Source organism: Orcinus orca, chromosome 21 (assembly GCF_937001465.1).
Source record: "Orcinus orca chromosome 21, mOrcOrc1.1, whole genome shotgun sequence".
Classification (NCBI taxonomy): Eukaryota; Metazoa; Chordata; class Mammalia; order Artiodactyla; family Delphinidae; genus Orcinus; species Orcinus orca.
The window spans coordinates 35,189,171-35,260,618 of record NC_064579.1 but is presented as its reverse complement, the minus strand read 5'-3'; the positions used below and the strand labels follow the sequence as shown (position 1 = coordinate 35,260,618).

The 71,448-nt window shown below is 44.7% G+C and overlaps 1 protein-coding gene and 1 long non-coding RNA gene across 12 annotated transcripts; both read left to right on the top strand.

Annotated features, from left to right (window-relative positions):
* Window positions 1–37,613: 37,613 nt before the first annotated feature.
* Window positions 37,614–64,471, top strand: DCTD (dCMP deaminase). Of its 9 annotated transcripts, none has more exons than XM_033407820.2 (6): window positions 37,830–37,967; window positions 39,772–39,886; window positions 40,469–40,604; window positions 59,610–59,726; window positions 61,289–61,385; window positions 63,332–64,471. In XM_033407820.2, exons 2-6 carry the CDS (start codon window positions 39,779–39,781, stop codon window positions 63,408–63,410), a joined length of 537 nt encoding a protein of 178 aa, XP_033263711.1. In that variant the 5' UTR covers window positions 37,830–37,967; window positions 39,772–39,778; the 3' UTR covers window positions 63,411–64,471. The 9 variants fall into 9 exon arrangements, with proteins under 9 accessions (XP_049560105.1, XP_049560106.1, XP_033263711.1 ...); XM_033407822.2 differs by lacking the exon at window positions 37,830–37,967 and adding an exon at window positions 38,020–38,263; XM_049704147.1 differs by lacking the exon at window positions 37,830–37,967 and adding an exon at window positions 38,160–38,263 and having other exon boundaries at window positions 39,778–39,886.
* On the top strand, window positions 49,152–54,174 carry LOC125962812 (uncharacterized). Of its 3 annotated transcripts, none has more exons than XR_007474559.1 (4): window positions 49,152–49,965; window positions 52,026–52,366; window positions 52,594–52,666; window positions 53,238–54,174. It is a non-coding gene; the product is annotated as an uncharacterized LOC125962812 (long non-coding RNA). The 3 variants fall into 3 exon arrangements; XR_007474558.1 differs by having other exon boundaries at window positions 53,202–54,174; XR_007474557.1 differs by lacking the exon at window positions 53,238–54,174 and having other exon boundaries at window positions 52,594–53,195.
* Window positions 64,472–71,448: the final 6,977 nt, after the last annotated feature.

Sequence of the window (71,448 nt, the reverse complement as noted above, 5' to 3'; positions counted from 1 at the left end):
AACTGAGCAGAGCTGGTCTCCCATGTAGAAGGAAAATCTTTCCTCTAGATACCGGTCCCAGCCTGTCTCTGTTCTGGGTGTGGCATTAGGGGGGTTCAGAGATACCAGTGTCTCTAGGCGGCCGAAAGGTTGCACTGTTCCAGAGAGGAAAGGCTAAATGAGCATGTCACACGCAAAATGCGATGGTGCTGACGGCACAATTGGCGGGTGGAGGTGCTCCGGGGACTAATGACTTGAGCTGGAGTGAAAACAAGGATGAAAGATTTGTATTCCACCTGCACTCCCTCGAATCACACTGCCCTATGGGAGCCATCAATAATTCATGATATTACCACGCAGCAGAGGACCCCAGAGATGCGCACATATGGATGAATACTTCTCCATTTTTACTGCACTTTTAAAGCATGCCAAAAAATATTAAAAGCTCATGAAAGAAAAGAACTTGGCTTAATGGTGACTGATCTCATCCCTGAACACGGTCCATGGTTCCACAAGTTTACCAGCCATCTGTGCTGATTGGGACAGTCCCATTTCTCACTAGCTGCGGTCCCAGATGTCTGGACGTTCCAGATAAACTCTTGGGTTTGGGGATTAGCTTTTACCGGGAGGAACACAGTCTTAGGAGACTAAATTCCATTTGATTCCAGAAATACCTTGAGGAAAGAAGTAGACGTTGGTAAATAAGACGCTGAATTTGTCAGTTGATGAGTATTTATTTCACCAAGCAATGCCGATTGACCTCTTGAGCTTAAAGTTGATTCCTCACGTTGTGGCTTGGCCAGGGCAGACCACACCACAGCCAAGCCCTCACTGGCTCATACGCCTACTCGTCCAGCCAGCTGTGCTGAAGCTTTGCTGCTCAGCAGCAGGCAGGGCACACATCGCTCTGTGCTTCCTCGTTCAGGAGGGAAATAGGCTTCTAGTCTTCTAATAAATAATTCTAGTTAGTCCCCCACGCCCACCCCCAACACGTACACACAAAACCAAGAGGAAGCACAGAGAAGGAAGCCATCCCCTGACGATGCTGACAGGTAGAGTTGACCAGGTCTAGCTGTGCATGGCAGGGGCAGGCGTGCTCCCCGGCGCACTCAACCCCAGCTCTAGGCAGAGGTCAGGAGGACGAGCGCCGCTCCGGATGATGGATCTAACAGCGGTCCTAGAAGCCGCGTGGAGTTGGGGAAGCAGTACTTTGAAGTGACCTGGCTCAGGGATATGGAGGAGGCCACTCTGGAAAGTCACCAGGCCGCCCTCAGACTATGTGCAAGCTGGAAGATGAACCTTTAGGAAACCCTACGTCACCGAGATTACAGGATTTGTTACCCGAGCTTATCATCACCTACTACACGAATAGCTTGTTGAGGAAATTCCCTGGCCCTTCAGTGATTAGGACTCTGTGCTTTCCCTGCCGAGGGCCCGGGTTTGATCCCTGGTGGGGGAGCTAAGATCCCCCCCAGCCATGTGGTGTGGCCAAAAAAGAAAAAAAGAAAAAAGAGGGGACAGTTGATCTTTTCCTAAAACAAAACCACAAATCCGTAAGTATACTTATTGTGCCCCAATTTCGTGCAAGGCAGCCTAAGGGTGAGATCCCTCCCTGGAGAGTAGTTTCTCCTTGGGAGACTCTGACTCACCAGCCATTGTTCCCAGGGGTGCCCAAGGACACCCCTAAACTCTGAAGGCTGGTGACAGTCCCATTCAGGAATATCCATCACTCACCACCAACTCTTGTGGGGAAAGCATTGTCTCTGATGCCAGAAACTCAAATTACGTTTGATATTTAACATCATTTAATCCTATCTATTTATTTATTTAAAACAACTGATTTTCTTAGTTTGAAGTGCACATTAAAGCACATTTTGTACTTGCTGGCAGATTAGTAACTTTTGAAACACAACATTTGATGTAATTTCAGATGCCTCATTTTCTTCCCAAATTAGATTGCCATAAAGCCCTACTGCTGCTCCCATCACAAAACTTCCAAAGCATCCCTCTCCTTGCACCTTCACTCCTAATGGGCCAAATTTTAAAACTAACTCTGACTTTTGGGTGTGTAGTAAGGGGTGGGTGGAGTAGAGCAGAGAAAGCCAGTTATCTCTGAAAGTTTCATGAGAGGCTCGCTTGTTATAAAATCCTTTTGAGTGGGTACCTGTTGGAGCTTATCCTTGGAAAGAGAGAACGAATGCTTTCTATTTTGTTGGTATCTTCACCATGGAACTTTAAGTAAAGAAGACTGAAAACTGATTGGGGAAGGAAAGAAGGGAGAAGAGAGTGATGATTGTTTTCAATTCTCAAGTGCAAAGAAATTTCAGTGAGCTGTAAACTTTGAGTGCATGTATAACTTTTTATTTTCCCTTGATGTTTGATTACGTTTACTAGCTCTTTTGTTTTAATAGATCTTAATTGGAGTATAATTGCTTCACAATACTGTGTTAGCTTCTGTTGTACAACAAAGTGAATCAGCCATATGCCCCCATATCCCCTCCCTCTTGAGCCTCCCTCCCACCCTCCTTATCCCACCCCTCTAGGTCATCGCAAAGCACTGAGCTGATCTCCCTGTGCTATGCGGCTGCTTCCCACTAGCTATTTCACATTAGGTAGTGTATATATGTTGATGCTACTCTCACTTCGCCCCAGCTTCCCCCTCCCCTACCATGTCCTCAAGTCCATTCTCTATATCTACGTCTTTATTCCTGCCCTGCCACTAGGTTTATCAGTACCACTTTTTTTTTTTAGATTCCATATATATGTGTTAGCATACGGTATTTGTTTTTCTCTTTCTGACTTACCTCACTCTTGATCGTTAACATTTACACACCAGTTGTAGCAGCAACATATGTTATATTCATTTGCAAATTAGTTTCCAATCTAGTATATCTCCAGAAAAGGGAATAAAATCCTACTAAAGAACACAAGACAGCTCTCATAAACCAGAATATTCTATTTTTGACAGAAACTAAAGGGAAGAGGGAGAGAGGAGAACTGAAGATTTGCTAAGCATTTAACGTGAAGGGCGCTCGCTGCTGTAATGTTGCTACATATTTCATCCTGTAATTCTCACTACAGCTCTGAAGGTAGAAAAGATCCCCATTCTATACATGAGGAGTCTGAGCCTTGAGAAAATGTGGGAATTCCCTAAATCCAGCTGCTCTCACCAGGGAAGCGTGGCGCTTGCTCGCGGATCCTGGTGCGTCTCACTCCAGAGCTGGCTCGCTTTGCCACTCTGCCAGACCGGCCACAGGGAGATGCCACATCACGACTCTGTCTTCAAGTCACATCTAGTCCAACTGGCTCTCCAAAGGAGTGAGGGCATGCATCTTCAACAGGGCCATATTACCCCCAAGGATGCAACAGTTGGTTCTTGGGAGCAATAACCTCACAGTTATTATGAAGTACGAGTGTACATATAGTACAGAAATAGATATCTAGTATACCTATACTATTAAAATTTCATGGAGGGGAACGATTAGGGAAAAAAGTGTCTAAAAAATATATATATATCCTTGGGCTTCCCTGGTGGCGCAGTGGTTGGGAGTCCGCCTGCCGATGCAGGGGGCACGGGTTCGTGCCCGGTCCGGGAAGATCCCACATGCCGCGGAGCGGCTGGGCCCGTGAGCCATGGCCGCTGAGCCTGCGCGTCCGGAGCCTGAGCTCCGCAACGGGAGAGGCCACAGCAGGGAGAGGCCCGCGTACCGTCAAAAAAAAAAAAAAAAAAAAAAAGAATCTCCTTATGATAATGACGAAAAGGGTTGTGAACACGGGGCAAAGGGAAAGAGTAGAGGCACGGGTGGCTGTTAGACCTGCCGTTGTGCACTTGACGGTCTGGAGCCTCCACAGGGGGGTGACCTGGAACCCCGGGGTCCTCCAGCTCTTTCTCCCCGTTCTGAGCATGGAAGTCCAGAGGAGGCACAGGCCACGGCTGTATGGAGAGTCTGGTGCTAGATGCAACCCAGTCCTTTCACTCTCTAGCTCTTGTTGGGAACGTTGCTGGCGGATTCATCCCACACACAGCAACGGCAAAACGTCTCGGAGGAAATGAACAGGCGCTCCTTTCCTTAAGCAGCGTGGGGACGCCTGAGGTGGGAACACTCACTGGGGCAAAGATTCAAAGACCCTCACATCCATCCGGTTCACGGAACCTCTGGATCAGGCCACATGTGGAGCTCTCCAACTGCTTTGGTGTAATTGGCACCAAGGGTGAGGTAGGTGGAAGGCTTTTCAGAGATTGAAACGTATCCTTAGATCTACCTAAAGATTCCTCCACCCAAGTGGGCTTTGAAGCTCTTCGCCTGTGAGCTCAGGGGTTTACCCTCTCGCTCCTACAGGGAACAGCGGAAGTGGCTGCAAAGATGGAATCCTTTTGTATCACTTCCCTGTCTTGACAGAGCAGAATTTAAGACAGGCATCCTCTGCATTACGGCCCTGCTCAACCATCATTTTAAAAACGACATAAGCGGTAGTCCTACGATCAATTAAAAAAAAAAAAAAAAGGTGAGAAATGAAAACTAAAGAACAGGGCTCCAATACCTGCACCTTCTCTGCATTGTGATGGGCTACGACGTGTTTTCAGGAACTTCTGTCTTTGTCTTGAGGAAGAGAAAAGACCGTTAACGATTTTTAAATGCAAGACAAAGGAAGACTCTGTTAAGGGTAGGAGGAAAGCTCTACATTTAGGTCACTCACTAGCACACTTAAAAGAAAATGTCTCCAGTGACCATAAATAATTGGATATCTTACAGGGGGCACACAATGCGTCAGATAACTGCCTTCCCCTTTATCTGCGTTTTTTGATACCTGGTAGGAGGGAGTGAGAGAGACACACTTCACAGTGAATGGAGGTAGATAAAAGGGGAAGATCTGACAGTTGCCCTATTACCGTGCCGTATCATTTACCTCAGCCAGGAGTCACTAACGCACCAGGTCACCCCCGAGGTCGAGGGCAAGACGGGGCGTTTACATCGCCAAGCAGGGTAGCTTGCTGGCTGGGGGCACACATCAAAGTGTGACAACAAACATGAGAAGAAGATTTATCCAGGTACAGAGATCAAGATAACAGTGATCTCCTTGCAATATTCTCCCACTGTGGTGGAAGGGATGCTTTAAATTTCAACGTCAGTTCTTTCTGATCTTTTGAGAAGGGGCAAACACAATTAAAGGTTTAGTGAAATATCCTGTTTCTTTAGAAGTGGGCCCTTCCTAATAATGTATTGTTTCACTAAAGTCTTTCTCTGCACCAACTCCAAATTTCAAGTAGAAATCTCCGCCTCTTTTACGGTGACAAAATGTACATAACATAAAGTTTACCTTTTTAAGTGTACAGTTCAGTGGCATCAAGCACATTCAAATTGTTGCACAACCATCTCTACCATCCGTCTCCAGAACCTTTCTGTTTTCTTCAGCTGAAACTCTGTACCCATTAAATACCAACTCCCCATTCTTCCCATAACTTCATAACCCCCCGCCCCTGATAGCCACTACTCTACTTTCAATTTCTATACATTTGACTAATCTAGGTAACTCATAAAAGTGGAATCATACGACATGTGTCCTTTTGCGTCTGACTTACTTCACTTAGCACAATGCCCACCGGGTTCTTCCATGTTGTAGCGTGTGTCAGAATTGCATTCCTTTTTAAGAGTGACTGACATTCCATTGTATGTAAAGACCACATTTTGTTTATCCAATCATCCGTTGACAGACATCTGGATTATTTCCATCCTTTGGCTATTGTGAATAATGCTGCTGTGAACATGGGTGTATAAGTATCTGTTTGAGTCTCTGCTTTCAATTCTTTCGTATACCCAGAAGTGGAAAGCTAGATCACATGGTGATTCTATGTTTAATTTTTTGAGGAAATACCATGCTGTTTTTCTCCCCCCCTCCCCATTTTTTTTGTACCTTAAACATATGTGGCTTTTTTATTGGGCAATATATGAAATTGGTTCTGTACACTGAATAGTTTGAAATAGGTTATAGTTTCCACAACAGCATTGGTTGCCGTTTATAGTCTCCGAACAGTAGGTATCTGGACAGTCAGGTAGCAGGTGAGAGATACCCAGTAAGCATTGTTTCCCATGAGACATTATTTCAGTGAGATCAAGCGTGCAGTCCTTAATGTCAAGCCAAAGACAGCAACAAAGTAGATGTCACTAACCCAGGGTGGCTATTCTCCACTTGGGCATGGGACTTGCAGCCACATAAGAACTCCTATGTGTTCTGAATTCAGTTCACCAGTGCAGAGTTCCCTGAGACCTTGGAGTAGTGGCGGTACAGGGAGATTTGGGAGACCTGGGTACTAATCCTAATCCAGCCATAAATAATGTGTGACACTGAAAAAGACCTTTAGCCTCTCAGACCCATAGCTTCCCTAACGACATTTGAGTTCAGTGTTCTCTAAATTACTTAGAGCTTTGTAATCCTCTGATGTAACAGTTACCTTGATACTATGCTGTTGTTAAACACTGATGACTCCTTTTAAATCTGGCTCCTTTAATGAATCCAGTAATTTTCAAAAAACCTGTAATAATTCTTCACTTTTTGTTCCCGTTTACTGAAAGCTCAGTTATGGAGGATTTCTAGTTGCAGCAACATTTCAGCAGCTCCACTGGGTGTTTTTGGTTTTGCCTATTTGCTTAGCACTTGTGAGTTTCCCTGGTTTCACCTCTCTCAACATTGTGAGGTCTGAAAAGCACCCTTGGAAAGAGAAAAACATTGGGGGCCTCCCAAAGGCTGGGCAGGTCCAGTGAGTGTCTGTAATTGTACGAAGATACCAATTTCCCTGCAGTTGAAATAAAATTAAGTGCAGAAAATAAGATTTTATGTCTGTACAGAGTCATAGGTTATTGTCCTCTCAAAGGCTACTGTGAGATAAATATGATTTCTCAGGTTTTCATGAAAAAATGATTTGAATATTGGGCCTAGAGTTCCAAGTTCAAACTATTTGTTTATTATAGTTCTTGGTATAACAGTGCTTGAAGGCTGACCAAAATTTCTAGGGCCATTGAGAAAACCCGTTGGTGGGAATTTTTGATTTGCAAGAAAGACAATACCAACTTAAAGTATACTTTCTTATTAGCTAAAATCTTGGCCAAGCTTCTGGTAGAAAAGGCTGGTCCTGTGAAATGTGCCCTCCGGGTCCTCTGATTCTGCGAGGGGTTCATTTGTTCTAAATGGTAGGCACAGATGTTTGTGTTCTGTTTCTGACGTTGCTTAACTTTCTGTGACGAATGGTAGGATTTCAAGCAGTCTCAAATTTCTGCAATGATAAGGAAAACCAGCAAATGACTGTGTCACAGCATTAGGGAGATCATGATATGATTAAATAATGAAACTTTTGCACTGCCACTACTGGTAAGGGGGTATTTGTGTTACACTGAAATCTAAAATACAACGAAGTATATAAAATATATATGTATGACAAAGACCAGTGTCCAAAGACTCTATCACCCAAAGGAAAAAATAGAACATTTCTAGTGCCTGGGAAGGCCCATGTGTCCTTCCTCCAGTACCTCCTACTGTTTTCCCCTGGAGGAGTGGTTTATAGCCCTCATTACACATTAGCATCACCTGAGGGGCTTTTGAACCATACTGATGCCAGTACTGGTTATACATTAGAACGGGGGATTATTCTAATATAATATAATATAATAGTCAGCTTTGATTCTATTATGCTGCATATAGCTCAGGGTAAAACCCGCTGCACTAAAGAGTTCTTCTCAAACTTCAATGTGTGTTCAAATCCCCTGAAGATCTTGTTAAAACGTAGCCCCTAAAGGCTTGTACATACTCTGTCAGATTTCTGATCAGGCCATTCATAAAAGGGGATATTAAAGGGCCAATAAACATACAAAAAGGCACTCAATCTCATTATTTTTCAGGGAAATACAAATTAAAACCACAGTGGGTTAAAATTACAATTCACCAAAACGGCCAAAGTTAAAAAGGCTGACACTATTACAGGATGGCAAGGCATGTTTTGTGGTAGCGTAGTGGTACAACCCCTTTGGAAAATTAGCATTATCTATTGAAGTTAAATATATACTTGTATATACCCTATGCCCAAACAATTTCACTATGAGCTAGAGACCCAACAGAATGCATACTCATGTGTTTAAAAGACATTAACAGTAGTGTTCTTACAGCATCAGTCAGCCAAAACTAGAAACAACCAAATCTCCGATTAACATTAGCATGGATAAGTAAATTGTGTTATACTCCTGTGATGGAATGCTATTGGTGATGAAAATGAACAAACCGCTGTTCTACATAACAGCATGGAGGAATCTCACAGACATGATGCTGAGTGAGAGAAGCCAAACACAAAAGAATATATATTATGAGTTTGATATATGAGAACATATAGAGTCCATTTATATAAAGTTCAAACACAGGCAAAACAAATCTACAGTGTTAGAAGTCAGTGTGGTTGCTACCTGTGGGGCAGAGGGAAGAAGTAGTGACTGAATGCAGGCAAGGTAAGGGGGGTCTTGGGAATTGGTAATCTTTCTTTTATTAACCTGGATGGAAGTCCCGTGCGAGTATTCACTTGGTTATAGTTCATCGAGCCGAACACTTATGGTCTGTGCCCTTTTCTATATAGTGCACATCACTATACTTCACGTATGCTCTATATGCTATCCACCAATAAAATAGTGTATGTATATGTTTTCAAACCTCGGGCTGGGGAACTGAGCAGGGTTTCAGCTGAAAAGTGCAAATCACTGTCACTTTCGTTGACCGAAGCCTCTAGTAATTTCACCTTACAGCAGCTTTAAAAAATTGCTTTTTTTTTAGGAATGAACAAACTTTTAAAGGTTGAATCTGCATACCTAAAGCAATGAAATGATGACAAATGTCAAGGGTCTTCACTTATGCTTTGACATGCAGACATAATGATAATTAAGAAATCTCTCAAGTAAAGTTTCTTATCTTCCTTCCTCATTTTTTGAACTCTGGGTTACTTTTCAAATTTACAAATTGCTGCTAAGCACATGCTAGCATTAAGTACATTAGCGTTCCTCAGAACAAATGTCACAGTGAATACAAAACCTATCCTTACTTAGAACATATGGCTTTAACAACAGTGATAATTTTTCATGCACCAGAGATGAACAGTTTGGCTTGTGCCTTTTTTTATGAATTCAGTCTGTTCTGGTCCCAAGCTTGTAGTATGCCTCTTTCTCTCTGAATGGCTCTCAAAAATGAGATGACAATCTGTAGACATTTCCCTTTACCACCAAGGGTCCTAATCTTTTGGAAGACGTGGGAACAGATGAAAGTATTTGGTTCTGGGAATGGAAATTACAGATGGATAGAATCCCACTACAGTGAGCTTCACTGGCATTTTCTATTGAGCAATTAGCCCTTGTCCGACTGAAAAGGCTTCCTGCCATGTCCGGCAGGGAATGCATAAGGCAATGTCGGTTTTTATTTATTCCAGAAAAAGAAAATATTTTTTTTATTTTTAGCTTCCTTAAATTCCAGATAAATGTATTCTTTTGCCAAAGAGAATGATTTTCCACATCAAAGGCTAAGACTCTGTATGTGTGTCTGTATACATAGTATGTCCCTTATCTTGTGACTGGAATATAAATGTGACTGTAAATAAAAGGTGTATTAGAGGTACTATTTGTTCCATTAATTTGTTTTACAAATTATTTAAAATCCAGTTAATTTAATCTAAGTTTTAATATAGTAGAAGCTACATGCCAGAAGGTTGCATGACAAAAATGCTATAAATGATATAGTAACTCATCTAAAACAAGATTTTCTCAAAGTAGCACAGACACAATAAAAACCACCAGGTGTCTCTTACTTGGGTATATGCTGTCATTAGTCAAAAGTGAGTACACATGCAAGGAAAAATACTAAGAAAGACTTGTTTTATAAAACTGACCAAAATATTGATGGATACTCTCCTTTTTGTGAACAGTCTCAGACCTTTTAGAATAAAGCATATTGAAACGCTACCAGTTATTCTGTGTACTTCTGTCACTAGTTTTTCCCAGTCTTTAAAAGGCTATATACTTCTACTCAGACATGCCAAGAACACATGGCTTATTCCTATAATTGTTATAGTCTTGTTTCAGACTTCCAGTCTATGTGTATAGTAGGCTTGTGGGAGAGGAGGAAGGACTTGCCAGTTAATGCTTTCTCTTCCAGTTCAAATACACTCCTCCAGGTAAAGGCTCAGGTGTTCAGAGTTTTTCCCCCTTGCTTTTTCCTCCTCCAGATGTTGGGTATAGAGACAAGCTTCAGTGCCCTCTTGGTGGTCAGGAGAGGAGGCCTCAGGTCGGCAAGTTCAGGTCCTGTGCTGTGCTCTGAGCCTTTTTTGCTGTCGGGGTTGAAGTCCCCATCGCCTGCTGCCTGCGCACTGCTGGCAGCCACTGTTGGCACCTGAGGCTGATGAGCTTGTGGTCTATCCTCTCGGCTGGTCAGGGCTCTATTGTCGTCCCGTGCTCTCTCAATCCTACCTCAGCTCTTGCCGTTACTGACACTATGACTCTTAATGGTTTCCAGCTTCTGCCTTTGCTTCCTCCCTTCACTCCTTCCTTTCTGCCTTTCTCCCTCCATGCTCCCTTCCTCCATTTCTCTCTCCCTCCCTTCTGTCTTCTCCTCCACTAATATTTGTTGAGTATCTGCTATGTGTAAAGCACTGCATTAGGTATATGGAGTCCAGGAATAACGCTAAGGCCCCTGCCCCCTTGGAGCTTACATTTTAATGAGGGGGCTCAAACAATAAGCAACAAGCAGTAAATCGAATAGTATGTTCAAAGGTGATGAGGGCTATGGGAAAAAGAAGAGAAAAATTAAAGCAGGGTAAATGAGGTCACCATGGGGGAACGGGCAGTAAAGCAGTAAAACAGAGTGGATGGAAGAGGCAGGGACAGCCAGGCTTTGTGGTACCCAAAGCTTGTAAAGTTTGGGGGGTTTCCTCCTTAAGAAATAAATGCAAAATTGGGAATTAAAAACTTGGTCCCCAAAGCGAACATTTGTGGAATGAGAAAAGATTATAAGAAATTAGTCACATCAGAGTTATAGGTCCCTATCTTCTGCTTAAACCATTTATCAGAAACGTTTACATAGAAATACTTCCTAACTGTAAACCCGTGTCCTGTTCTCCACACTCGACTACCAGCAACTTCCAGCCCTCATGGAGGCTTGTGTGAGTGATGTGTCTGGCAACTTAAACTTCGCTAGCTTCACACATCACTCTGCCTCTACAGGTGTGTCTCACTGAGAAGGGAAGATTTGTCCAGGACTTGAAGGACAGAGAAATCTGCAAAAGACTGTTCCAGGAAGAGGGAACAGCTAGAGCAAATTCCATAACAGTCTCCACCTGTGCCACCTGGCTGCTTTGTTCATGAGCACTTTTGCAAGCACTGGGGTGGCAAGGATAGAGGCTGGCTAACATCAGCTGGATGAGCCATACTATCTGCCTGGCTGTTTAATGCCCTGTTTGTGGCAGAAGCTCTCTGATAGGCATTACCACGCAATGGAAAGAGCCTCACACTTTGTGTCCACTTCCGTAGGTTCATCCATATGTCTCTTCCCTATAGACCTCCTTGTCCCCTTCCAAACCTACCCCTCTGATGCCCATAACAAATGTGCCAAAAGTATTCACCACTGCCCAAGAGTCCACGTATATACTTACCTTCGACCACTTCTCTCTCAATACAGAGGGATCACTAGGTACAGTGCCCATTGCTTTGCCCCGTGTAATCGTTGCCTTTCAAGGGCATCTCTGAGTGGATCTACAGGGCAGCAGCTGTCTGCTTTAGCTCACTTCAACATAGCCTGTTGACTCATCTTTGAACCAGCCCTTATTTTCTTCTGGTGAACTGGCCGTAGCTGTGAGGTGAGAGAGAGGTGATGGTGCATGAATTCGTTTTCTAGGGCTGTTGTAACAGAATATCACAAACCGAGTGCCTTAAAACAACAGAAATTTTGCACTGTACATTGGTGTCTGGCCAATGGTGAGAATGGAGACTGAAATGCACGCAGTGATTTTCAGGACTGCATCTACACAAAGGGAGGACTTCTAGTTGCACAAAGGCTAACAGAGGTTCTGTGGGAGAATTTTAAGGTGCACTGTTGTCATGTAGTTTAGCCCTACTTTATCAGGGGCAGAGCCAAGGTTAAGGTGATTTGAAGGTTACCCAAAGATTTTATACCTTAAGCATCCCAATTACTTTGTATCTTTGGAGTCATAGTGGGGTCCAAGAAACAGAAAGCAACATATCCGAGTCAAAAATCAGAAAGAAATTTGGCGGATAAGACTCAACAGCAACAAAGAAATTTTTTATTATGTATTTGTCCAACAAAAAATAAAAACAGGTCTTCCCTGGTGGCACAGTCGTTGAGAATCTGCCTGCTAATGCAGGGGACACGGGTTCGAGCCCTGGTCTGGGAAGATCCCACATGCCGTGGAGCAACTAGGCCCGTGAGCCACAACTACTGAGCCTGCACGTCTGGAGCCTGTGCTCTGCAACAAGAGAGGCCGCGATAGTGAGAGGCCCGTGCACCGCGATGAAGAGTGGCCCCCGCTTGCCACAACTAGAGAGAGCCCTCACACAGAAACGAAGACCCAACACAGCCAAAAATAAATTAATTAATTAATTTTTAAAAAATAAATAAAAACAAATTTCAAGGCACGTCTTGAAAACGGGTTAGGAAGTACCTGAAAAGTTCCCAGTATATTATAGCTGGCAAATGAAAATAATTTATAGTAATTATTACTACCAGTTACATATATATGTACATTTTATTGCTATTTCCTTAATTGATTGCTGTTTCTTATCTAATATTTATTACTTATTTTGTGGATACAAAACTACTCAGAGGGGTCTCAGTATTTATCATTTTATTTTTCTGAACATAAAAATTCATACAGCTTTCACAAGTTTGGGTACAATCCTTGTCCCACAATTCTGTTTTTTTCCTATAAGGTTTTAAGTTATTCAACTATATATCTCCTACTATGGACTTTTTCAGGATCTTAACTTTCCTGTTCAAGAAGATAATACTGTAGATTCTGCATTATTTACATGGGCCGCTTTGTCAGTGGCAATTACAGTGTGGTTCACGTCTCATAACTAATTCCCCTTGCTCCTTCCCACCCAGCCTAGCTCAAAATTTCCACTTATTCTTTGATATTTTTTTATTCCTAATATTTAAGATTCTTCTTTTACAACATCTGCATGGCTTTCTGCTTCCCCCATGTCACCACCCTATAGCTGATATTTAGATCTTGCAATAGCCTCCTAACTAGTCTTTCTAACTTCAACATCTACTCTATTCAATCTAACCCCTATACTGCTTTTAGATTGTTTTTCCCCAAATTCTCCTTTCATCATGTCATTTCCCTGGCCAAAATTTTCAGTGGTGCCCCATCATCCCTAGTAGCAATCTCAAAACTCATTTGATTGTGTACATATCAGTAAAGGTATTTTGAGCATGCACCCCTAGTGTGTCTGTGTCTGTGTGTGTGTGTGCGCGCGCACACGTGTATTTATTTATTTATTTATAACTTATACATGTATACTCCTATCTCTACATATACTTAATTAAGCTTAACTTTAAACTCTTTTAGATAAAAATAATTATAAATGGAAGTTCTAATATTTTTCTTCTGCCATCCTAAAGGAACATTTAGTGCAACTCATTTTGGGTAATTATATGTAGGCAGAATATTTTTAAAACTCGGAGAGGGGGCAGTGGAATGCTGTTCCGCTGTCCGTGGTGCTGAACTATGATTGCACATTACCACATCATTGTATCTCCTGACCTTCGGATACTGGAGATTCCTTTCTAACTTTCCCCCATATTAAAAAACAAAAACAAAAACAAAAACTTTCTGTTTATTTTGCTTGTTTGTTTGTTTGTTTTTGGCCACGCTGCGCAGCTTGTGGCTTCTTAGTTCCCCAACCAGGGATTGAAACCGGGCGCTCGGCAGTGAAAGTGCCACATCCCAACGACCTGGACCTCCAGGGAAGTCCCTCCTCCATATTTCTTAAACAAAAGGAAATGCTATAGACTATGCTCTCAATAGGATTCTAGTTCCTAACGTGCAATTCCAGAGGAGTAAAGATTCTTTTTCCTCCATACTGAAGAGCAAAGTATCTCTTTTCCTTGGAAAGAAGCAGACTGAGAATAAAAAGAAATGGAGGGTTTAAGTAAGTCTCCATATTAGCTGAATCATTTCATTTCTCTGTTGAAAAACACAGTCAAGGAAGATGTTAAAAGAAGATTCTAATACTCATGTTTTCTTAATTTTATAGCTTCATAACCAAGAATGATTGAAAATAGGAGAAAGAAGTACTGTCAAAGATTATACAGCACAATGAAGTTGTACAGTGAGGCTCAAGAATATAAATGTTAGCAGGTACTTGAATACTTCTGTGACTGTTGGCTATTAGAAACAAGACTGTAAATGTCTGCCTTGAGGAAGATTCTGATGATCTATAAAATGTCAACTGATGTTGTCACAAATCAGTGGTTCACATGAATCTCATAAAGATTGTAGAACCTGCAGCAGTTGTTATATAAATGATGAAAGATTATTTCCTCTTTAAATCTCCAGCTAGCTGCAGTTCAACTGAATGCAAATTAGAAAGCTTAAGTGACATCCAGAGTGTTGAAAAATAGTTAGGGGTTTCTCATATAAGTAAAAATATATTGAGAACTTAGAAAAACAGAACAATATCTTGTTATTAATGGTTCTACTTTAATGTTATTAGAGAATTTACAACGATTATAGCAAATTCCAGTAGACCATCTTAAAACTTACTTTTTCCTCTCTATGGCAACAACTCTCTGGTCACTTGACACTGAGAAAAACTAGTATTTGATTGTGGATATCACCATCAATGTTCAACTTCAGTATTAACTGTAACATTTGAATACTCAGTGCACTGAAATTCTTCTTTGATGCAAGTTTTTAACATAGATTTCTATTTAATAAATGTTTGTTTGCAAATGTTATGTGCCAGGCCATGCAGATACAGAGATTAAAAAGACAGAGTCTGGGGGCTTCCCTGGTGGTGCAGTGGTTAAGAATCTGCCTGCCAATGCAGGGGACATGGGTTCCAGCCCTGGTCCGGGAAGACCCCACATGCTGCAGAGCAACTAAGCCTGTGCACCACAACTACTGAGCCTGTGCTCTGGAGCTCGCAAGCCACAACTACTGAGCTCACGTGCCACAACTACTGAAGCTCACATGCCTAGAGCCTGTGCTCCGCAACAAGAGAAGCCACCACAATGAGAAGACCGTGCACCACAACGAAGACCCAACACAGCCCAAAATAAATAAATTAATTAACTTAAAAAAAAAAGACAGACTCTGACTTTAGAAATTTCATGATCCAGTGAAGGACACAGACAAGAAGATAAACTAATATCACTATATTATATTGCATGGTAGATGTATAAACAGAATAGCATGTCAGCACATAGAGAAGTACCTAATCAGACTGGGACAGTCTTCCCAGATGAACTGATGCTTCAGCTCACTCTTCCAAGGACAGTAGGAGTCAGCTAGGAAAGCAAATGGAAGAAAGTCATTGCAGAGAAAGAAAGCAGTATATGCAGGGGCAAAGAGGTGTGAGACAGCAGAGCAAGATTTGGAAATTAAATGCACTTCACCTGTCGTGACACAACAGGTATGAATGGGCAAAATTCAAGATCAGAAAGAGCTGTGCAGGGGATTCGAAGGAGTTTGGATGTTCCCTGAGAATAAAGGGGAGGTTTTATTAAAGGAATCTGAGCAGTGAGGGGACATGATATTATTTGCATATTAAGAAAGTCCTTCTGACAATAATGTAAGGAGTAGATTCACAAATAGTCACAAAAAAGGGAGATGATTTTGGAATATCAGAGAAATATTGAGTCATCAATCAAGTCATTGAAAGTGAAGATGGAGAATAACAGATAGATTTAAAAGATATTTAGGCTATAGTTTCAATAGACATAATGAACAATTAATTTTTGGGCAAGGAAGAGAGAAAAGTCTCAGATAATCCCAAAGTTTTGTGTGGGGAAAAAGATATCACTTGCTGAGCACTGGGATGCAGAAGGAGGAACATAGTTGGGGGACAGATAATGTGAGTTTTGGACATGCTGTGCTTGAGTACCTATGGGTCATATAAGCAGAGATGTCCAGCAGGAAGAAGCATACTTGATTTTGAAGCTCTGAAGAGCAATGTTGGCTCAAAGGAGATATTTGGGAGTCTTCAGTGGTAGGTGGAACCATGTGTACGATCCTCAGAGAGAATGCGTAGAATGAAGAGAGAATCAGGTAAAGTATCCAGGGAAAGATAATATTTAAGCAGTGATTGGAGGAAGAGGAACCATCAAAGGAAGAATAAACTTGAGTAAACAGAGAGGTCAGAAGAAAACAAAGAGAATGTGTATCATGGAAGCCAGCAGAGGAGGAGTTTCCAAAAGTGGAAACAGTCAACAGTGACTACGAAGACAGAGTCTGTACCTGACTCACCCTCGTTGGTCATTTTTTGACCAATTGAAATTTATATTCTATTCATATTAGATACTAAATATAAAAATATTATGTTTAAATAAATTACTTAAAATATACATGGTCAAATTATAGACATTACAGCTAACAATTATGACCAGACCAGTACATCTTCACTCTTTTATTCTTATGGTTATGCCAGAGGCGTTGTTTCTTATTGTGCTTGAAGCAAAGCCTGGAACCATATAGAGCAACTATTCCTGAGATTCCCCAGTGTAAAAATGAAATTTTATGTTCTAGAAATGAACTCTAATATATGACTGAGGGGACCCTTTTGAGAGAGTCTTTATAATGCCATAATATAACTACTTGGCACTCACAAATTCAGCCATTCAGGTTTTTATATTTGTCATAATGTCAGAAATTACCCTGAGGAGTCCAGAGAGTAGAAATACTTTGAATATGATGGAAACATATTCAGAGTTCTCAACACTGTCATGTAAACGTTGAACCTAAATAATTGAATGAGAAAAATACATTTTAAAAGGTTTATTCCATGAGTTAAGGTCATAGCATTTTATAATAATCTCAAAAAGAATGCTAAAATCTAAAACTGGGATACCAGTCTTTCAGGGCTAAAATACAAGTTAGTTGAAACTCAGAAAATTACTTGTTAGATGTGGTGCTTGCATGTGTGTGTATGGGAGTGTGTCGGTTTTATGGGGTGTCTGCCCATGACACATCTAGAATCTAGATTGCCTAAGAGGCAGGATGGCATATATGAGCAGGAAATGGTGCACACCTCCCAAAGGGGTATAAGTTTTAGATGATCTGCTCAGTTTCCTTCTGGTTTCTCAAAGGGGATGCATTGTTTTTTGTTTTTTGTTTTTTGTTTTTAGCCGTGCAACATGCATGATCTAGGTTCCCTGACCAGGGATCGAACCCATGCCTCCTGCAGTGGAAGTTCGGAGTCCCAACCACTGGAACGCCAGGGATGCATTCTTATATCCCATATATCTGCTCACTTAAACAAGATGTGGTTTGAACAAAAGTCAACCAACAAAAGTCAACTAGTCACAACTAGTTAATTTGTTAGAAAATAAGTGTAGGCATCATATCTGTGAAAGCTTATGGTGGTTGCCATAAACAACCACCCACAAAACATATACTAGTTCCTTCAACTTATTATCTTGAAAATTTACAAAACTAAAGAAAAGTTGAAAGAGTAGTGCATTTATTTACCTTTCATCTAGAATCACCAGTTGTTTAGCCACATTTGCTTGATCAGTCTGTATCTAGGACCATTTTTTTAAAAAATAGTTTTCTTTGAACCATTTGAAAATAAGTTGTAGACATCATGACACATATTCCTAAGAATGAGGAAATCTCCTGTATAACCACAGCAGCATTAGCAAACCCAAGAAGTGTAACACTGGTATAATAATCTTATCTACCCATGTTTAGATCTCCCCAGTTGTCCCTTTAATAGCCAGGATCTAATCAAGAGTCACACACTACATTTAATTATCATGTCTCCTTAGTCTCCTTCAACCTAGAACAATCTCCCACCTATTTTCTCTGTTGGTGCTGTTTATGACATGGATATGTTTAAAGAATCAAACTAGTTGTCTTGTAGACTATCCTACAATCTGAATTTGTGTGTTAACAGTTTACTAGGGCTACTGTAACAAAGTACCACAAACCAGGTGGCTTGAAACAACAGAAATTTGTTGATTCACAGTTCTGGAGGCTAGAAGTCCAAGATCAAGGAGTTGACAGGGCCACACTCCCTCCAAAGGCTCTAGAGGAGAATCCTTTCTTTCTTCTGCCAGCTTCTGGTGGCTCTTGGTGTTCCTTGGCCTTGGATAACATAACTCCAATCTCTGCCTTTGTGTCTTCACATGGTGATCTTATGAAGACACCACTTGTTGGATTTAAGGTCCACCCTACTCCAGTATGACCTTATTTTGACCTAACTAATTATATCTGCAAAGACCTTATTTCCAAATAAGGTCACATTGTGAGGTACTGGGGGTTAGGGCCTCAACATATGAATTTTGAGGAAAACACAATTCAACCTGTAATAGTGTGATTGTTTCGTATGATTCAATTGAGCTTGAAGATTTTTGTCGAGAATATTTCGTAAGTGATGTGGGGTACTTCCAACTGAATCAGTTTGTCCCATTATTGGCGATGCTAAATTTGTTCACTTAGGGTGGGGTCTGCCAGATTTCTTTTGTTATTAATAAGTAATTAATAAGTAATCTGTGAGGGTGGGAAAAAAACAAGACAAGGTGAAAAGCAAGTCATTATTTGGAAGCTCCTACACAGGTAGGAGAGGGGAAGAGTGAGACAGGGCAGGAAAGCAGCCTGTGTGGGGAAGAGCATCAAGCTACTCATCGCTGTGGTTGCGAGCTTAATCCCACTGGGAGTCAGTGCGGAACAGAATACTTTCTCAGTCCCCAGCTGGGGGCCACTGGGGTGGGGCTGAGTTGCTTAATTCTCTGGAATTTCCACCCTCCCCTGCTGCAGGCAGAGCTGGCTCTGGGACTGGAGAAAGCCCTGAGGCCTTTGGGTGCTTGTGCTTCACATTGTCAAGGCTGAGGTGATGGCCAGGGCACAGACACCACCTGCTACAATCGCCTGCCTTTACTTATTTATTTATTTATAGTTGATTTACAGTGTTATGTTAGTTCCTAGTATACATCAACATGATTAAGAATATATATATGGAATGTATATGTACATGGAATATATTTATGGAATATATATATGTACACATGTATATATATATATATATATATATATTCTTTTTCAGATTTTTTTCTATTATAGGTTATTACAAGATGTTGACTATAGATCCCCGTGCGGTACAGTAGGTCCTTCTTGTTAATCTATTTTATACATAGTAGTGTGTATCTGTTAATCCCAAACTCCTAACTTATTCCTCCCCCGTCCTCTCCCCTTTAGTAACCATAAATTTGTTTTCTGTCTGTGGGTCTATTTCTGTTTCATAAATAAGCTCATTTGTACCATTTTTTTAGATTCCACATATAAGTAATATCATATGATATTTGTTTTTCTCTGTCTGACTTACTTCACTTAATATGATAATCTCTATGTCCATCCATGTGGACTTGCAAATGGCATTATTTCATTCTTGTTTATGGCTGAGTAATATTCCATTATGATGACCTTTTAAACTTACTTTATGAGCAAGTTATAGACCTCAGCTACTTGGTCTTTAGCCATACTTTTAAGAGTTTTCCCTATACAATGTCCTGCCTTGTCAATTTCAATTAATTTTGATTTCATTTTGATGACCTTTGGAACCAGAGTTAAGAAAGAATCCACTGCTCACACTCTACAGATTCTGAGTTATCAGTGACATGGCAGGGGAGCAAGGGAGTGAAGTGAATTACCGGATGGCCAAGAATGAATGGTGAAGAAATGCATATGGTACAACTGCAGGCTGGGAATGTGTCCTTCTCCCTCTCTACACAAGCTTGCCGTACGTCCTGCTGCTGCCCTGTAGCCCACACTGAGGACAACTCTCTGAGTAGCGGCCGAGGCCTGGTCCTGTCATGGACTGAATTGTTTTCCCCAAAAATACAGATGATGAAGCTTAATCCCCAAGGTGACTGTATTCAGAGGTAGGGCTTTTAAGGAAGTAGTGAAGGTGAGGTCATAAGGGTGGGGCCCTAAGGATATGACTGGTACCCTTCTAAGAAGAAGAAGAGACACCAAGGATGCAAGGACACAGAGGAAAGGCCGTGTGAGGGTGCAGCAAGAAGGTGGCCACCTGCAAGCCGAGGAGAGAGGCCTCACCAGAAGCCAACCCTGCCGCCACCTTCACCTTAAACTTCCAGCCTCCAGAACCATGAGAACATAAATTCCTGTTGTTTAAGCCACCATGTCTGTGGTAATTGCCATGGCAACCCTAGCAAACAAATAGAAACGGTTGTGCTTGCTTCCTCTTTTCTCAGCTCATTTACCCTCTTATATCCCTCTTTTAACTTAAAGGAAGAGATACCTTACTTCCTGGCTCTAAATCCCTTTTCCTGCCCAGGAGGTAGTTTATTCCCAAACATATCCCATTTGCTGTCTTTCCAATTCTTTAAGAAAATAAGGTAGAATGTAAATCATAAATAGATAATAAATAACATTCTTTTCTTTTTCTTCTATTATCTTCATCCTCTCCTTCGCCAAAGACTCTGTTCCTTTTCTGGCCTGAGGCATGCGGATGGCTCTCAGGTAAAGCCTGCCAGGACAGGAGGGCAGGTAGTGGTGTATTTATCACCGAAAGGAAGATGCTCTTACCATGAGTTAACTACAAACATGAATCTAAAGCAGTGCTTCTCAAATAATTTCTGAAAAAAAACCAAAACGAAACAGAATTGCTGGGCTCCCCTGGTGGTGCAGTGGTTGAGAGACCGCCTGCCGATGCAGGGGACACGGGTTCGTGTCCTGGTCCGGGAAGATCCCACATGCCGCGGAGGGAGCCATGGCCGCTGAGCCTGCGCGTCCGGAGCCTGTGCTCCGCAACGGGAGAGGCCACAACAGTGAGACGCCCGCATACCGCAAAAAAAAAAAAAAAACAGAATTGCCCCCCACAACCCCTACCAGATCTATAGTTTTGTAAAATAGGATAAAAATGAATTTCTAGAAAAAAATAAAGACATACAAAATACAAGTCCCAACTTTCAACAGACAGAAAATTACTCTGTCAAATTGCTTTTGAAGTTTCTAAACCATTGTTTCTGTACTTGCCACATACACTTAACAAATAGTTCAAGGACAGGCACTGGTGTATGGACCACACTTTGAGGACAACAGTTTCAAAGGACAGGTGAATTATTTCCTTCCTTTCTCATTGGTTCCTATCATCTCATTCAGAGTCGGCCGAGCTCTATGTCTAGGAGAGCTTCTTCCCTTTGACTCTCTCTCTCTCTTTTTCTGCACCTCTGCCTTCCTGTTGGAGTTCATCCTACCAGACTTTCCTGTATGGTCAAGGGCATGGAGAATTGAGTTATCCTAGGAGGATCTTGGGAAGACCGCTAGTCCTCTGTAAGAATTAGGTTTCTCAAATCCCTCTGATTGGAGCGTCTATAAGATAGACCACTCTCTCTCTCTTGCTAAGATCGATAGCCTGGCGTATTTGACTCTCTGATCAATCTCACTTTTCTGAAACTCTTCCTCTGTCTCCTTCATATCAGTCTATCCATGGACAGTCAGACTGGCAATGTGTCAGATGAAACTAGGGTAACAGATTTCTGGGTCTAGGGACTTCACCATCTGTAATGGTAAGTGGGAGGGCAGAGAGATTGGCAGAGATTCCTGGAACTCTTAAAGAGGCTTGGAGCCTAAAGATCTACATAATTTACTGGAATAAACCCTCTCCAGGGAAGTGACTGTCCACACAGTACGTTTAGTTTATTGCCCAGAAATAAATGAAAGGTTGAAGGACGACAGTCGTTATGTGCCGGCATACTGAGAGTGTACAGCCAAAGCCCAAGTGCATGGTCAGTACTCACAGTCTCCCATTGTTACCTGGACAACAGTCTTTATCCTGTCTCTCACCTGTCTCATGAACATCTATGTGACAATTGGCCTCTAGCGGGGTCAGCTTTGTGAGGCTGGAGCCCCAGGAATTATTCCAAGTGGTTTAGAATATAAACCTCTTATAAGAGATCACTGCATCACCATGGTGTTTCCCACACCAGGACACCCTACCTCAGCAAGAACACATCATATCCAGCCAGAGCACCTGGTTTCTAGAAGAGGTGATGCACACGCCATTCCTGTTCTCTTGGAAGACAAACAAGGACAGCGCTCCGGGAGCAAAGATCATGTGGTCAGGCTGTAACAGACGCGGGTAAGTCTGGTCTGAGCCTAGCAGACTAGCCCTGACACTAGCTGATTCCCATAAAAAGTGGTCCTATTATTCACCCTAACTTGGCCTTGCCTAGAATATGCTGAGATGTTAAAAGATGGAAGATTCTGGGTTTTTTTAGGAAATGAGCTAAGGGAAAATTGAAAATGAAATAAGGGAAAACTAAGGAGCAAATTCCTTGAGAAGGGATGAGTTCCAGAAAACACATGAAGCATTGCCCTTGATAGGAAAGGAAGCTGTTTGCTCAGTTGCCAAAGGAAGGGAAACATGGACAATGGCACAAGTGCAGAGAAGTTTGGAAATCAGGAGGTGCAAAGGTCCTACTTTCTCAACCAAGTAGAAGGTAAAGTATATGGAGGATGTGAAGAAGCCACTAGGAAGGGCAGAAGGTTTGAGAGAAAAATGCTTCCCTTGGAGACAACAACAATAATCTTATTGGCAAACAAGCACTGGCTTGCTGGGTTGTAATGACAGCCCATCTGGGGTGTGGGATCGTGAAGTATAAAGGGAAGCCAGTTTGCCCAGTTGTGTGAATCTGGCAGAGTTCAGCTGCTGGGTACAGACTTGGAGCTGATGGGAATCTGGGTCTGTTCGCCCAAGTGTGATGGAAGGAGAGAGAGACTAGGTGATTAAAGGATAGGTCGTGGAGTCTGACCTGGAGAATAAATTCGAAGAAAGGAAAACTAAGTTCAAATGCTTGCTGGCTCCGCCATTTACTAGCTTGGCCAAGATTCTTAAATCTCTGACTCAGTTTCCACAATTTAAAAATGGAGAGAATAGCAGAACGAATTATGTTATCAGTAACTATGAGGATTAAAAGAAATAATTGTATATATAGCGGCTTACCACAATGTCTGGCATATGGTAAGTACTCAAGAAATTTTTCTCTTTCTTCTTTAAGATATTATGAAAATCTCCCAACTATTAAGTGTTTTTTCAAATGTAGGATTCTGTCTGGTTGTTTAGTATTCCATAGTATTTATGAACTCTATGTCCATCCCTTTTTGATGAGAGCACAATGTAGAAACTAGGACAGCATAGCACATTGGCAGGCTCCAGAGTCAAACAAAATGCCTGGGTTTGACTCCTGGCTTCACCACTTACTACCTGTGTGACTCTGGAAGAGTTACTTAACTTCTGTAATCTCAGTTTTCTAATCTGTGAAATGGGTATAATTTTATTTCTCCCGAGTTGTTACGGTAATTAACTGATGTAATACACGTGAATGCTCAGTAAATCTTAGTGGCAATGATGATGATAATGATGAAGATGTTGGTGTTTCCAAACGTTTAAGACATTTCCAGAGTATGCCAATTGCATTGCTAGTTTTATAATTTCTAGAAAGTGAGGTTAACCGAGAAGGGTGGCTCTGGTTGGACAGAATATTCTTCAAGATTCTGAAAAGCACAAGTTAAATAAAACTTGTGCAGTGACAACTAATACGTCATATTTTTTTAAGTAAGACAAATGAAAGAAAAAGATCAACCATCTCAAGAGGACATGCAATTTGATTATAAAGTAATGAGACAGACTCCACAACAGTCAATCGTATTATTTTGAGTTACAGCTAGAACGCTTACTCTCTTCTGGAGATAGGAAGCTTTGGTGAGCCTAGTGATTATGTCACTGGATATCAGTTTATGATAAATAAAAGTACACACATATCTATTAATATTCTCTCTGGCTTCAAGCCTTGATACTAAAAATATGACTTAGCATATGTTGTACTGGCTTTCATGTGATCACTAAACTTATTATTTTCCCCAGGTATAATCCTCTGTTTGATGACTCATATACTAATGAATTCCATACAATATTTGTTATTGTCGGAGAAAAATCCTGGTAGATTTTCAGTTATTATCTCAGTTGATGATACAGGTCTGAATTCAAAAAAGTAATTCAAATTCTTTTGAAGCTGTGTGAGATCTGTTTGCTTCATCTTCTACTCCACGCGTGAAGCAATTAACTTTGGTTATATTCATATAATACTTTCCCATACTAAAAGAAAAATTATTCCAACTTTTTCTTAATATTAAAATCATAGCCTTGAGAGTATCAAAAATACTGGAAGGTAGAACCTGGCCAAGAGCAATACAACAAAAATATTGAAAATTGCTGCCTGCCAGCCAAACGCTGTTGCCAAATTAGAGGGAGGAATGTGGATCGTGACCCTTTCTCACCCTTCCTTTGATCGGTCTTTTGACGGAAACATTGATGGAAAGGATTTGTGCCTAATGATAAAGGCTGTGTCTCCAAGAGGCAGGAAGTTGGACTGGGTTTTTCATGTTCTGTAGACGATGGTCTATAATAATCTAGAGTAGTGAAAATGTCATCTGTAGTGATAGATTACAAAATGATGCTACAACAGCTAAGTTGAGATCAATTACATTAACTGAAGTTAATTTAACTGAAGTACGTTTCCAGGCGGTAGGAGTAGAAAACATAAAGAGAGGACTGTGATTATTGGAAGAGCAGCTACAGGCCACAGGATGGAGCCAAAAGAGGTCCAGGGCCCCAGGACCAGTATTTCTACGGGGGCGCCTGGGGAGCCCCTTTGGAGAGCTCAGATGCCCTCATGACCGTGATTCCTGCATAAGTATGCTGTGTTGACCCTTGGGTCTTTGATTTTCCCCTGTGAGTTATTTTTTTCCTTTTTTTCTCTTTTAAAAACATCTCAGTTGTTCCATATTTCGTGGCTTCACCTATTTCTTGTATTGTCACATCCAGAGGCAAGCTTTACTCCCCTGGTGCGTGGTCTACGGATAGTGCCTTGAATTTGTATAAATATTTGACAGATGTTCACACATATAACCCATGTCAGGCCATTTTGTGGGCGTTCAATAACCATATACGGTGCCTCGTGCTTTTCTATGCACAGACGTCACATCTTATCTGAGCCTTACAAGAGCCCTGTGAAGAAAGCAGGGCAAGTGTTAAGGCCGTTTTGCAAGTGAGGAACTTGGAAAAGAAATTAAGAAATGGGAACAGGTTCCCAGAGTTGTTAGGAATTTGACCCTTGTTGAGCTTCTCACTCTGAGGCATTCAAAACAGATCAGCAAATATTTGGAGCATAAGACCCTCTCCCAAAACCTCCAGTGTCTTACATGCTTCTGAAATGAAATTCATACCGAGCGTGGGCTTTGAGTCTCCACAGCCAGAGGTCCTTAATCGAGAACCCATGGATCTCTGTGAGATTTATGGATGGGTGACTGAGAACTCCCCAAAACTGTGTTCAAACTATGTTTTTACCCCTTTCCAGAGATGCTTCAAGGCTACCAGAAGATTCTCAAAGTGTCCATCACTTGGGTCAATCTTACACCTAAATCTCTTAAGGATTTCCAAACCGCTAGTCTTTTCTTCAGTAGGAGATACAGATTATTAGTCACGTTTCAACTTCATGAGAGGTTTCTTTACACCAGAACCTTATTAAAATAAATACACAAGAAATTCCTAGTCAACAGGAATTTGGAGATAAACAAAGCCAATGCTTGGTTTCATAGAAGTACAGTGGGAGGATAATGAATCAGAGGTACCTGGAAGAGACTCACGTCAGTCAATATCAGTGATTCCAAACTTTGGCTTGTGTAAGATACTCCTTGAGAGCCCATAATGCTTCAGGTCCTGACCCACTGACTTAGAACCTCTGAGGGAGGCATCCTGTCATTTGCATTTTAAATGATGACTTCGGGTAATCCCGATGCTGGCCAGTAGTCTACACTAGGAGAAAAAGTGCCTTTTCCATTTCCGGCATCTCTTTTCTTATGCATAAAAGAGTTTCATTTAAAAAAAATGTTATTGAAGTAAAAACTGCATACAGAAAAGCACACGGCATAAATGAACAGCTCAGTGAATTCTCACATGGGAACACACTTGTGTAATCACCTTCCAGGTTAGCAGACAGAATGTTTTCAGCTTCCCAGGAGCCTCAGTCCCCATCCTCACCCCATCCTCCCAATGATGATTCCTCTCCCTTCTCTCTAAAGGTGCCAATATTTTACCTCTTTCTGGACTTTATACAAATGCAATCATACACTATTATTTTATGTTTGGTAGCATCAGGTTACAGAAGAGCCACACCAGTCCCTTTAACAGAGACAATTTAATTGAATATAATGAATTGCTAACTGTGTATTGGAGAACCGAGAAGGCAAAAAGAGACACTAGAGTCGAATCAGGAAGTAGCAACCTCAGGATGCAAAAGGGGAGACGCTGGAATTATTAAAATTGAGGAGACCAACTTTGGGGGGTTCCGTGGAGCTGAAGCTCAGACCTCTGAGGGGATGTAATGATGTTTTTTCTGTGAAGAAGGAAAAACCGAAAATAAGAAATAATTGATGCTACAGGAAGGAGCAGGTCCATTTTCCTCTTCCAGCCTTGCAGTCCCTAGTGTCCCCTATTGGCAGAACCTCTCAGGGAGGCAGCTAGCAAAGCAGGAATGTGCTTCACAGAGTCCCAGCCTCAGCGCTGCAAAGCACAGACTGGAAGGCTGGGTTTGCAGGTGGAAGACAGCAGCTGAATAACTTGCAGAGTTTCTTTAGCTCAATATGTTTGTGAGATTCATCCATGTTATGTGTGGCAGTAGTTCAGTTTTTTTATTGCTGCATAATATTCGGTTGTATGAATATACTGCAATTTACCATTTTATTGTTGATGGGCATTTGGGATGTTTCCTTTTTTTTACTATTATGAATCATAATGAAAATAAATATTCTTAGATATGTTTCTTGGTGCACATGTGTATATTTTCTACAGTATATGCCTAGAAATGTAACTGCTGGGCCATAGGGTTGCATATATTCAGTTGTAGATAAGGCCAAACAGTTGTCCAAAGTGGTTCTACCAATGGACACTCCCACCGGCCAGTGTATGAGAGCTGCCAGTTCTTACGCATTCCAGTCAACTCTTGATGTTGTCAAACTTTTAAGTTTTAGCCAATCTGGCATGAGGATGATGGTATGTCATTATAGTTTTAATTTTCATTTCCCTGAAGACCAATGGCATTGAGCTCGTCTTACGTATATCTATCAGCTATTTCTATATCCTCTTCTGTGAAATGTCTGTTCAAAAAGTCCCTTGTACATTTTTCTATTGGACTATCTTTTTCTTATTGATTTGTAGGAATTCTTTTTTTTGTTTGTCTGTTTGTTTTTTGCGGTACACGGGCCTCTCACTGTTGTGGCCTCTCCCGTTGCAGAGCACAGGCTCCGGACGCGCAGGCTCAGCGGCCATGGCTCACAGGCCCAGCCGCTCCGCGGCACGTGGGATCTTCCCAGACCGGGGCACGAACCCACGTCCCCTGCATCGGTAGGCGGACTCAACCACTGCACCACCAGGGAAGCCCTGGAGGAATTCTTTGTATATACCAAATGTAAATCTTCTATCAGTTATATAGTGTGCTTTTTTCTTAGCTGTAACTTACCTTTTCCACTCTTTTAATGAAGAACAGAAGTTACCAATTTTTTAATTATAGTAAAAAACACATAACATAAAATTTACTATCTTAACTATTTTAAGTGTGCGGTACAGTTGAACAGTTGTAATCTGCTGTGCCACAGATTTCTAGAATCTTCTCATGTTGTAAAACTGAAACTCTGTACCCATTAAACAATAATTTCCCCTGCCCTATGTCCCCAGCCTTTGGCAACCATGTGTCTACTGTCTGTTTTTATGGTTTTGACCACTTTAGATACTTCATATGAGTGGAATTGTAAAGTATTTGTCCTTTTGTGACTGTGACTTATTTCACTTAGCATAATGTCCCAGAAGTTCTGAATTTTCATTAAGTACTCTTCGATGTCTGATTTAAGAAATTTTTTCCTACCACATGGCCATGAAAGTATTATCTTGAATTATCTTCTAGATCTGTGCTAATACAATAGTAGCCACTGGCCATATATGACTATTTAAGTTTAAATTAACTAAAATTAAATTTAATTTAAAATACAGTTTCTCAGTTGCAGTAGCCACATTTCAAGTGCTCAGTAACCACTTGAAACTAGTGGCTAATGTATTGGACCGTGCAGAATTATAGAACGTTCTACCACCATAGAGATTTCTGTTGGACAGCACTGATCTACAGGGTTCATTGTTTACTTCTCACGTTTGGATTAGCAGTCCACCTGGAATTAATTTCCGTGTACATGTTTGGTAGTGGTCAAGTTTAATTTTGTCCATACGGACCTTCAACTAATCCAGCACTATTTATTTTTTTCCCCACTGCTCTGCAGTTGCTAACTTGGTAATTTATAAAGTTTCCATTCACAAGTAAGCTTGTTTATAGATTCTCTTTCTGTTCCATTAATCCATTTCTCTACCTTTGTGCTCATACGTATGATTGGCTTTTACTTAGTTATTTTCAGTATGATTTTAAACCTGAAAAGACCAAGTCTACATTTCTTTTGCTAGACAGCATTAAAGCACAAAGTAAAAGTTAATCTAAATTCTAGAAAGGTAAGAAAATTTACTTTTTTCTTTTTCGTACCTGGGTTTTGTGGCTTGAAATTGTTCAGACTACTTAATGCCTGACACTTTTGGAAGCAGGAAACCTGGGCTCCCTGGAGGTCTGTCTCCTAGAAGCACCTATTGTTATGTGTATTTCCCTCCCACTAAAGGTGATTGGATAGACACACCCAAGTTTTAAAATGTGGGTTGCCATGATTTTCTAATGTGTTCCTTATATGATACCAAGTCTTTTGAATTCAGGAACTGTGCCTTCCATCTGATTTGGAAATTTCCAAATAACGTCTTATATGGTGGTCTTCCAGGAAGGGCGCTGTGCATATTTCTTTTTTTTTTTTTAATTTATTTACTTTATTTATTTATTATTTTGGCTGCGTTGGGTCTTCGTTGCTGCACGCGGGCTTTCTCTAGTTGCGGCGAGCGGGGGCTACTCTTCGTTGTGGTGTGCAGCCTTCTCATTGTGTTGGCTTCTCTTGTTGTGGAGCATGGGCTCTAGGCGCGCGGGCTTCAGTAGTTGTGGCTCGCTGGCTCAGTAGTTGTGGCTCACGGACTCTAGAGCGCAGGCTCAGTAGTTGAAGTGCACAGGCTTAATTGCTCCGTGGCATGTGGGATCTTCCCGGACCAGGAATCAAACCCGTGTCCCCTGAATTGGCAGGTGGATTCTTAACCACTGCCACCAAGGAAGTCCCTGTGCATATTTCTTAATGCTTAAGTGGCTACCTTCAATGCTTTTCTTCTTCTTTTCTCTGTCTTTGTCTTGGCTCTTCCTGGAGAAGTTCTCTTTTGAATTTTCTCTTTCTTAAGAAGCAAACACCAAATTTACTCTGGTGCTGATGGCAGGAGGGAGAGGAGGACTGATGTTCTAGAAATGGAGGCGTGACCCACGACACCTAACTCAGCCTGGACCACAGTCAGGCTGGCTTGACTGCTGATGCCACCGCTCTCAGACTTGTGGACTGAGATTCAGTTTTCTTATCACAGGACTCAGCAAACTCTGGCTGGTGGCCAGTACAGCCACTGTTTCTGTGCGGCTTGGTCACCTATTTTTGTATGGCCCATGAGATAAGAATGGTTCTTACATTTTGAAATGGCTGAAACAAAACCAAAAGAAGAATATCTTGAGACATGTGAAAAATACATGAATTCCACTTTTCAGTGTCTGTAAGTAAAGTTTTATCGGGATACAGCCACTCCCATTTGTTCACCTATTGTCCTTGACTACGTTCACAGTGTAACCGCAGAGTTGAGTGAGTACAGAGATGTGACAGAGGCTGGATGGCCCTCAAAGCCTAAAATATTTACTCTCTGGCCTTTATGGGAAAAGTTTGTCAACCTCTGCCTTATTTGGAAAAAAAAAATCCAGATAATGATTCCTCCATCAGAGGCTTTTTCGTGAGGATTAAATGAATACTTGAGATAAAATATGGGGCTGTGCTTGGAATACACAGGTAGTTGAGAAATGATTCCCTTCAGCCAATCCTAATGCCTAACCTTATCACATTCCCTAAACAGTGACTTCTGCTTAAGATGCTCTGAAGCACAGTTCAGAGCATTCGCACGGACAGATAGATGGTAAAGCTAAATGTACTCTGTATTCTATTTAGATATAACTTTCACTAATGAACCTCCTACAAATGCACAAGGATTCATTTAAACCTGAACGCTTTCATTGGCAAAGGCAAATTTGCTCATAAAACATTCCCACGGATCCAGGAGATGCCAATTGCTCTAGACAGCATCTCTACCTTGCCTTTCCGAGACATCTAATTCTGAATCATCCCCCGACGTGCTTCCAAGCATCAGATAATTTTATGTTCCTCTGGCCGCTAGAGAGCACTTTGAGACTAGCAAACGTGGGTCTGGGCACCCAGGCCTCCGTTTGAACCCTGCTCTCCCCAGGATCATGGGACTGTGCGGTCAGTCACTGCGCCATCTAGCTACCAGCGGCGGCTTGCAAATGGCTAGCAAGGCTGATGGATGCATTTTGTGAAGCTTAGTGACCTGTGGTAGTGATAATGAAGTATTCTGAAGCCCAGATCACATCTTATTCCGTCACTCTGGTTTCCTGCCTGTGGTGGCATCGCCTCATTTGGGCGGCTTCACAGCGTGTTTCTAAGGCAAGCATTTTAGCCAGGGTCCGTTTCCTCATGGCTCCTTCTCTTTTCTGCCAGATTGAATTTATCTCAAAGAGAAAATATCGCTTGATATTGATTCCAGTGCACGAGATAATTTCAGCTTCTCACTCTGCAGTTCATCCAAAGCCCTGTTTAAAATCTTGAAGAGGTTTTCCGAGGCTAAGAGGCACAGTTCAAAAGAACAGTTCTTAAGTGTGTTTAAAAGACCCTTGGCTACATTTTCTGATGTTTCATCAGCAGTTTGCACTGATACACTTTCCATTGTTATTACAACTGAACCATATCATAGGGAGTTGTACCAGCAAGACCATCAAGTTTTCCAAAAAGCTATAAAGCTTTGATGTTTTCTGGTCTATTTCTTACTGTGCTCTTAAAAATGTTTAGCTTCTGCTGAGCCAAATGTGTACCTCTAAACGCATATGCAGTGAAAAACTCTTCAAGCATCTCAGTTACTGCTGCAATCTCTGTATATACAGCAGGAGGATGCAATTCTGTTTGGATGAAGCAAGGGGGGGAGTTCTTTGTGGTGTGCACTGTGAATGAATAATACCCACAATCAACTGGGCTTCAGCCCATCGGCACTGGGGTCTGGCTGTGAATATAGAAGAATCCACTTTCCCAACCACTGCTTATGAGCATTTCCCAAAGCTATTCCATTCTGTATTATTGTTTGCATCAAAGAGAAATCAAAGGCATCAGTTCTGGCCCTGATTCCTGAACTGATTGAGGCATTTATGAGGATGGTTTGCAGGGGATTTCTTTGATGTTTTCAGAAACCCTAAATAATTTCTCCCTCTTTTGAATGACACTTGACTTTCAAGTAAAGGATATGCCTGCATGTGAAATGTCAGCTCTGTCTAATAATAACCAGCTTAATGTGCCACTAAATCACTAGCAGCATTTGTCACCATCTTTAGAGAATGAAGCTCTTTCCCCTGCCCCAGAGCCTGGCTACAGGATCTGGCTGGAACAGGGCAGAGGCGCTACAAACAAACGGATTGCTCCGTAAGGAAATTACACTCTACAATGTAAACTCGCTATCTCACCTTCTGCCAACACGTAGCATTTGCGATATGTGACATGAGTACAGCGAGGGAGTGAATAGGCTATTAACAAAGACTTTCAAGAAAGGGACTCCTCTGGGTTTCACAGGGAGCCATGAATACGAAAACATAAAGGAATGGAAGGCAAAGATAAGTAGTTTACATGGGGGTCTATGCATTACTGTGGAGATATTATCGGTTCCCAGCAGCCAGACTTAGTTTTTAGCTATCCGTCTCTAAGCCAGACCCAGGCATCTTCTCCAGTCCGAGAGGGTGGACTCCCTGCACACTCTTGATTGATTGATTGATTGATTGATTGATTTCATGTGATGCTTTTTGTGTGAGTGCAAAGATAGTAGATCTCTATCTGAAAGGTAATGTTATCCCTGGGATTTCAACACGCGTTGAGTTAAAAGTACAAAGCAGAAAGACCCCATATGTGTGCGTTATATATTTATTTGCCCAAAACTCCATGGTTCTCAGGGGGCTCTGATTATGTCAAGGACATAGTAACATTTAATATTCAGTGAATACACAAAAAGAGGGCATGCACTCCTCCTTGTGTGAGCTTAAGCACAGCTCTAGAAACACAATCCGATTTCTTCAGATGGGATCTTTTCCCCAGGTTATGAAGGGCTACGGTTAGAGCAACTTCTAATGCTCAAGGTTGAAATGCGTATGATCCTGTATGTCTGTGCAGGCTTTTGTTCTTTGCATCTTGTATATCTTGCACTTCTTCCAAAACAGAAACTGGGTTATAAACAGAATATTGCACTTAATGGCAGCAGTGACAAAGGGAGCAGGGGATCCCTGTGTCTATAAGCTACCTCCTGGGTGGGCAGAAAGGACTCGTTTTCGGTAGAAGACACACACAACAAATCATGTTCTACGTTGAACAGCTCTTTTAAATTGATTGGTTTTTTTGTTTTTTTGTTTTTTGGTTTTTTTTTTGGCCGCGCCGTGTGGCATGCAGGATCCTAGTTTCCCTGACCAGGAATCGAAGCCATGCCCCCCTGCATTGGGAGCGCAGAGTCTTAACCACTGGAGCACCGGGGAATTCCCCTGGACAGCTCTTTTATTGTCATCTTACACCGCGACTTAACTATTGAGTCAAACTGTTAGGTAGTTTTCTCTCTGGCACAGAACTGGAGGAAGCTGATTCAGCTTTCTTTATGCTCCTGGAAGGCTCAGCAGAGGGCCTTCCACAGAGGCTCCGAATGAACAGTTGTGATTGACTCTAAGACTCGGGATGGGCAGTGTGGTACCTGGAGGAGATCTCACCAGATCAGCTATGTGAATGGGAGCAAAGCCAACTCATCTTTCTGGGCCTCTATTTCCTCATCTGTAAAATGAAGGGGCTGGACTCAATGATTGCTAAGGTCACTTCCAGCTTTGTAAATTCTGTGCTTTTAAAATATACTTGGATCCTGAAAGAAGAGCATCTTCTTGGGTTTCGGACAAAAGAGCCCAGGTTGTATTTGTGCTTCACCTGCCACTACATCCTGACTTGCTGCTCTAATGAATCCGAGTTTGTTCTTCAGTGACATGGCTCAGCTCCAGGACCCCTTGGTGTGATTCTAACACTGTATAGGTATTGATTTTTCTTGCAGGATAGTGGCTACGGGAACCACCAAACTACTAAATCTCTCCCGTTCTCATAAGGATGCTTTCACAGGTATCCTTCCACTCCTTTTCGTTGATATTTAACTCAGTCCAGGGCTAATTCGAAGACAGCATTACTAGCTCTGTGGCTGACACCTGGCACCATCTCCGGTTGTCAGTCAAACACTGCAGCAGACAGAGGTTGGTCCAAAAGGGGCTTTTGAAGACTTTGACCTTGTCACTGCCATGTTGTTCTCCATCACCTCCTGCATCAAAGCTTAGAATTCCTTACTGTGAACAGTGACAGTAGTTACTCAAATAGGATAGGCTTCCTTCCGTATTTGGTTTGTTTGTGCCTGTAGCAGCTGACTTTTCACCTCACGGCATTGATTGCTGTTGTCATAGCAAGACCACAGATGTTACCCTCAATATACACATACGTAGTGAGCAGCCGTACTAAAATATCCATTTGATTCTTGCTTTCTCATTTTAGACGTTTACCCGCAGTGAGCGCTCCAGTGAGCTGACGGAAGGTACAACATGTCAAGCAGATTATGATAGCCATTAACTTCCCAATACGGTTTACACAGGGGCTTTCATTTACAGTGGTTCTTGGGCGCTCACCTTGTTACATCAGTGAAAATACACACTACAAAATAAGTGGGGACTTTGATGTCAATAAAGAATTCTCTATCCAGAACCGTAACACCTTGTTCATTACCTTTCCATGGTGACCCCAGAGTAGAGGGGGTAATTTAATGAGATCGTTAATATTTCTACAAAACCAGCAATCTGCTAAATCCTCTTTTGGTAGGCACGTTTGCAGAACTAACATAAGTGACTGCTCCGCACGAAGCATTATCTTTTCTTGTACAACACTGAAAGCCTACATGCTGCTTGACAAATTTGAATTTTAAAAAGTAAGAATGATTGGCATGTGGTAACTTACACAGAAATATAAAGTGGTACAAGAAAATTGCCCATTTCTTTTAGATCTACATTTTATAATTTTTTTTTCTTTTAAGAAGTGATAAGACATGTAATTTCCATCAGCTTCAACCAGTTATGTATGAAAGAGGCTGCAAGTTCAGCCCTGTAGCGGAAAAGCAAATCATGGGGAGAACTGACATACCGCAGACGCCTCCCAGCTGCCTTCCATTCCGGTCCTGGAGATGGTTGGTTTTAGGCCAAGACTTTAGGCCAAGACTCAAATCCAAGGACTGAGATACCGCATGTCTTGAAAACAGCTTAGCTCACCCTCGGCTCCCGACCCAACCAGCTCCAGTGTCTTACTCATTAAATGTCTTTCCAGGTCCATCAAGTGCAAGGAGAAAAAGGAAGCAGATAGAGAGGTATAATAGAGTTTACAGAGGAAGCCTTCTCTTGACACACGGGATGCTCCAAAAAATTGGGCGTAAAGCAATTATTGCCTATTAATTCTTTTATTTAGTCAGCAGCATTTATTGATATACCATCGCAAAGCAGCCAGCTCTGCGGACACGCCGAGTTAACACTTCTTCACTGATCTTTGTTATCATTTTGAAGATAATTGGGGGCCTCAGCTCATAACCCAGATCCTGACGTTTCGGGGATAGGAACGTTCTGTCAGTGTGCAGTCTGTCTGACTTTCATTAAACATGAATAACTGACTCCTTGCTCTAATACACGTATAAAAATGTATCTATTGACAAGACCATATTTTTTTTTTTTAGAATTTACATTGACTTCTTTTCTGGTCCACTCATCCCCTTACTTAAGGTTTAAACAGTCTAGTTGGGACTGCTGCATGGACACATAAACAAAGATTTCTTTTTTAAAAAGTGAAAGTGAAATAAAAATAAAAAAGTGAAAGTGGTCCTTTGCCCCTAAGGGCAGCTGTTGAGCTATGGAAAGAAGGTTTTGGTCTTGACAATCACGGGACTAAGAACAAAGATATTCCGACAGGCGAGTTATCTCATGACAGCATTTATTGCGTCAACTAAGCCAGCAATGAGGCTCTTTGATTCAGCATTTATTTGGGGCAGGGCAGCAGTGGTGCTAAGCTCTAGGAGGGCAAGAACACGGGTTTATCTTGTTCGTTGCTGGGATTCACAGCACGTAGCGCATAGAGAATTAATAAAAAACGATCGAATGCGTGAATGTTGTTGATTTTACAGATGAGGAAACAAAAGACTCTGAAGGTCATTTGGGTAGTAAGAAGTGGACCTGGAGATCAAGGTCTGGTTAGACCCCGAGGCCTGTGCCCTTTTTCACATGACAAATTAGATACCCACAGATTGGTGACTTTCCAGACTTCCTGCCTCTGTTTCTGGGTTGCAAATCACATCCTTTCCTGGGTAACAGAGGTGATGGGAGAGGTGGTGAGTGGTATCTTGATAGAGCAGACATCTATGAATACCATCAAAGCCCCATGTGAGGTCACCCTAGAAGGCTCTTACTTTGACTTCTGTCTTTTTAACCTGGATCTGCAACCTTCAAGGTACTGAATATATTCCAGGTTGTGCTACAGACCCGACGCAGATAACCTGCAGGCTGGTAAGTAGAGGCGCCGAGCCGAAGCCTGTGGCAGTAAGTCCTTCACACAGCTGATCGTCTTCACCCCCTGTGAAGTCCCCTCTGCTCACAACTGATGTGGCTGAAAACATAGCAAGCTTCTGTATCTGTGGTGGGTGGAGAAAGATCTTTAACTATAAACCAGAATACGAGGTATTAACAGGAGAGCTTTAACACCCACAGTTACACTTGGAGTTACGGGGTGTTAATGAGCCAGATAAACCGAGGAAGGCGTTTTTTCCCCTCCTGGGCTGCCTGGGTTCGCTGTGGGGGTAGAACAATTGAAACCTCAAGTTGTGAGACCATGAATCAGGGGGGTTTCCTGTATTATGAATGTTGTCATCTAATAAGATGAGAGACTTTCAGTGAAATGCAGGAACATTCAGGGTGATGTGTTTGCAGCAAGCAGGATCCTGAATTTATGGCAGAGGGGAGTGTGTGAGTTGACCAAAGTGGAGAATGATGAGAAGTAACTAAATTATGTATGACAGTCTTTACAGAGCAGAGGAAGGAAGAAAGCTTAACGATGTTGTGCTTGAAGCACCAGCAGCAACTGGTGACGTATAGGTTGGAGGTTGGTAAGAAGAGAAACGGATCTATGAAGGCTCAAAGATTATACATGAGTGTGACCCGGACCCAGCAGTGGATTTGGGAGGGGGAGGGGAACCAGGGGCTCAGCATATAATAAACTTTAGTGGCAACGAGACAGCCAAGTCAAGTTAACTTGACATTAAAAATCACCATCTTAATCTATGTAGCTCTTTCCAGCCTGAGTCTTATCAAGGCAAAAAAAAGAAAAGAAAAGAAAAGAAAACATCTATAGTTAATGATGAAGAATTTTTCCGCTTTGCTTTCCCGGCATCCACTGAAGGCAGTACATAATTTAATTATTGAATCTACAGTATGGACCATGGAGATGAAGAATGATGTGCCTGCTGTAGTGAGAAATTAGATAGAACCAACTGTTTATCCTGATCATTCTTCCTCTGTTAGGCTAAAGGAATACAGTTAACAAGCTTTTGTTTGGATTCGAGGCTCAGATCTGGAATGTGCTGATCGGAACTCAGGATTGCTACAGTAGCCATTATTTATGGAGTCCTGACAGTATCCTCAAGCCCCACGTGTGAAACAGAAAGGGGTCCATTCCTCATTCTCTGCCGTGTAACCAATGTTCCAGCGACTGCGGGGCTAGACGTCTGAAGAGAATAAGAAAGTTCAAGAAAATCAGATTTCGTTCCTTGGAGCAGCTGCCTTCAGAAATGTCACCCCAGGTCTTCCCTATTGACCTGCACCCAGTTTCTCGGATCTTTCTAACAATCGTTAACAAAATATGCACAATTGTATAGCCGGCAGGCGTTAAGGGGAGCACCAGGAAGGCGTGTGCACAGTGGTGGGGCTGGGAAGGGGGAGCAGGCTTCCGTTCAGCACGCGTCTCAGGCTCTTCCCCACGCCTGGCGTAGGAAACGAAGCCGGCCAAGCCCAGCGCTTATGCAAATGCAGCTTCGAGGCATTTGTGCCTCGAGGGCAGCGCCTCCCCGCCCGACCCGGTTCGCTGCCTGCCAACAAACCCCTCCCGCGAGGAACGGTGAAGCTGCTCCGGCGACGTCGCAGGCCCGCTCCAGGGGCCCAAACCGCTTCCCGTCAGTCCTGCCCCGAAAAAAGTGAGGAGGAAAAACCCCAAACCCTCGCCAGCAACCGCTGAAACGACCCTCAGATCCCGAGATCTGAAACTGCAGCGGTTTCGAAGAAGTCGGAGGCCTGGGCGCGGCCACCAGCCGTGCCGTCCGAGGACCCGGGGCGGCGGGGCGACCGTGCAGGTGCCGGCCCAGCGGCCTCGGCGCTCGTTCGCGGGCGCCAGATGGAAGCCAAGGGCGAAACCCAAGCGCCGCTACGGCACAGGGGGCGGGCGGCCCGGGCGCGGCCGCTCGTGCGCCAGCCCGGAAGGTCGCCGGCCGGCCGGGACGAGGAAGCGCTGGCGACCTGGGCGTGGAGACCCGCCACCTTCCGGCCACGCGGCGGCCCCGCCTCCTCTGCCGACTTCCTTCCCGGGCGGGACGGCGGGACAGTGGCGGCGGCGGCGGCGGCGGGGACGGGGACGGGCGCCGGCCTGCAGGTCGCGGGCGGGGAGCGGAGGGGCGGCCGGGGCGGCGGGCGGCCGCGGGGACGCCCCCTCCCTGTCCAACGTGCTGCCGGGGAAGCGGCGCGGGGCCGGCGGCGCTTGGTCAACCTGGCGGGGCGCGCGGCGGCCTCCGGGGCTTCCGAGAGGAGCTGCCACGTGGGCGGCGGGGCCGGTGGCTGCGTCCCGGGGTTGGCCTCGAGGGGCGGGAGGAGCGTGGCTTGCGGCCGGGCCGGTGACCAGCCGTGTCTCCCTGGGTCCGTTCTGCAGCGGGGCTGCAGGGCACCAGCGAGCGCTAATCCTAAGCCGGTAGTAAGTTCCCTTCCCTCCGCTCTCCTTCCTCGCTCTCCTTCCTCGCCTGGCCTCCTGCCTAGCCAGCACCCCTCCGGGCCCCCAGCAGCGGTTTTGGATGCTGCCCCTTAAACCGCGTGGTAAACCTGTTCCGTCCAGCGTCGCTTCGCGTTAAGAGGGTTTACAGGACCCTTAGGATCGGGGAAGCGTACCTAGTGGGTAACCAGGTTCCCAGCAGGCACCGACGTGCTGCACGGTCGCGTCAGCTTCACAGCGAGGTCCCGAAGCCCAGCTGTTGGGAAAGCCTCCCCATCCTCAGCCCTTGACATTAAAAATCAGACTTTTCCCTGAGAGCCACCGGGTTTCTGCGTTGCCCTCCTTCCTTGCCCTTGGTTCCTCTCCCTTGAAAGGATCCCCCCACCCGCTTACTGGAAGCTTTAGGTCCCTTCAGGGCTCTCTTCCTGTTGGAGAGACCGCTTGTGCCTGCCCGGGAGTAGAGCGCAGTGTTACCGAAATCTTGCCTTACTCACGACACTTGGCAGTCTTCATCGTTTCTCCTCTTTTGGTTCAGTACTCACAGTGGATAACGTCTGTCCCACCTGGGGAAACTAAGCGAAAGGGAAGGCACACATGACTATCACAGTTGGGACAGCTCCAAATGGAATCCAACTGGCATGGAGAATAATCCGGTGTGGTTTAGGGAGAGTTGCTTATATTCTCTGAGCCTGTCTCTAAGAGGGATGTTAGTTACCTTTAGCTCAGAACGAGGCTTCAGTGAGGTAATGTGTATAACCTTCGGTGTCTGAACTATATTAGATGATCAATAGTTGTTCTCCTCTCCCTTGCCCTCTTTTGCTGGCTCCATGTGATAAGGGAGAGAGGTAAAGGATGCCAGTGATATGTAGGGCAGGCATGTGTAGTAACCGGCAAAAAAATCCTATGAGAAAGCAGTAAATAGGTGTAATATCTGGGGATGCGCAGCCATACAAGCCGAATCCAAACTTCCGAAATAGTAACTTCATTTCTTATTATTTTTTTTTTCTGAAGACCAGAGACCGTCTGGGGTTCATGTGCTGTGATTTCTGATTGATAAATGTAAATTGAAATTGTCTGAGTTTGGAGATCCAAAGTTGAAATGTGCTTTGGGTTGAACTGGAAAGCAGATTGACCAAAATGTGTTTGCTCACTGCTATTTTGTTGTGTTTTTCTTCTAGACCCAGCATGAGTGAATTTCCCTGTAAAAAACGTGATGACTATTTGGAATGGCCTGAGTATTTCATGGCAGTGGCCTTCTTATCGGCACAGAGGAGCAAAGATCCAAACTCCCAGGTAAGTGAGTTGTTTTTTTTTTTTTTTTTTTTTTTTGCGGTACGCGGGCCTCTCACTGTTGTGGCCTCTCCCGTTGCGGAGCACAGGCTCCGGACGTGCAGGCTCAGCGGCCATGGCTCACGGGCCCAGCCGCTCCGCGGCACGTGGGATCTTCCCGGACCGGGGCACGAACCTGTGTCCGCTGCATCGGCAGGTGGACTCTCAACCACTGCGCCACCAGGGAGGCCCGGTAAGTGAGTTTTACAGGAGAATGTTTGGACACTCACAGACACGGAGGTACCTACAAGTGAGCAAATTACAAGAGGAAGAGGCTCAGTGGACACCTGCCAACTTACAAAAAGCAGAGGAAATCTGCTGTCTTTTGTGCTGCATTCCTGCCTGCTTACCTCTTCCTGTGAGAGAGTAAATTGTCATATGCCATCGTTCACTGCCTCTCGTACCCCAAGGAGACAGAGCTCTTAGCCCCTCCAGAAGTAGCGTGCCCATCTTGGAGCTCTGCAGGCCTCTGGTCTCCCTTACTGCCTCTCCACTGGCAGACCAGCCACCCGAAGTCACCAAGCCTTTGGGCATGTCTTCCTGTAGGTCGGAGCCTGCATCGTGAATGCAGAAAACAAGATTGTGGGCATTGGGTACAATGGAATGCCAAATGGATGCAGCGATGACCTCTTGCCTTGGAGGAGGACAGCGGAGAGTATACTGGATACCAAATACCCTTACGGTAGGGCATGTTGTGTGTTCCATTCTGCTTGTGTCATAGCCTCGGTGAGTGCTTAAATACGGTAGATGGTCAGAAAGCCTCATCTTCCTTTTCAGTTGTTACCGACAGCTGGAAAGAAAAAAATTCCTATTGAAGTACCCCAATTTCCCCTAAGTGCCAAAGGGAGCCAAGAAGTGGAGGCGTGGTAGTGGTCACACAGCCTGGCCCTGGGGCCAGGGCTCTGTCATGGGCCTTGCGTGTTTCACTGGTGGTGGGCTTCCCTGCAGAGTGCCACAGCCCCCGGGGGAGGTGGCCCTGCCATTTGTTTCTTGGCTACTTGGGAGCGGGGCCAGGTAACCAAGTACTGGCCAGGGCTTTGCTCTGATGAGAAGCAGCGTGCATTTCCTCTACTGAGGAAATCTGGCTCAAGCTCGTCTCTGGGAAGCAGGACACAAGCTGTGAGCTGGACACCCGGAGAGGGATGATGCAGTCGCTTGCTCCTGTTTCCCCGGGCGCCGCATTCCCAGCGTGGCCGCTGGCCAGACCGCGAGCCAGATGCGCACGCGAGACCTTTGGCCTGGCCAACTCTGGTTTTCATCTTTAAATTAGGAGAGGATGCTTGTTATAATCTGTTGGCTATCTGAGCCCCAGGGGGACTCGCTTCAGAGATTATCTGGGAGTGACCAGCCAAGCCTCCCTTTTCCTTTAACTCCCTGGAGAATATGCAACTAATGCTGTAAAGAGGCGCATTGGGCTGCATATGCTGGTTGCTGAATTTTCTTAACGTTTGGACCTGAATTTATGTCTGGAAATGAACAGACTGCCTCTGCTGGAAGTACCGTAGATGCAGGCCATCCGAATGGGAAAGCTATGCCCTCGGGAAATAAGGGTCCGGTGTCGTGTGAGCCCTTTCTGTTTCATTGGCTCTTCCCTGCTAGGTTTTCCTCTGGAGTTTTTCTCACGAAGAGCTCCAAGTCTACATGTAGCCTAAGTTATATATTTTTACTAATGTTCCTGGGCCTTAATCATGTTAAATAAGCCCCATAAATTTCTTTCTAAGCTGCTTCACGGCAACTGCTTCGTTTTTGAAAGAAAAAGAAAAAAAAGTGCCTGGAGGTGGAGAAGGAATTGAAGAATGAGACTGCGGAGAGCTACAAAGCACTCAGGGTTCTCAGGGACTAGAACAGTTCCGTGATTAAGGGGATTTCATCGTCGGGTTAGTCCATTTAACTCGCCCCCTTGGCAGAGAAGGAAGAGTCGGATCCCGGGGAAAAGAGGGTAAAACTGCCCTCTCAGCCTCAGCTTTATAGCCGAGTGGAGCGCGGGAAAGATGGGCCAGTGTATCTGAGAAACTCGTGGTCACCCTGCTTTTGGTTCTGTGTGCTTTCAATGACGAGAAAGAAGGGAAATGATTCGTTCATTGTAGGCACACGCAAAGGTGCTTTTTCACAGGACAGTTCAAGGTCCCATATAAAGATGAAAGGGTTGATGAATTCAAGGTCCACGGTGATGTGTGTAAGGACCGCAGCCCGTATTCACTGAATCAGGACAGTGGGCTGTGGGTCCCGGCGCTGAGCTTCCCTGTAGAGGAGTTCCTGGGAGGTGTCAGTCTGTGACGCTGAGGCTGGTGGCAAATCGATGCCAGTGGTCTGCACGGCGTAGAGGGGTCCTCACTGGTTACAGGGCGGCTCTCCCGTATGACCTGTGCCTCCTTCAATCACCATGAGCCCCAGGCACATTTCTGGCAGTGACCTAGAAGCCCAAGGCTTTGCAGCATATTTACCATCCCCTGACTTCCCACTTGCAGAACGTCTCCAGTAGCTAATTGTGTTTGTTCTGAGACACTTGCCTTTTGTCCAAGTTGGAGAGTACCTTTCAGAGCTCCTTTCCAGAAGGAATTAAAAAAAAAAAAAAAACCCACACCGGCATTTGTCCAGCTCCACTGGTTGTTTTCTGTTGAATGGTTGCTGAGTTTCAGGGCACTGGTTGTCTGTGTGCATTATTTTTTACTATCCATGTGATACCTCTAGGTTTTCAAAGCTCTTTGCGCCTTACTTATCAATTATTCATTTTACATGTAGCCGTGTTAGAATGTAGACAGTTTTCTTTCACGAGAGTAAGCCTATAATTTGATGTGCCGTAAAAGTCGGAGAACGTACTGAGTGGTTTTTAAAAGGCATTTAGTATCACTACCATCATAATACATGTAAAGATGGGCTTTAAGTCTGAATAACTATGACTGGCTGTAAAGTATCCACTCAGTCTGGTCTTTTGAAGGGATTTTGGGTCACAGAGAAGTAAATGTTTAGGTAGCCTTGGATGTAATAGAAATGTTCGCTGCTAATTGACTAAATGCAAATTCTTTTTTTCTGTTTTAAGACTTAAAGAAAATTAATTAAAAAAAATAAGTGATGGGGCTTCCCTGGTGGCGCACTGGTTGAGAGTCCGCCTGCCGATGCAGGGGACACAGGTTCGTGCCCCGGTCCGGGAAGATCCCACATGCCGCGGAGCGGCTGGGCCCGTGAGCCATGGCCGCTGAGCCTGCGCGTCCGGAGCCTGAGTGAGAGGCCCGCATACCGAAAAAAAAAAAAAAAAAGAAGTCCAAAAAAATAAGTGATAATGTGTGGACTTGGGTGAGCGTTAACGGCGGCTGGGCTGCTGTCTCAGGGATGACTCTGTGTCCATCCCTGTAGAGCTTTAGAGGTTATCTAGATTCCAGACCACTGGCTTCCTAATTCTTCTGAGTATATGGGGACCCTCTTTTAAATGTCAAAAAAACCTTCCAAGACCCCTATATAATGCTAGTTAAACTAGTAGTATCTTTTTTAAACAACTGAGGTGTAATTGACATACAAAGTTACATTAGTTACAGGTATAGGACATGATGGTTCGTATGTATCAGTATTTGATATGTTTACAAAGTTTTTTTTCTTACCATGAAGATTTGCAAGACCTACTCTCTTAGCAACCTTCAAGTGTGCAGTACTATATTATTATTAACTACAGTCACCATGCTGAACATCACAGGACTTCATTTTATAACTGGAAGCTTGTACCTCCCACCCACCTACCACCTCTGGCAACCACCCATCTGGTCTGTGTATCTGTGAGCTTGTTTTTGTTTTTTAGATTCCACACAAAAGTGAGATCATACCTTTTATTAGTATCTTTTGAGTAAGAAGATCCATGATGACAAAAAGCTATTTGATATCAGTAACACTTTGCATTAATCTGAACTTTCCTGATGTTTGGAAAAAAGTGTATGTAAGTGCTAGACATATGTTTGCCAGTCTGTGGACCGTCCCTGTAGCCCTGGCAGAACCTCAGTGGTACCTTGGGGTTTGTGCCCATGGGGTCTAAGCTACCCACTTCATTCATGGATGGGAACCTGAAGGCCCAGAAACGTTAAGTAACTAATACAGTGCCACACAGGCAGGGTGACATCTTCTAATGCCGAGGCCAGCGCTCTGTGCTTCCTTGCGGGGGCGGTGGGGCACAGGAATTCGGCTTTTCTGAAGCGGGTACATGGCAGCACAGTGAGCCACCCATTTTCTTCTCGCTATGCACTTGAACAAACAGAGGTTTCGATGAAATGACCCCCCAGAGGTCGAGAGCTCAGGTGGTGGTGCCCTGCGCCTAGGATGAAGCAGGAAGCCGTTTGCCCCTGGCTTCCCTTCACATCTCTCCCAAGGGGAGCTTGGGAGCTGTGTAAGTTTAAGTTTACTGGTTAACATATATAGCTTAATTCTCCTTATTAATTCTGTAAGTTTGGAAGTCATTAGTCTTGATTGACACTCTGTGGAAGGGGAGGTAAACACAGAATGCGTGTGACAGAGTAGGGAGATTGTGTTTTTTCTGGGCTGTGTCTCTAGAGAGGCATTTTTAAAGGGTGTTTTTGTTCTTCCAGGCTTAGGATCAAAACTTCATTGAAACGATTTGATTATAATGTGGTATTAATATGGAAAATGAAAATTCCCCCTGCCAAGGAAACTGCCTTTTATCTCATCTTTTTCCTGAGAAATCCAAAAGATAGTATGATGTCAGTAACAGTAAGTGGCAGGAAGAAGCCAGCGTTATTATAGTGACACCTTTTCACATGAATGACAATGAAAAAAAAACTGGAAAGGAGCAGATATATCTAATTTACCTTGTAAAAAACTTTGGAAGACTTTAATTTTTATGAGGGGTGGTTGCTAACCCCAGAGCGAAGCGCTCAGCTGACACTTTGAGTTCCTTTCTCTTCGTGCGATTCATCAGTGAAGCACCTTTAATCAAAATACCAATTTTATAAAATGGAGGCGAAACACTTGTGGTATTTCAGAGATCACTCTTTCCTCAGGTTTTCATAACCAATTTTGATGACATGGTTTACAGACCAGAGTGCTGGCATAGAATCAACTTCTTTCTTCCTTGGGAGCCATTGTTAAACTTCACGTTTTTAACAGAGCTCCCACGCCCATCAAACTTGAATGCATTTTCCTGCCATGCTGGTTCCCATTGAGGAAGGGATTTGTGGGGAAGCAGGCCTCTTTGCTTGGCCTCCTCTTCCATCCCAGTCAATCAAGAAGCCAGGATTGCTTTGGCTGTTGCATCGCACTCGTGGAGGGGACCATAGTCTTGATGTCCCAAGATGGGGGTAGCCCCACACTCTGATACATCAGGCAGACATAGAGGCATGAGACTTTTTCCAGAGTCAGTTCATATTTATGCAGGAAAACTCTCACTGGTTAAGAATCTGCGCTTCCACTGCAGGGGCCGCGGGTTTGATCCCTGGTCGGGGGACTAAGAAATCCCACATGCCGTGCAGCGTGGTCAAAAAAAAAAAAAAAAAAAGTATAATGCTGGGAAGGAAAATGCTGGAAATGAATTAAGGCAAGAGTTCAGCGTGGCAGCTTGAAACAGTTTTGCCAGCGTGTGGCAGTGCTTCTTTAAATTTTCTATTTAAATGTAGTCTTTATTTTTCAGATTTAGCATGTTGTTAAGCATGCGTAGATGTCGTTTTAGTGATTACTTAGCCATTTACCTTTTACCCCTTTGAACACTGACATTTTCCCGACTGCCATGCATGTGATGTATTTCTTTGGCATCCAAAAGGTTAGTCTTGAGAAACTAATTTATCAGGAAGTTAGGAGGCTGATCCTTCTTAAGCTGCAACTTACTCACAACATAAGAGCTTCTTAGTAATTAAGACGAAATTTATTCCCTCAGCCGGTTGAAATTGAATGCCCTCTGGTTTTGTTAGGCAGATTCATGGATTTGATGACTTGCTGTTTCTTTTCCTGCAGAATTCTAATTTCACTGGTGGCGACCCAACATCCCTCCCCTGCCTAGCCATCCAGTACTTGTGGCCTGACAGTGGGCCTAATTAGGGACTTTTGTACAAAATAACTAGTGTAATCAATGGAAAACCTTGGAGCAAGTTTACAGTAAAAAAATAAAGTATATTGTTTTTAGGAAAAGAGGGGCAAACTCGGGTTTCACCGTGCGGTGTTTTAGACAAACAGGGGAACACAACGGCTTATGAATGAGGCTCCCCCCAGCTTAACATAAGTGTATTTCACATTCAGGTATAAGTGTTTATAAACAGCCTTCAGAAAAGAATAAATCATGATTTTGTTCATTTATTTGATTTTTATCTATACATTTTAATCTATAAATTCAGGGCTAGTTATTTTCTAAGAGCTAGAGATTACTGTTTCACCATGAATGTCTACAAGGGATGTGTAGTAACAATGTATTGTAACTACCTGTCCTGAAGAGCAGATGTAGGAAAAGCTCAAATGCTTATCTATAGGATCAAACCTCCCCTGAAAATACACATATCGGTCTTTGTCTGTAAAAAGTCAGTTTACTTCATGGACGTTTATAATAAAACTTAAAAATCATTCAAGGTTAGTGATTTCCAAATTGATGACCAGGAAGGGGGCTGAAGTTTGTCTTTGTACAATCTCTCTAAATAAAAGGTTTGTTGAGAGATTAATAGCGTCAACAGAATTTCAGGGCCACACTCAACCTATTTTAGGTTGTATTAAGTATGTGAGCTCATTAATTACCTGAATGATAAATATAACTTCTTTAATTCTCTATGTTGATAAGCCTTTGCTTAGAAACTCAGGGTTGCCATCATCGTGGTTCCAGGGAGCACCTGACACTCCTTGAACCTTGGAGTCTTTATTCTGTTGGTCTATTCTGTCAGTTATGTGGGTTTTGATTGATCTATTCTGAAATTGGCCTGAATTATTAAGGTTTTGTTTTGAGTTTTTTTCATCAAGACTCTATCTTTCATAAGCTTTGTTAATACTGGTATTAAAGTAGAATATATATATATGTATATAGTTTACTCCCAGAAATAGGCAATAAAATCTGGTTCCCAGAGATTTTTGCAACTATTTATATTGTTTATTACTTTTACTTCTTAGGACTTTTGTTTTATATTTGCGTGGTACCATACAAACCTTCAATATGCATGTTGGCTAAGAAAAGCTCCACAGTGCTTAAAATGACAATTATCAGGTTCAAGTGAGAGAATCCTAGACTGACTGTCCAGAGCCGGGGCTCCAGGGGTGGTGTATGTACATAAACCCAGGGATTGTGGGGTTGTCAGATACACGACTTGACATTCACTTCTCAGTATCTTTTTGAAATAAATGATCACTGAGGACTCCTCCAGTTCTAGAGTTTTCGGGAAAAATTAAACAATATAGCTTTGATTTTATTTGATTAGGGTGCTGTTTCTCTGCTTAAGGGGTTTTAAGGGTGTTCGGGAAGCATCCTGGGGTGAAAGCTGCAGTAAACAGCTGTTGATGGCAGCGACACAGAGGGACCGTGCATCTGTGCGTGTGGACAAATTAATAGAGAGAAACGGGCTTTGTTCCCCCGCAACTCCTTCTAGTGATTCAGATCTGCTCCAGTTCTGAGATGAATATAAACCGATGGAGATGGTACACAGAGTGTAGGTTACCCCACAAACATGGATGAAGAAAGGTTGCAGGACAGCAATGAAGAAAAAGACCCCGTGCGCAAATACAAGAAAATCTGTATGAAGAGAGGAGGGACACCTAGAACTCTTTGGAGACAGGAGGTTATTCTAAGACCAAATAGAAAGAAGGGACTTGAGAAATCCTTTTGTGAATCAGTCCGTGTGGTGATGTTTATTGAAACATGCATACTGGCCTGGCTTCAGGAAATCCCTTGATAAATGGAGAATATTGGTGAAAGCAAGGTGGTTGGAATGTGCCCGTCTTCTCTCTGCTCATGCCGTCTGACACGCAGGTCCTAGCCAGTGCATGGAGGTGTAAATTTCATCTGTGTGCTTTCAAGTGATAGATGCCATAGTAAATTTAAAAAAACATTGAATATGATAAGTAAGCATGAATTTTTAAATTCTACAATTAAAAGACTTTGTTCAAAATACCATTAATTTTGAGTTTAGGTGGAAAAGGGAAGCAGAATTCCTCATGTCCTTTTTCCTTCTGCGAGTGAGTTATAACTTCTAACTTGAGTTAGAAATTGAAATAAATACAAATGAGTCATCTACTCATATCAGGTTGAGTTGTCTGTTGGTGAGTTCTTAAGGCGTCTTGCTTTTTAAAAATTGTAACTATATTTCATAATACATGACATTTTTCCGAGCATGTTCACCTGTAGTTGTTCATTTACTCAGCAAATACTTACAGGGCATCTATTTTATGTATTCTGTGCCAGGCGCTCTCCAGCAGTAAATAATGTACATGTTCTCTGTGTTCAAGGAGCTTGCAGACTGATGGTGGAGCAGGTAGACATGAATGGGATAAACAGATGGTATTGAATGTTTCTTTCTGAGGAAGTGACTGTTACACAGAGATCTGAAGGATTTGATTGTCCCGCGTCAGGTAAAGATGGCGTAATGGGTTTTTGGGAATGAGAACCGCGTTCCACAGAGAGAGATGCTTGGGTGAAGGCCCTGGAGGAGGAAGGCGCTAGATCACTGTGCAGCAAGGAGACCGTCTGGCCCAAGCCTGGCGGGTGAAGGCCGGAGTAACACGGCAAGGCTGGGGGCCCGCAGGGTCAGGAGTTTGGAGGGTGTGGGAAGTGGGTTGTTCGGGGGCAGGTGGAAACAGGGACACAGCCGGGGGCAGCTGCAGGAGGCCGGGCAAGAGGGCAGTGGGGAGGAGGTGGGCAGAGGGGTGCTTGGGAGGCAGCATCATGAGGGCTGGTGGTGCGGGGTTGGGGAGGGAGAGCCGCTCCTTGCAAAGGTTCTGGTTGAGCGCCTAGGTTTGGGGGAGGGGGGGAGATCTGGGCCTCTGGGGTTGAAGGTGTGTGTAAGAGCTCCCAGGGAGGGTGTGAGGTCGGCGGGTTGGGTGTGCGAGCGGACAGCCGAGTCAGCATGGCGTGCCAGCACTGGGTGGCATCACGGGTGTAGGCGAGGTGATGCAGGGAGAGGGTGCAGAGGCGGGGCCCTGGCCAGATCCCTGAGCGGCGGCTGGGGGAGTGGAAGGGCCCGCAGAGAAGGGCTGTGGTATCAGGAAGCACACAGGGCAGCGCTTCCAGAAGGCGGGAGGCCACACCAGAGGCTGCCGAGAGGTCCGGGAAGGTGGGAATATGCCTGTGGGGTTTAGCACCGCGCAAGTCGTGCTGGCAGTGCAGAGGGCAGCTCCGTGAGGCGGGCCCGCTGGAAGGCAACCTGGAGCAGCTGAAGGAAGAGCAGAAGGCGAGGAAATGGGCAGGGCGGATGCAGATCTGGTTTTGAGATGTCTGGGAAGAGAGCAGAACGGCAGAGGCAGCCAGAAGGGAGGGGCCAAGGCAGAGGTGCGTGCCGTCTGTCCGAGGGGAGGGTCCGGGTGTGTTTGTCTGTCGTTACAGCACGTGTTTGCCTGCAGCTGAGGATGGTCCAGGAGGGGGAGATGGCTGAGGATGTGAGGGGGGTGGCCCCCAAGCTCATGGATCAGCAGTGAGGGGAGGACGCCAGGCGAGGACAGAGGGGCGGTGACAGCCAACCTGCCACCTTCGGGTCATGGAGTCACAGGTGGAGACATGATCCACTGCAGCATTCCAGTGGAGGATGAGGGCGGTCACGAGCTGAAAGGGGACGGAGGCAGACGAGAGGTGGCTGTGTGGGGCAGGGAGCTGGGCCGCCCTGGAAACGTAGGACAGGGTCGCAAGTGTGGTCTCTCCTGGGAGTCCTGAGTTAGATCCGGTAAGCCCCGTCTTCTCCACCCCAGACCGGGATCCGCGCGTCACCCGAGGTGTGCCTTGCAGAGCTGGGATCGATTAGAACACAGGTCCTGACTGCTGTTCCAGTGCCCTTCGGTCAGTCCCAGTTCACCTTTAAAAGCAGTTAACGCGAGAGGGAAGCTTTGAAGCTTGACAGTGGGTCTTTCCGTCACAACGCTGTCCAGCAGTGGTGAGTGTTCTGCTGCTATCTGTGCTTCCTCAGGACGTATTAGACGTCAAGCAATGTATGTATCGCGCGTGGACAGTGGAAAGGGAGGTGGGCTCAGCTCACACTGTCTCCACTCCCTCCTCCTTCTGACCTGGTTGTGTGTCCTTAGCACACAGGGAAGCAAAGTAATTAGAGTTCTGGGGGCTTTATCGTCAATAATGGAAACACCGCAGCCAGGAGTCTCTTTAGCCCTAAGCACTACCACTGGGGCTAAGTGGATCCCCTGGGTGCCCTGAGTTGCTGCCAGCAGCCTTAGCAAGAGGCAGTGAGGAGAAGGGGGCAGGGGAGGGAGGGAGGAAAAACGCCTGTCCTCCTGTCTGCCCAGCCGAGCAGCCCGGGAGGAGAGGTCAGGCGGCACCGACATTTACCAAGTCCATCTTCGGTGCTGTGCTCATCACAGATTTTAGTCCTGGTGGCGGGTCTTTGTGTGTGTACAAAGATCACAATTTTTATTTTTTTTAAACTTTAATTTAATTTAATTTTTTAACATCTTTATTGGAGTATAGAACTACCATACGACCCAGCAATCCCACTACTGGGCATATACCCTGAGAAAACCATCATTCAAAAAGAGTCATGTACCACAGTGTTCATTGCAGCTCTATTTACAGTAGCCAGGACATGGAAGCAACCTAAGTGTCCATAGACAGATGGATGGATAAAGAAGATGTGGCACATATATACAATGGAATATTACTCAGCCATAAGAAGAAACGAAATTGAGTTATTTGTAGTGAGGTGGATGGACCTAGAGTCTGTCATACAGAGTGAAGTAGGTCTTTTTCTTTCAGGTTCATAGGCCAGGAGGCTGAGGCTTCACCGGATGCAAAGGGTCATTCACACTAGCAGCTGGGGGCAGGGGCAGAGTCTGAGGAGGTGGCTGGGGTACATGCAGGAGGAAGCGGGGCTCTGGGGCATCTCTGGACCAGCCCAAAGCCTTGTTCCAGGAGTGGCCTGGGCCACAGGCAGCTGAGCCTGAGGCTTCATGCAGAGCCTGGAGGATTTAACTGCCTTTTTGAATTTTTTCTACATTATTTTTATTTTATTTTTTTAACATCCTTATTAGAGTATAATTGCTTTACAATGGTGTGTTAGTTTCTGCTTTATAACAAAATGAATCAGCTATACGTATACATATATCCCCATCTCTCTTCCCTCTTGCGTCTCCCACCCTCCCTATCCCACCCCTCTAGGTGGTCACAGAGCACGGAGCTGGTCTCCCTGTGCCATGTGGCTGCTTCCCACTAGCTGTCTATTTTACATTTGGTAGCGTATATATGTCCCTGCCGACTGCCTTTTGAGGGAGCTCGTCCTCTTCAGATCCCAGATCTGGCCAGAATTCCCTTCTGCTGTCCTTTTCTTCCAGCAGAGACCTCCTCTCTGGGCACAGGTGGTAACAGAACAGACTCCAGATGTTTTCCAGGGGCAGGGCTGGGATCCTCTGCACTATCACTGCTCCTTGTTTTTATTTTCACTTACAACCTTAGACTGTAATAAGGGACGACTCTCCACTGAACTATGCGCCCCTCAATGCCAGAAGCTAGGAGGGCGCAGTTGCTTTATCTTCTCAACAGAAAAGCCACTAACTGTGCAGGGGGTGGGGTTGGCGGGGCAGTCGTATCCAGTTCTTAGCAGAGGGGTTCCCACTGTTTGGTGTGTGGCCAGGTGAGGCCCAAGTGCTGTCACCTGTCGCCTCTGCTTAGGAGGGCCCTGCTCCTGGCTCCCACAGGTCTTCATCATAGCAAGACCCAGCTGGATTGGACGCCGCTGTTCTCAGAAAACACGTGCAGTTCTGACTTGGTAACAGTGGCTTCACCGGCAGAATTCACTCTAGTTCACAAAGCGATTTTCTGCCGTGCTCGGCATTGTAACCTTGCGAGCTAGGAAGGGAAGGTACTCGTGTTCCTGTTCATCGTTGATGAGGCTGGGCTTGAACCCTGGTGCCCCGGTGCAGGCAGATGCCAGGTTTTAGCCCCCTTGGTTCTGAAAGCCATCTGTAATCCAGATACATTTTTCTGCAGGAACAATATTGCCTGCGGATTCAGCTCCCCTCTGTCTACAAACGGTGCATTTGAGCCCTTGTTTCCTGGGTTTTTGCCACACTTCCCGCCTTCCGTGGCCTTTCTTCTGCGGTGCCTGCAGCCCTGGCTCTGGTTTGTCCGTGCTTGGGCATCTCCTGCCTGGCGGGGCATGGGCTCTGCAGGGGGGACCTGCCAGCTCCTGCAGTGCCAGCGCCCAGGCCCATAGGCGCTCTGCCGGCAACCAAGACTTAGAACGACACGCATCTGGGAGGCGTCTACAGTTGGAAACCACTTTCCCTCCCTGCTGCAGCCCTGCGCCAAGGGATGCTCCTCTGGCGGGGGTAAGGGGGGACGGGGATGGGCAGAGCTCTGTGTGAGAAGCCGTGGGAGGGAAGTGGGCTTTGGGGCATTAGCAGCTGTCAGAGAGGAAGACCGTGGCGGGGGCTCTGGGGCAGAGGCTGAGAAGCGCGGGCGGGGTCCACCAGGCCTGTGCCGCTGGGTTTGTCTCGGAGAAGTAATGTAGTTGTCCCTTCCTGAGCCGGTTCTCCCTCTCCCCTACCCACCGTAGCCTCAGATCCTTTGACGACTCGATAGCGAGTCCAGTCACTGCCTTACCAACATGGAAACTTCATGGAGCGGAGGTGAGGCAGAGGGGTGACGTTGTTTGGGGCCAGATTCTGGCTTTGGATTGGGGGTAGCCGTGACAGTGAACACTTTGCGACCTTTGTGGGGTGCTGGGGGTGGGAGGTTGGGGAAGGGTTAAATCTGGAGGCTACTCTCTTGTTTAGTTCTTGACTTGAAGGATGGGTCCTTTGCAGGCTGGTGGTGATAGATGAGGCCGTCAGGACATCTTTCAATAATTAAGAAATAAGTAGTTGAAATTCCGTCCCAACTCCTGAAGCAGGGAAGCGCTTCCCTAAATGGATCTGTTAGAGGAGTGGGTGCACGTCCCACCCCTCAGTGGAAGCCTCCGTCGGGCACCTGAGGGGCACCCAGAGCAGGGGGGCACCCGTGCTCTGAGAGAGACGGGTCCGATTCAGCCACTCTGATCCCTGTATGACGCCAGAAGTCAAAACACTTGGACCCTGATTTCAAGAAGTAATGACCAAGAGCTTTGTCATCAGAAGTGGAGTATCTTGTAAAAATTAACGTTGCGTTATTTTTTTAAATGCACAGGTCAACCTTGAACTCGGGTACCCCGTTTTGTGTCAGTTATTAATTGCAGGCTGGAGCGTCCCACCTTTTCACGGCCCTGAGCGCACCCTTCTTGGCTCTCGAGTCTGGACCCTCCCTCTTGGCAGCAAGCTGAAGTGTCCGTGCTCAGAACGCTGGTGGCCGCCTGGCCCCGAGAACCGTCACAGCCATCAGTCAAGGGCACGGGGGCAGTCCCCAGGGACGCCGAGCACGCTTGTACAGACCAGCCTGGAGCGTGTTGGCAGAAGGCAGGGCAGGTCGGGCTAAGTTCCACAGGTGCTCTGTGTCTGGACCTCTTTCCTGCTCCTAACCCGGCTGTGTCACCAGCCTGCCCCACTTTCCAGGCCAGCCTTGGTGGAATAGTCCTCAGGCCCCAGGAAGTCATTTTCTTCAAGTAAAAATCCTGCACTACTAAAAATGAGGAATTTTAAACAACCTGGAGGCTTTCTCTAACTGGAATAGAAACATAGTTTTCCTGACCCCAAGTTTTATCAGGCCCCAGTATCTCCCATCATGTCCTGGTAGCCACATGACAATCAGTTTGGGGTAAATCACGCTATTAAATTATTTGTGCAGCAGTTAGCAATTGTTTAGCCTTATTCTGAGGTTTTTTTTTTAAACCTATTTAAGTAACCTTAACAATGCTGCTGTCTGAAATAGATGTTGTATTAGTCTTACATGAAACGAGATGAAAGTTAAATCTATAAAATGTTGAATCTCTTAAATCTAACCAAGGATGGAATATATCCTGTTAATTTGTCAAACTTCTAGAGAAACGCCTACATGAGACAGTAAGGATTAATCAAGCCCTAGTAAGAGGGAATTTGAAAAATACAGTTTTCTAATTATGCAGTCTCTTCTCAGCGGGCCAAGGTTAATGCAGTTCTGCATTCTGACAGTTAGTAATACGAAAGAAAAAAAAGACCAAAGCGTGTGAATTGTCTTATAGTTACCTGAGACAATCAAGAGCTTCATGCGCGTTAATCTGGTATTTTCAGCATTTGATTCTTTTCCTTTTAAACAATGGAGAATCGTTGAAGCTTCTTGTGTCACTTTGTGCTTAACAGATACAATGTAGTATTTGGAGATTTCTTTGGCTTATTGCTCAGCCACGGATGAGTAATTCTAGGTAAATGGAAAATTTGTCTTCTTGTGTGTATATAACAATTTAGCTTCTTTTGAATACTTTCTAGACACTGTGTATCTTTGGAATACTTGGTCCTGATTCCTGCTCTGAATGTAGAAACTAGGCTTATCTCGAGGTCAGTAGCAGAGCCATCCTCCTTGGTTGGTTTTTGTACTCAGCCCTATTTGTAGTTCTTGCTGCAGCTCTTCCGAAGCCACATCATAAAAACGCTAGCACTCAAAAAAGATAAATGTATTCTTTAATTTAGTGCCATCAGATATCTACGGAGTGTTTCTATCATAGTGAGAAAAGTTGCAGAGAAGACTCAGCCCACCCAGAGAAGAGGCCTGCAGAGAAGGTGGGAAAAATTGGGGTTAGAAATGTAGATTTCGGGTTTTACAAGTAGATCTGTTCTCTCAGAATCTACGGATGGATGAATCCTTAAAGTCCACGACTATGGGAGGAAAACGAAAGAGCAGGCTTGAGCCTTGGGAAACGCCCAGAAATGTGAGAGCAGCACAGGGACCCACAGAGAGGTGGTCTGGTGATGCTGAGCGGGTTAGAGTGGGGGTGTGGGGTGGTCACGCATCAAGGGCCAGCAGAGCAGGGAGCCCAGAGACTGCAGCCAGAAAAGGACTGCGTTTAGGTAACTATGAGGCCGCCCGGCAGGGTGTGGGGATGGCCTCCTGTCGGCTCACGGAGCAGATCCGACACATCACGTCTCTCCCCAGCTACGCACCACACGTTGGGGGCTTGGAATTAGCCCTGCAGGAGTATTTCCACCACAGAGATCGGCAGAGGCTATAAATTAGGGCTTAGTTTTTTGTTTGTGTGTTTATAGTAGTTGGTTGTATGCGTGTAGTAGCACGTTACAGAGGCCAACAGGTTTCCACAGACTGGTATTTCTTAAGCTTTTTACACGGCGACGCAGCAAACATAGTTTACACCCGAAACAGTTTTCAGGAACCTCCTTAACCTTGCCACGTGGGATGCATTCTGATCTCTCGCCTTCTCTTTCCACCTTTTTCCTTAAAAAGGAGGAAAAAATGCTGTTTATAACTCACTAAACTGATTTCAGGACGTACAGCTGAGAAAGCCTTGTTTTACAGAAAACTAGAGGTTCTATGTGCATCATAACGCCAAGAGGTGATTATTTTAAAAATAGAGTAGCAGTTGTAGATAAGACAGTTTCATCTCGAAAGGAAGAAGAAAAGAGACGCAAAGTGCTGAAAAGGCAGCGTCTTCAGAATGGGGGCTAAGTGTATGTGTATAAAGAAGAAGAAATGGGGCCGCGGGAGCCTGCACCACAGGAGACGCCTGGTGAGGGGCTGCTGAGAGCAGGGCCCAGCCCTTGGCGGCAACAGAAGAGAAGCCTCATGTTTTGTTGCGACAGCCTGTCTTGGAGAAGGTCAGCTGTTCTAGACGTTGAGGGAAGGAAACTGGACACATGGGGAAAAGCTAAAAACTGGATTCCCTTGGGATTGTACAAACTGCTTTTATTTAGTTAGTTGGAGCCACTGTTACTCCTGCAAACCAAAGAGCACAGCTTTAAGTGGCAAGACTGGGCCTTGAACCCTGGGCTGACTCCCGTAGCAAAGCTGTTTTTCCAGACTTGCCTGAGAGGACGCGAATACAGGGAAGGACGCTCGGCCTTGCAGTCAGGCCAGCCAGGGCCCCAGAGCAAGCCCGTCGCAGGCAGGCCCTGCTGCTGGGTGCTCCTTGGGCCTGGAGCAAGCCCGTCGCAGGCAGGCCCTGCTGCTGGGTGCTCCTTGGGCCTGGAACGGCCTCCTCCAGGCGGTTACCTGTTAAGTGACCAGTGGAGATGCCAGGCCAGGTGAATGAATCCCCAGCCTCCGCCCTGACTGGCCCACGTTAAACAAGCCGAATGGACAGTCGTCAGTCACGTTGGTCTGCCCAGAGGACAGTCTGGGGCCCGAGGCCTGTCTGCCTGGTGCCGCCTGGGCGGATCAGCCCCAGAGAGAAACACAGGGCGGTCTTGGAGGGTCAGGGCCGCAGAGACTGGAGGCCGTGGTGCCGAGAGGCCAGCCAGGCCAGAAACGCACAGCCTTTCAGACTTGAGGATCTGGACCCACAGCGCAGGGGGTCACGAGGTGGGAGGGGCCCGGCTCAGTGTCAGGGGCTTCGCGGGCCAGGGGTTCCTCCCCTCGACCCTCAGGTGCAGGCTCGGGAAGCAGGTGCCCGGTGGCTGGGAGGGGTGTTCGCCACGTCTGAGTTTGGGGTGTGCGGTGGTGAACGAGGGCAGCGAGGTGTGGGGGGGACGCCTGAGTTTCGCTCTTGTCATTGTCTGCTTTTGAACGTGTGGGATTGTGGGTTGTGACCTGTTCCCTTTACAGAGCCTCACGCGCGCCTGGCACTCAGCTGCTCTAAATGCCCGGGAGACCTCTTGTTTCTCTAACAAGAAGCTTTGTGTTTTCCGTCCTGTGATCTTGTGGTTAAGAGGAAGGAAGCCTGTTTATAGTCCAGCGTGTTATTTCTATAAACCACCCTTTACACAGGGGCGTCGGATGCTGCACGCGAGAACCTGTTTCATCTGATAGTTTTCGTTAATGAATCCAGACATAGTATATTTTGCCCCAGGCTGCCTCGGATGAATTAGAGGAAGACACTTGTAGTCAATGTGACAATTTTTAGAGATTCATAAGAGGACGATGTCATAGAGTTTCCTAACGGATTCAGAAACTCTGGTCCTGAATATTAATACCAGCACCATCAAAAAATAGTTATCAGGTGGGAAAGCATATTTTTGATATTTGAATTCAAGAGGACTTTCTGTATTTCCCCACGTTGCCATCAAGAATTGGAATCTGAATTTCCTCCTTTATTCACTCAGTAAATATTTAACACCCGTATGTTCACAGCATAGCATTAGGCTCAGGGAGCTACACAGAACCTAGAAGCCTGGGTTGTGTCCTCAAGGGGGAAATAAAAGCAACAAGTTCCTCTAATTGTTTTTACACTGAGCAGTGTTGATACCAGCTTGGGAACATCTCGGTCACCAGGGAAGGAAATGGGGCCGGGGGGCCCCTCCGAGGCCAGTGCCCTGACAGCCCTGAGGGTCCCCCCACCCCTTGGGGTTTACGGGACAAGGTCTCAAGGAGCCAGGCTCGGGTCCCTCTGCAGCCAGTGAGGATTGTTCTCTGATGGGCTGTGATGTGATTAAGCACGGCTGGTTTTTTTCCCTTTACATTTTCTTAACAATGCCAGAGACTGTTCATTTCTACACACAACTAAATCATGGTGTTCGTAGGCTAAGGTGAGCACTCGCCAGGATCTCCTGAGAAGGCTGCAGCTCGGCTTTCTGCCTGCAGGATTGCAGAGCTGCTGCAGGACTCACAGGGACACTTGCAACGTCCCCTGAAGACGGGAGGCCTGGGGAGGACGGTGGACCGGGGTCTGTATCCTGTCTGAGCCAGAGTGGGCCCCCAGTAAAGTTTATTGACTGAGCGAGGACATTCGAGCTAAAGTGTGCGAGAGCCATGAGTTTAGGCCACGCTTCTTTTAAGGCCGTGTCGACTAAAAGAAAAACGCAGAATGGAAGAGCCGGGAGTTGAGTTTTATTCAGGGTCTTACTGAGGACCAGAGCCAGGAGACAGCCTCTCAGAGACCCTCTGAGAGACAGCTCTGGAGACGGAGCGAGGGAGGTCCATATATATACGGTCTCGGCTAAGGGGCTTGTGCGGTCAGCATACAGTATAACCAGTCACAAGGAAGAGATATCTCAGTTGATGAATTTAGTGCTTTCCTAAGTATGGGAAGATGCAAGAATCTGGGTTCATAAAAAGATTTTCTTGGAATTGATCCCTAATTTTTCCTGAAATGTGTATCTAACTAAGGGCCTGTCGTGCCTGTTTTCCCAAAGCACAGAGTGCGTCCTCCCGTTCTTTGCCTGAATTCCTTTCAGGGCGCACGGTAGGTCAGCGGTGCCGCGGCTGATGACTTATCTTGTAGAACTGGGTGGTGGGCAAGGTTCTTTGCTTTACAGCCTCAGTGCTCCTGGACGAAGGTGCTCAGGGTAGGAGGGTGGTAAGTTGGAGACAGGGGGAGACCTTCGAAGGCCCCCATGTTTATAATTAGAAGTTTTGTATGATTTGGACCAGGGCCAGATGGTAATTCATTCAGTAAACATTTATCTAGCACTCGTGTGCCTAGAGTGTGTTAGGGCCCCTGCAGATGTGAGAGGGTTCTACACGGCAGTGTTTTCTAAACGTGTGTGCAGCTTAGAATCATGAGGGAGAATCTCTGAAAAATCCAAAGCCTAGGCCACACCCCAGACCATCACGGTCTCCAGGTGGGGGACACAGACATGGCGGTTTCCTCCTTGGGGGGTTCCACCAGGCAGACAAGTCTGCGAATCACCACCACAAGGAGAACAGTTTTAGAAAACGCACCCAGAAAAGTAAGTAATGATATTAGAAGTCAACACAGCAGCTCACAAAGCAGGTCGGGGGCTCTGGAGTAGATCCGAGAGGCAAATACCACGAGCCCCCTCAAAGGAGCACCTGTGGATTGGGTGGTGGGAACACCTAGCCTGGCAGCCTGGGAAGATGGGTGGGCGTCAGCAGGTGCGGGACAGGAGAGGAGGGAGCCTCCCCAACCTTGAACCCAGGCAAGGCTGGGGATGACCTTGGATCACCATTTGGGGATCACTGACCAGTCTGGCAAGAACTTGACTTTCCACGGCCATTAAGTGGATGGATGGTTTTCGTAGGGAAGACAAACCGCTGGTTATCCGATGGCATTTTTCTTTGGTGTGTGTGGGCTGAGGGCCATGAAGTGCAGCAGATCCCTGGGGACAGAAATGCTCAGCTTCACTTCCTGATTGTCTTGCTCTCAGAGTTGCCCTTTGCCCGCTAGTGGCCCTGGCGAACATCCCTGCGTGTACGTTACCAGCACACAGGTGAGCCGTTTTATGCTGGTGGTTCCGTCCCCGCCTTGTGGGTCTTGGGGAGCGGTGAGCCATCGCTCTGCTTGGGGTGGATGGGGACAATTGACCTTGGCCCCTCCTGGCTGCTGTAGGTGCTAACAGACCCAGGGCTGCTGCGGTCCACGCTGCTCATCGCCAACCTGTCAGACCACGTGGCCTGCATTTCTCAGTACTTTCCGTCTCTATAATCAGTTTTTTAAAAATTGAGCCTGTTATCTGTGTTATTTCATAGGGGCAAACGGAATGCCTCAACACTCTTAGCGAATTCTTCATGAGCTCGCAATCTAAGTTTTTCTTTCTTTCTCCTTCAAACCCACAGTGTGCCACGCCGAGCTGAATGCCATTATGAACAAAAACTCAGCAGATGTGAAAGGCTGTACCATGTATGTCGCCTTGTTCCCGTGTAATGAATGTGCTAAGCTCATCATCCAGGCAGGTAGGACCCGGGCCGTTCCCATTTGTCACATTTGCATTGCTGCCTGCTCACTGCAGATGTGTTTGATCTTAAATCGCTATTGTTTAGATCTAAATTAACTGCACTATCAGCTTTGCAAGATATTTCCTGTGTTTTGTTTTTGAATGGTGCCAGGTATTCTAAGACTAATTGCATCCTCTGTGATTCTTAGCATGTTTTTAATTTAGTTTGCAACTTCCCAAACTGCAAGCTGCTAAAAAACACCACCAGCATTGCATGTACTTACTGTCAATTTACTGTTCTCTGACATATTGTGCATAGATTAGGGGGGAGGGAGAGAAGTGAACTTCTGTCAGAAACAAGGTCAGCTGGGAGTCTGTAAATGAAATTTTAATTTGTATCTAATATATGGTAGATACATGAGGACCTAAACATCTCTTTGCATATAAATGTCATAAGACTCAAATGGTACAACTTGAAGTTTTTCTTACATTACTGTTACCATAAATCTGCACCATTGTGTTCGGAATATTTCACCTTTTTCAAACTGTCGCATCTAAGATTCATCTACACTTTATCTCCATAAAGCTCTCAGCTTGAGATTTAAAGACTTACCACGTTAGCCAGATGTGTGCTTTAACGGGGCTGTGTATCCCGAGCCCTGGATCTCTGAGCAGAAGCGGTCTGGTGGAATCAGGATCAAAGATCTCAGTTAAGGAGTCTCGTGGTCTCCCTCCCTGGGGGTGTACGACCCTTCGCGAGTTTTCCTCGCCATCCTTAGCACAGCAGCGGCGGCAGGTGCATGGGAAGAGCAGCCTCCTGTGGTCCCTTTTTTTTTTTTTTTTGGCGGTACGCGGGCCTCTCACTGTTGTGGCCTCTCCCGTTGCAGAGCACAGGCTCCGGACGCGCAGGCTCAGCAGCCATGGCTCACGGGCCCAGCCGCTCCGCGGCATGTGGGATCTTCCCAGACCGGGGCACGAACCCGTGTCCCCTGCATCGGCAGGCGGACTCTCAACCACTGCGCCACCAGGGAAGCCCCTGTGGTCCCTTCTGAGGCTTGTGGAGGAGCGAGTGATTGTCAAGTGCCCTCCAGATTCTTGGCCCTCAAGTTAGAACTGCCTGGTGAGACAGGGGTAGGAAACAGATCTGCCCTCTGTCAAGCTGGCTTGAACTGGTCTGCAGAGCCATTCCTGGCAGCACGGTGGTCCTCATCTCTGATTCTGCCCGTGTTCTCCACCACCCCCGTTAGCCTCTTGAGTTAGGAGTCGTTGCCTTGCGAATAAAGAATATTTGATTGCCTGCAGTAAAGAAAAGTTGTTAATCGGATCAAGGCTTGACTATTTGACATGTTTTCACTTTGCATTTATTTAAAAAAAATCCATAAAGACTGGAGGGCAGATTAAGTAGAATCCATGTGCTGCTGTATTTGAGAGCAGCAGATACATATTTCAGTCACTGGAGATTGTGTGCTCGCACCCTCAGGAAAGTTGATTAATCAGACTCCTCCAGGGCTTCCGTCCGCATGCCTCTTGTTGTATCTCTATGTGCACATAATGAGGTTTCTTTCATTGTTGCCTTTTAAGGGATAAAAGAAGTTATTTTCATGTCTGATAAATACCACGACAGCAATGAGACAAGAGCCGCGAGGCTCATGTTGGAAATGGCCGGGGTTTCCTTCAGGTGAGTGGGAGGCGTGTGGAGGAGAAGGCGCTGGAAGGCCTGATGAAGAAAACACACTTGACCTTGTCTGATGTTTAATTTCTATGTGGGATGCCTGACCTCCACACTTGGAAGCATCTTTTTATTTATGTTATTTATTTTAAAAATTTATTTCTTAATTGAAGTATAGTTGATTTACAATGTTGTGCTAATTTCTGCCGTACGGCAAAGTGATTCAGTTATATATATGTATACATTCTTTTCCATTATGGTTTATCACAGGATACTGAATATAGTTCCCTGTACTCTACAGTAGGACCTTGTTGTTTATGCATCCTGTATATAAAAGCTCACATCTGCTGACCCCAACCTCACACTCCGTCCCTCCCCCAACCCCTCCCCCTTGGCAACCACAAGTCTGTTCTCTATGTCCACGAGTCTGTTTCTGTTTCCTAGATAGGTTCATTTGTATCATATTCTAGGTTACACATATAAGTGATATCATATGGTATTTGTCTTTCTGACTTACTTCACTTCGTTTGATAATCGCTCGTTGCATCCATGTTGCTGCAAATGGCGTTATTTCATTCTTTTTCATGGTTGAGTAATATTCCATTGTGTGTGTGTGTACACACACGCACACGCACACACACACACACACACACAACATCTTTCTTATCCATTCATCTGTCGATGGACGTTCAGGTTGTTTCCATGTTTTGGCTATTGTGAATAGTGCTGCTGTGAATATAGGGGTGCATGTATCTTTTTTGGATTAGAGTTTTGTCTGGATATAGGAAGCATCTTTTTAAATATGATGGGCTAAGACTCTAAAGATTATTCTAAGGGTAGATTTTTATGGGCAGTGACAGAAGTAACTGAAGACAATCTGTAATGATTACACTTTACTTTTAGCAGATTTCCAGGGCTTGAACTAATTATTCTGATAGTGAGAAATTTTAAAATTCACAAGTTTTATAATATTAACATTAAATCTTTTTGCAGATGTAACAACTCTGGCATAAAATATTTAAGGTGAAAATAACCTGCCAGGTTGGAACACTGGGAATTCTCTTTACAGTCATAGTTTAAACTGAGCTTTTAAGTCATTGATACTTATATGCTTTGCCTTTGGTAGGCGCAGATTGGGAGGTATGTGTTACTTACAAGTCAGTTCAACCACCTTTGGTTTCTGGTAGAAACTTCTTTTAGACTGAAAACTTTTGAAGAAGTTCCTTTATAGTCTTTGTGTCCGCAGTTGGGGTCCTTGTAATTGGTAACGTACCTAACCTTTTGGGTTACTCATTAGGGATATAGGTTATACGTAATGAATCTCTTGCACTATTGTGCCTTCTGAGACACGATTTATTTACATAATAATTAGATATTTACTGTATACTGATTTTTTTTAAGGAATATGTTTAGTCTCCATGTATGTTCTTTTCACCTGCTTGAGAAGGTATATTAATGAGTAAAAAATGTCATGGGTTTATTTTACTTCTGCATTTATAGAACATGGTTTTAAAAATGACTCCACTAGAGCTGGTTGTTTTGTATTGAGAGCAAAAGAAAATTTGGTCTTTTTTTTTGCTTTAGAGCAATTCCAAGTTGGCTGCAAACATTTCCTAGACAATAAGATAAATCTGGTGGGGAAACTAGTCATTGGATGTCATGTCATGCAGCTAACTTGTTAGAAATCCTCTGACTTCCCGATAATTCATGAACTAAGCTAGCTGACGAACACACAAACCAAGCCGCCCCATGCATCTTTTTTTGCCTTAGTCTTTTCCGGTCCGTGCTTCTCTCGGTATGGTGCACTGTAATTGGCTCCTATAGAGACAAAATATCAAGCGAATACCGGCAATTTTTTTTCCTCCCCGCAGAAAATGTAGGTTAAGCCAAAGTAAACAAATGGCTCTAACTACTCACTAGATAATATCTCTATATGTTTTGTTTCTTACCTTTAGGAAATTCACACCAAAGTGCAGCCAGATTGTCATTGACTTTGATTCAATTAACAGCAGACCGAGTCAGAAGCTCCAGTGACTTACATCTCATTAAGTCTCCAGAAGATCGGATTATCCTCTTCTAAGAAGCTGCTAATGCCTTTCATCTTAAAGTTACACATAACTTTTTAATAGCCGGGACGGCAAAAGTCGACATGTGAAGAATGTAAAAGCTCAAATCTTCCTGACTCGCGCTCCTGTCACGTGGAATCTGCATGTGTTGAAACTGTCGATTCAGGGTGTAAAATAAAGGAGCTGTGGGTGCGCACGGGGCTGGAGCGGGCATCTCCCCTCCTGTCTCCTGGTTCGCTGGGACGCTGGTGGCTGCGCAGAAGGGCGTCAGCCGTGCGTCGTCCACTGCGTTTCACAGCCGCTCTTCAACGCCACGTGTGCTGGGAGGACAAATAACTGTGGCTGTGTGCCTGCCGGGATGAGCAGACACGCTGATCTGAACATCGGGCCCGAATGAAGCAGCACATGTAATGCCCTTGGGGGAAGGAAAGGAGCCGCAAGACAGTAACATTTAAGTGTTTGCTTTTGAGAGTTGAGGGGGCCCCCAGCCGCCCAGCCACCCGCCCAAAAGTCCTGGACGGGGTGCGCCTTCGTCCCGGCAGATGATTGCAGCTGAGCGGGCGTTCTTTCCCCGCTCTGCTGTCCTGCCTCCCACAGGGCGGTGCCGCGGTGTGCTTCTGCACGGTGGGGAGCTCTGTTGTTCGTGCTTCTTATTCTGGCTTTGTGGGTGACACAGAGCTCTTACGTTAGTTTATTTGAGTAATGAGTCGTTCCCGGGGAAGGCAGCCCGTCGCCCTGCGTCGCCCCCAGGTCCACACCCTGCCCAGGGGCGGAGCCCCGCACCGCTGCTGCACGTGCCAGCACGGTTCATTCCCAGGGCTGCTGTCTCCCGTCCTGTAAGTGAAATGAACGTGAGGAGGTGTCAGTTCCGTCCAGATCTGTTGGTGACAGGAGCTCACTTGCGCTCCTGGTGCCCTGCCTTCATTGACACACATCTCACCTTCCTAATCACTTCGATTTGGGGGATGGGTAGCAGTGCACCTTGTCTTTAATCTCACTTCATTTTTATTAAATGTGCTCAGTACCTTCGTTGAGAAAATGGTTTCTTTATTCTAAAGATCATGACCGTTTTAAAGTGCTCTTACATCTTTATGAGTTTTTATTTTGTCTCTGAGGTTTTGGATTCCATATTCTGGGGCATGTCATTTCTGTGTTGTCTGTGAAGCACACTTGCACATGTTTTAATGCTCAGAGAACAGTTTGAGGCACGGATGCCATGTGCCTTCCCCAGGGCTGAAGGGCGATGCGTCTCTATGGACCAGATTGGAGATGTCCGGGAAGGCTCTCTTCCCTCTCTCCATCGTGCCCTGCTCCTGTCTCAGGTGTGGCCATCTGATCTGACAGGTCATCTCCACCACCCAGTAGGTCCCAGGCCTCCTCCCTCCCATAATCCTCCAGTCTCCAGTGCTGGCTTATCTGCTGCTTTCCTACCGTATTCTTTCTCTAAATCTCCTTTTCTCGCCTCAAATTTTTTCTCTCTTATCTCCTCCAAACCCCCTGCCCTCTGCTCTAAAATGCATAAAACAAAAACAAAAGGTATATAGAAGCAAGAAATCAGTAAAGATACCTAAAGATAGAAAATATGTTAGACTTTTGTGTTGCTGTGAATGAGTTGTGAGCCCTTCTAGCAAGGAGTGTGTCATTGTTTATGTCACATTCGTAAATATGTCTAGGGGCTAGTGCCCTGTACAGTCAGCCCTCTGTGTTTACGGATTTCTGCATCTGCGGATTCAACCAACCTCACATCGAAAATGTTCAGAAAAAAGTTCCAGAAAGTTTCAAAAAGCAAAACTCGGGTTTGCCGTGCACCTCACAGGCAGATACTGCGTGTTTTACGTATTGGAGGTCGGTTGCAGCCCTTCTTGAAGCAAGTCTCTCAGCGCCATTTTTTCAGCAGCATCTGCACACTTCATGTCTCTGCGTCACATTTTGATAATTCTCACAATATTTTAAACTTTTTCTTTACTAACGTTTATTATGGTGATCAGTGATCTTTGAGGTTTTACCGTTGCAAAAAGATTATACGACTCCCTGAAGGTTCTGATGATGGTTAGCATTTTTTAGCAATAAAGTATTTTTTGATTAAGGTATGTGCATTTTTTAGACATAATGCTGTTACACACTTAATGCACTACCGTAAACGTAACTTCTGTATGCACTTGGAAACCAACAAATGTGTGTGACTTGATTTATTGTGATACTTGCTTTATTGCAGTGGTCTGGAGCCGAGCCGGCAGCATCTCCAAGGTCTGCCTGTACATGGTGTTTATATTGTGTACAACTATTTACATAGCATTCACACTGTATTAGGTATTATAAGTAATATGGAGATGATTTAAACTGTACAGGAGGATATCCGTAGGTTATATGCAAATACTACGCCATTTCATTTAAGGTACTTGAGCATCGGCGGGTTTGGGTATCCACGGGGGTCCTGGAACCAGTCCTCCAGGACACCAAGGGTTGACTACAGTGCATCTAATCTATTTAACTTTGATACTGTCTTATATTTTGTCCCTTTTTGTTACATTGAGTTTTAGTGAAAAAAATTTTTTTTCTTTTCCTTACTGGGAGGAGGTGAATGGGGGGATCCTTGCTAAGCAGGAAGCACGTCTTTTGACGGTCCGGGGGGCTGTGTACGTGGTGCTCGTCCCCCCAGTGTGGGTATATAAGGCTTCCACGTATAGACCATGTTGCTGAACTTGACTTCCTGGTGACTGGAGTGTACGTAATTACGTGTTAGTTTCCCATATCACTATAGGAGGAGTGGAATCTTCTGGCCAGAGAACTCTGTAGATATCAATGTTCCAGTCAATAGAGGTTTGCTTTGAACTGTTGCCTTTGGGAACAGTATTCCAGAAGAAAGGTGGTTTGAGCCTTCTTTTGCCTTGCAGACTCTGTTAGATAATTGTGGTGAATGGCGGTTGTATCTGAGGCAGTGTTGCTGCCTGTCATGGGTAATAAATGACAATAAGGAAACCATCTTTCACTGAACCGTTGGTGGGAGAACTCCATTTAAAAGGCAAAATTTCTGAGGGAAATGATAGGAATTCCATTTCCCTGGCACATTTTATGCTTTTTCTTCTTTTTCAAAGAATCCATCCTTAAAGACTTCTGAAGCCCAACAAGATACAGCAGTGGAAGTGATCTAAGATATTGGCCATTTCCTCCTAAATTAAAAATGAAGCAAAATAAGGGAACAAGCATAAAAAGAAAAATTGAGAAGAGCTTGAATAACAATTTAGGCCTCTACAACCAGTGATCTAAACTTCCTCTATTCCAGGCCTAAGTTTTGATCTTCCGACGTCTACATCCACTTGAGGATTGAAAATATTTAGGTTGGCGAATCGACTGTTGCAGGAGAGCCCGAGAGTGCAGGGCAGGAAGTTTTCCTGTGAGTGACACGGGTGAGAAGTTTTCACACGCAGAGTTCACTTGGTTTTGTTTTTTAAAGTGAGGCTACTCTGAACATGGTAGATTCCACAAGTCATCAGTCGGGAGGGCTGCCTTAAGCTCCGTGGGAGGAGCCGGCTCTCCCCTGTGGGAGAGCCTGTGCTCTGCCCACTTACCTCCTGCCAGGGAACCATGGTGATGGGGGATTAGCATCGGCAGAAGCAGCAGCATAACCCTGGGCCCAGGGGGACTTTTTGGAATCGGGATCACATTTAGAGGGAAAGGCTTGTCCCATTTAGATGAGAGGTGCCCAAGAATTCTGGAAAGACGTAGAGCTAGGCCGATTTTTCAGGACTGTTGGAGAGGTCGAAAGCCATTAAATTCAAAAGCCATTACTTCAAAAACTGTATTTAAAAACAGAAAGACTAGCTGCTGGCAGCTGAAGATATGGACCGGACTTGAAGAGGGAGCGCAGGGCTGGAAGGAAGAGGTCTACTTGGCAATTGGCCTCCAAAAATAAGGGCAGCATCAGGCTGTACGAATCTCCAAATGGTTATTGAGTGCCTCACCAAGTATAAAGTGGGTTCTCCAATGCTCCCTCGTTTAGAGTCGGAAGACACAGAATTGTTAGATGAAGCCCAGCTTTGCCAGTCTCAGGCTAAACAACACTCTCCACCTGCCAGGGCCTGCTGACGCGGCCTGCAGTTTATTTTCCCCGGGATTGAGTTGTCTGCAGTGTCCATAGCCACTGAGTGAGGCCAGTGGGGAGAGGGCAGGGGTCAGAAGTGGGTGTGCGCAGATGCCTGGCTCTTACTCCATTTCCAAGGTCACTTATTTTAAAAGATTTTAAAGGTGTTTCACTAAATTAAATTGAGCTCAGTATTTCCAAAGAAAATTGGGGAAGAGTTCTGTACACCACCTGCTCATCACTCAGTAGCAGAGTTGCTTGGTGAAGCCCACGGATCTCACAGGCCTGGAGCCTGAAAATGATGCTGCCCTTATTTTCGGAGGCCAACTGCCAAGTAGATCTCTTCCTTCCAGCCCTGCGCTCCCTCTTCAAGTCCGGTCCATATCTTCAGCTGCCAGCAGCTAGTCTTTCTCTGTTTTTAAATACATTTTTTAAATGTAAAATATACATAGCAAAATTTACCATCTTAACCATTTTCAAATATACCGTTGAGTGATAACTACATTGACATTTTTCGTGCCCCCATCGCCACCATCCAGCTCCAGAAGTCTTTTCACTTACAAAACTGAAACTCTGTGCCTGTCAAACAGTAACTCCCCATTCCCCTCTCTGGCCAGCCCCCGGCAACCAGCGTTCCACTTTCTGTCTCTGAATTTGACTAATCCAGCTACCTCCCATAGTGGAATCATACAGAATTGTTTCTTTGTGACTCTGGCTGATTTCACCTAGCACAGTGTCCGGTGTTTGTCCATGTTGCAGCACGTGTCAGAACTTCCTTCCTTTTGAAAGCCGAATAATACTCCATTGTACGCCACATTTTGTTTCTCCATGTGTCTGTTGATGGACTCTTGGATTGTTTCCACCTTTCGGCTGCCATTTTCTTTTTGTTTGTTTGTTTGCTTTTTGCGGTAAGCGGGCCTCTCACTGTTGTGGCCTCTCCCGTTGCGGAGCACAGGCTCCGGACGCGCAGGCTCAGCGGCCATGGCTCACGGGCCCAGCCGCTCCGTGGCACGTGGGATCTTCCCGGACCGGGGCACGAACCCGTGTCCCCTGCATCGGCAGGCGGACTCCCAACCACTGCGCCACCAGGGAAGACCCTGCCATTTTCTTTTGAACGTCTAATGTTCCTCTACAACCTGGCATCATCCACGTGGGTCCCTGACTGCCTCCTTCCCTACACCAGTCACCCAAACATTCTGGAACATTCCTTGCATTTGTGTGTGTGTAAACCAGCCTTTCTGAGAGGCTCGTAATGTGCTTCCTTTGCTCGCGCACAGCTTTCTATGTCTCTTTCAAGACTGAGCTGGGATCCTGCCTTCTCTGTAAAGTCTCCCCAGGCCTTCCTCAGCTGGAACTGATCTATTTCTTCTCTGAAATCCTACAGCAGTTATTGTCAGCAACCATCTTTTCGGCAGTGAATCGTGCACAGTTTTATGACAACTCTCCTACTGTCTAGAACTGTTATTGAGACATTTCACTTAACTTTTCACAATGATCTCTTCCTGCTCTAACAGGATGATTAAGTCCATGAGAGCATGTGTCTCGTGTATCTTTATACCCACTGCCTTCCATTCCGCCCACATCTTTGCATCGTACCTTACACAGATGTGTTTAATATTTCCATTTGAAAGTTATGGACCTGATTGCACTTTAATTCAGTGAAGCGGCTGATCAGGAGCCAACTTCCTATATCATTTTTTCCCGATTTCCTCCTGAACAGCCTGAAGAAATATGGTCAAACAGAATGCAAGAGAAAGAAGTCTTCCTGTTAGCATCCAGGGTTAACGGGCACATTTATCTTTGAGAGAGAAGGGAGATTATTATTTAAATGTCTTATTTTTAGCTTCTGTGTTTCAGTTAAAGCATGCTTATATATGGTTTTGGATTAGAAGGTTGGCAATAATATACATACTTGCCAAGACCCTAGAGATGATGTTCCCATTTAAACCCTTCTGATTAGAGGATGGCTTGACCTTTACAGGTCTTAAATCACTATAGACTGCTTACTGTTGCAGGGATGCTTTATTTTAACTTCTGTTAATGAAAATTGTTACATCTTTGGTATTGTTAAAAATGCCATTTGGTCCAGGTTTTAGATGGGCATTTTGTTATTAAATTGCTTCCCCTGCACAGTGATGCATGGCATGCAGCCTTTTGTGTTAATTCTCCTGCCTTTCCCCTGTTTTTCTTGAAGAAGCAGTCATCAGTAATATATGCAGCTATAAGTAACAGACACCTGACTCTCAGTGGCTTAAACAAAAAATATATTTTTCTTACGTAATAACTGCATTCGCTGGAGTTAGTTCAGCTACTCGATGATATCGGCAAAGATCTAGGCTTTTTTCTTTATTTTAACTTGGCTTTCTTTAGCATTATGTCTTAAAGCTTGTTTTGTCAAGCTCCAAGTGTCCCCTTAAGTACAAGAGGGGGGAGATGGGAGGTGGGGCAAGCAAGAGACTTCTCCCCTCTTGCCTGTCCTTTTTATCAGGAAAGCAGAAGCTTTCCCAGAAGCTCCCAGCTAATATTCCCTTATGTCTCATTGGCCACAAGTGGGTCAGTTGTCCCCTTAGCTGCAAGGGAGGCTGTCAGGGTGCTTGCATTCCAAGTTCTGTAGTGGAGTCTGCAAGGGAGAAGGAGGTTAGTAGCAGATGCTACTAATGATTTGGGCCTTACTTGAGAAATTGCATAATGGTCTAATTATGTAATTTCTACTCAACTGCTGTTCACATACTAGGTGTTAAAGTATTAATTGAGTTGAAAAGTGATACCTCCTTCACAGGAATTTTGTGAACTTTTGTATTGACTTTCAAACTCTTGTGTAGAAAATCTTAGTTTCTTATTTGGACAGAGCTATAAAAGAGAAACACACACACACACACACACATACACTCACACAACATTTGAAGGTAAGTTACATCATAGCCTTTGGCCCCTAAATACTGTGTGTGTTTCTCAAGAATAGGGCTATTTTCATATATAACCACAGTATACTTATAGACTTCAGTAAAGTTAATATTATTACAATACTTTAACCTACCATTCATATTCCAGTTTTGTCAATTGACCCGATAACTTTCTTTGTAACATTTTCAGTACAGGATCCAGTCTAGGGTTTGATATTACATTTAATTGTCATGTCTGTTTAGCCTCTTTAATCTAGAACATTTCCACAGTGGCACTGATTCCTCAGAGAGCCCCTTTTCCCAGCTGCCTTATGCTAAGATTCCTTAGATGCAACAATTTTCAAACTTTTTGGTCTCAGGGCCCCTTTACCACTTTTGTTCATGTGGGTTATTGCAATTGATATTTAACCGCATTAGAAATCAAAACAGAAGTTTGAAAAATATTGTAATTGATTTAAAATAATAAACTCTTTACATGTTAACATAAATAACATACTTTTGTGAAAATAACTATTTTCCAGAACAACAAAACATATTTTGTGAAAAGAGTAACATGGTCTTACATTTCTGCAACTCTTTTAAATGTCTGGCTTAATAGGAAACAGTTGGATTGTCATTTCTAGAGTGCTGTTTATGTGTTGTGATATGTTATTTTGGTGGAAGTATATGAAGGAAATCAGGCCACATGCAGATAGGTAGTTAGAAAAGGGAGGAGTATTTTAATAGCCATTTCAGAAAATTGTAAACACTCTTTTTTGATACCACACCAGAAGTTGATAAGTGATAGTTTCTTAAAGCACAGCTGCTATGTAAAGTATGAAACCACATCAGAAATGAACATTTCCTGTTAACTTACATGGAAACCCACTGGTCTATCTTGTACTTTGAATTGGTGTTTTACCTGTGCGTGCTGTTATAACATGCCTTGGTCATTTGGAAAATCCTGGTTCACTGAGTTATGTAGATCTTCCACATGTTGACTCCTCTCATGGTACAGTATCCAAAAATCACTTTTATAAATA

Excerpts from the sequence above, each read along its gene's own strand:
- DCTD (XM_004280928.4), top strand. The coding sequence starts at position 39,731 with ATGTGTTTGCTCACTGCTATTTTGTTGTGTTTTTCTTCTAGACCCAGC. Across the intron at positions 39,887-40,468 it reads GCAAAGATCCAAACTCCCAG|GTCGGAGCCTGCATCGTGAA; the intron begins GTAAGTGAGTTG and ends GTCTTCCTGTAG. Across the intron at positions 59,727-61,288 it reads TAAGCTCATCATCCAGGCAG|GGATAAAAGAAGTTATTTTC; the intron begins GTAGGACCCGGG and ends TTGCCTTTTAAG.